The sequence below is a fragment of the Gobio gobio genome (assembly GCF_949357685.1).
Source record: "Gobio gobio genome assembly, chromosome: 23".
NCBI lineage: Eukaryota > Metazoa > Chordata > Actinopteri > Cypriniformes > Gobionidae > Gobio > Gobio gobio.
The window spans coordinates 17,472,101-17,544,189 of record NC_137119.1 but is presented as its reverse complement, the minus strand read 5'-3'; the positions used below and the strand labels follow the sequence as shown (position 1 = coordinate 17,544,189).

General features: G+C 40.8%; 1 protein-coding gene across 2 annotated transcripts; it reads right to left on the bottom strand.

Annotated features, from left to right (window-relative positions):
- Nucleotides 1-30,951: 30,951 nt before the first annotated feature.
- pxdc1b (PX domain containing 1b) lies at nt 30,952-67,476 on the bottom strand. 2 transcript variants are annotated; one of them, XM_079806559.1, is made up of 5 exons: nt 66,644-67,476; nt 51,266-51,357; nt 50,971-51,088; nt 50,704-50,815; nt 30,952-32,866 (listed from the first exon to the last, which is right to left on the bottom strand). In XM_079806559.1, the coding sequence occupies exons 1-5, from the start codon at nt 66,891-66,893 to the stop codon at nt 32,737-32,739; spliced, it is 702 nt and encodes a 233-aa protein (XP_079662685.1). In that variant the 5' UTR covers nt 66,894-67,476; the 3' UTR covers nt 30,952-32,736. The 2 variants fall into 2 exon arrangements, with proteins under 2 accessions (XP_079662685.1, XP_079662686.1); XM_079806560.1 differs by having other exon boundaries at nt 30,958-32,866; nt 66,648-66,920.
- Nucleotides 67,477-72,089: the final 4,613 nt, after the last annotated feature.

Below are 72,089 nucleotides of genomic sequence, written 5' to 3'. Positions count from 1 at the left end.
ACTCGAGTGATCGACTGTTGTGATGGCCACGTATCCAGACAAGGATGTTGTGCTGGCAGGCAGGAGAGTTCGTTCTATCTCTCTGCTTTCTGCCTTTCGATTAGTTTCTTGTTGTTGTTCATTTAAAGTTCCAGATGCCATGAACTATCCTTGTAAGCTCACCCATTTTGATTTTGTATTCAGTATGCATATTGAGACCGACTCATGGCTCTTAATATAGTTTCTTGGAATGTCAATGGTTTAAATGGCGCCATTAAGAGAACTAAATGTTTGGATTATCTAAGATCTAAACGTGCTTCCGTTGCATTAATACAAGAATCTCATCTAAAAGCTTGTGACACTCATCGGTTTCAGAATAAATATTATAAATTAGTTTCTTTTTCTTCATCTGCTAAGAAAACTAAAGGGGTCCTGATCTTGATAGCGCGGCGTCTTCCCTTTTCCATACATTGTTCTAAGAGTGATTCAGATGGGCGTATCACTTGTGTACTCGGCACATGGTCCAATATTAAATGTGCATTTATCTCTGTATATGCCCCCAACGAATATGATTGCGAGTTTTATCAACAGCTTGTCCGTATGATTCTAAGTTTTAATGATTACCACCTTGTGATAGGTGGTGACTTCAATGCTGTGCATAATCCCCAACTTGATAGATCCCAGATATCTCGCTCTGATTTTGCCCCGTCAAAGTTATTCAATGATTTTATAAAACAGGTTAACGTGTGTGACATATGGCGGCTGAGGAATGATAGTGTCAAAGACTATACATTCTTTTCATCCCGCCACAAATCCTATTCGCGCATTGACTATCTGCTTATATCACCAGCTTATATCCCATTTATTGAGAATACGGATATATTACCTCTTCTTCTTTCAGACCACTCCCCAGTAACTTTAAGTCTTCTCCCATTTTCTATTTCCTCTGGGCGTAAACGCTGGAGGTTTAATACATCCCTACTTCATGATCAAGAATTTCTATTACAACTACGCACCTCCTTATTAGAGTTTATTGAGTTAAATAGGGGTTCTACGAATAACCCTCAATCCTTATGGGAGGTAACAAAATGCTTCATTAGAGGAAAATGCATTGGTTTCTCTTCTTTTCGTCAGAAATCTAGGAATAACCGTAAGAACGAATTGGAGAGACAAGTTCAGTCGTTGGAACAGGATCTCAAAAACTCCTATTGTCAAAAGAAGGCCAAAAAACTAAATGCACTTAAATCTGAGCTGAAAGGTTTTCTTTTATACAGAGCTGAATTTATTATGCATCGAACAAGGCAATGTTATTACTTCAACAGCGAGAGACCAAGTAAACTATTAGCTTTACGGATCAAACAGATGGAATCTAGAGCAAACATAACCGCTATAAAGAGTGACGGTATTTTATGCACTCAACCTGAAGATGTAAACCAGACTTTTAAAAATTATTATGAACATCTATACACTTCTAATTCCTCTATAAGCTACGAACAACAAAAATCTTTTCTGCAACGGGTTAATCTTCCTAAAATTGATGAACTTCACGAGGAGATGCTTAACTGGCCCATGTCTCTTGAAGAATTAAAACTGGCTCTGGACTCCATGCCAAAGAACAAAGCTCCAGGCAGTGACGGAATTCCCGCTGAATTAATTTCCGCTATTTGGGATATAGTATCACCACTTATACTAAATTCATTTAATTTCGCAATTGAACATGGAGCCCTCCATAGGGACCAAAACACAGCTCTCATAACCCTTTTACTTAAGAAGGGTAAGGATCCTTTAGATTGTGCTAGTTACCGACCTATTAGTTTAATTACCACTGATGCCAAACTTTTTGCTAAAACTCTAGCTCTTCGACTGAACAAATGTATAGATAAAGTCATTAACTACGATCAGTCTGGTTTTCTCAAAAAACGATTCGCATCCGATAACATCAGGCGACTATTACACATTATACATAGATCCAATTCTTATCCAGCCTCCTCCGCAGTCATTTCATTAGACGCGGAGAAGGCCTTCGATAGAATAGAATGGAGCTTTCTCTGGTCGGTCCTGGAACATGTAGGGGCTGGACAAGGATTTATTAAAATGATTAAAACACTTTATAATAACTGCTCAGCCAGGGTTCTTACTGGCTCCTTAGTGTCTCAACCTTTCGCTCTCGGTCGGGGTACCCGCCAAGGATGTCCACTATCGCCCTTGCTTTTTACCCTATCAATTGAGCCGTTGGCTCAAGCTGTACGTCAGTCGCCAACTATACAACCCATTATTTGTGTAAATACTTTGCATAAAATCTCTCTTTATGCTGACGACATTTTGCTCTATATTTCCAATATTTCTGTGTCCGTTCCTGAATGCTTAAAGCTTTTTGAAAAATTTGGTTCTCTCTCTGGTTACAAAATTAATTGGAATAAATCTGCCTTAACACCTCTTAATGACTCAGCGAGACAGGATTCTAATAACCTACCTCCCATGATTCCTATAGTTAAACAGTTTACATATTTGGGCATCACCATATCTCCTTCATTTAATCTAATTTCTAAAGGTAATTATCAAACCCTTCTGAATAAGATCAAAGAAGATCTTGATCGGTGGTCCCCCTTATGTTTAGCTCTTCATGGAAGAATATCCATTATTAAAATGAACATACTTCCTAGAGTCAATTTTCTGTTCTCTATGTTGCCTTTGGCACCGCCTGAATGTTTTTTCAAGGAGCTCAACACGACTATTTCTAGATTTATCTGGAATAAGAAAAAACCCAGAATTCGACTCAAGACAATGCAGCGTAAGAAACTTGATGGGGGTCTATCATTTCCTGACTTCAAATTATATAACATAGCATTTCAAATAAGACCAATTAAAACCTGGGTTAATCCTGATTCCTTGGTTCCATGGCGAGATTTAGAAGCCAACATTGCCCATCCTATTCGCCTACAAGATCTACCTTTTTCAGGTGTTTCTAAATGTTCTAAGAAAAATTTTGGACCAATTGTCGGATACACCTTTGATGTGTGGAAAAAGGTTGAGAAAATTATGGGAGGCCCCTTCTTATACACCAAGATAACTCCATTATGGAATAATACTTGTTTGCAGACTGGTAACAAACCCTTTGTTTTTAAAGCTTGGTCTGACTTAGGTGTTCACACCCTGAATGACATTTTCAGTGACGGGGGCATCAAATCGTTCCAGGACTTAAGTACAGAATTTTCTTTACCTGGATTCTCTTTCTTCTTATATTTAAGATTAAGGTCAGCCCTGAAAGCTTATGGGGTCCCCTGGGCTACTAGCATCCTGCCGCATCCCCTGTGGGAGTGGCTGGGCCCTGACACCCCCATCAATGGCTTAGTTTCTGAGGTTTATAATTCTGCTCTTTTAATGCAGTACTCTTATATTCCAGCAGTCTACTCCTGGGAAAAGGAAGGTTTAGCTAAACCTGACTGGGGTGTGGTATGGGCCAGATGTTTCACTGCATCTAAGAACCTGGCACACCAGATGATTCATTACAAATGTATTAATAGAGCCTATATCACTCCTAGTGTGCTGTATAAGATGCATGTCAGAGCTAATCCATACTGTCATTTATGTGATTCATCTACAGTAGGCTCTTATTTGCACATGTTTTGGGAATGCCCCACAGTGATTCCTTTGTGGACTTTTGTATGTACTGTGCTTTCGGACATTCTACATTTGGATATACCTCTGGACCCTGTGTTATTTCTACTTTTAGATGATTCCGCTCTCCAGCTTAATGCTCACCAAAGCAGGACCTTATTGGCAGCAAGCACTGCTGCCAAAAAGACTATTCTTAAGCTTTGGATAGAACCAGCCACTCCTACAACTTTCCTCTGGTTATCTTATTTTAGAGACATTGTCTTACTAGAAGGTACCACTGCTAAGCTCAATGGCGCAAAAGAAAAAACTATTCAGAGTTGGACAACTATTGCAAAGTTGCTGTTAGATAAATTGAAATTATGACATTCCATTTTTCCTTTTTCTCTGCATATGTATGCTCATGTATAATTTACTGTTTTTATTCATTAGTTATTGATTTATTATTATTTTAGTTATTGATTTATTGATTTATTTTTTTTGCATTGCAGACACTTTTCATGGCATCTGTTTGTACATAGTTCATGGAGACTTTGATAAGTTCCTGATTGAGAATAAATTCAAATAAAAATTTTGATCGGAAAAAAAAGAATTGTGTGGAAAGATAGTATGTCACGTAATAAAAAGGCCATAAAAGCAGCCAGGGCTGAGCATCTCCGCAAACTAGTAGAAAATAACCAAAATAATCCAAGGTTTTTATTTAACACTGTGGCTAGACTAACAAATAAACAAGCATCGCCTGAACAAAATATTCCGTTACAGTTTAGTAGTAATGATTTTATGAATTTCTTCACTGAGAAAATAGAAAGCATCAGAAACAAAATTGTAAATGTACAATCTTTAAAGATGTCTTATGATTCAACCGCAATTATCACCCCTCAAGAACTACTGCACTGCTTTACAACTATAGGACAGTAAGAGCTAAATAAACTTATCATTGCATCTAAACCAACAACATGTTTATTAGATCCAATACCCACTAAACTACTGAAAGAGTTGTTACCTGTAGTGGAAGAGCCTCTTCTCAATATTATTAACTCGTCTTTATCTTTAGGTCATGTTCCAAGAATATTCAAGTTGGCCGTCATAAAACCTCTCATTAAGAAGCCACAATTAGATCATAATAACCTAGCAAATTACAGACCCATTTCAAATCTTCCATTCATGTCTAAAATACTAGAAAAAGTTGTGTCCGCTCAATTGTGCTCTTTCTTGCAAGAAAATTATATCTATGAAAAATTTCAATCAGGATTCAGGCCGCATCACAGCACAGAAACCGCACTCGTTAAAATCACAAATGATTTACTTCTAGCTTCTGACCAAGGCTGTATCTCAATACTAGTTCTACTCGATCTTAGTGCTGCGTTCGATACTATAGATCATAAAATACTATTAGATCGACTTCAAAATTACACTGGTGTTCAGGGACAGGCATTAAACTGGTTTAGATCGTATTTATCAGACCGCTACCATTTTGTCTGTCTAAATGGGAAAAAATCAAAGATAATGTCAGTAGACTATGGGGTGCAGCAAGGATCCGTGCTAGGCCCTCTGCTATTCTCAATATATATGCTGCCACTTGGTAATATTATAAGAAAACATGGAATTAATTTCCACTGTTATGCTGATGACACTCAATTATATATTTCATGATGACCAGATGAAAACGCTAAATTATCTAAACTGACAGCGTGTGTTGATGATATTAAATACTGGATGACGTGTAATTTTCTGTATTAAATTCAGATAAAACTGAGGTATTACTTATTGGTCCAAAAAACTGCCCACAAAACCTCTCACAATACAACTTTAACTTGGAAGGATGTCCTATCACTTTATCCACTACAGTAAAAGACCTGGGTGTTATATTAGACCGCAACTTGTCTTTCGAAAATCATATTTCATATGTTACAAGAACGGCATTTTTCCACCTTAGAAACATTGCTAAGCTACGTAACATGCTATCTATTTCTGATGCAGAAAAGTTAGTTCATGCATTCATGACCACGAGACTAGATTACTGTAATGCTTTATTAGCTGGTTGTCCTGCATCATCAATAAACAAGCTACAGTTAGTCCAAAACGCAGCTGCTAGAGTTCTTACTAGGTCAAGAAAATATGATCATATAACACCAATTTTATCATCTCTACACTGGTTACCTATTAAGTTCTGTATCAATTACAAAGTTTTGCTACTGACCTATAAAGCCCTAAATGGTTTAGCTACAGTGTATTTAACGGATCTTCTATCGCCCTACAATCCATCGCGCTCTTTAAGATCACTAAACTCGAGGCTTCTGGTCATTCCTAGGATATCTAAATCCACTAAAGGAGGGAGGGCATTTTCACATTTAGCTCCTAAACTCTGGAATAGTCTTCCTGATATTGTTCGAGGTTCAGACTCGCTGTCCCAGTTTAAAACTAGATTAAAGACGCATCTCTTTAGCCAAGCATTCACATTATAAATACGTTTTATACTACAGTTAAATCGGATCAAAAGCATTAATATTCTGAACAGCGGCTATGCTAATTATTTCCCATAATAATTCCCATAATAAAGACACTAGTCCCGAGGTAACTAGTTCGTCAGCTCCAGTTTGTATCCAGCCTCTCATGGAGACTTCAGATGCCCCAACACCTGTGATGAGACGACTCGACGCCTGTGAAGAGACGACTCAACGCCAGCGTTGTTATGGCCTAAATTAATACATGATTGATTAACTTATTCTAACATTTTTCTTTAACATTCTCTTTCTAACATTTTTCAATGTACATTTATGAAATGCACTTTCTGTTGCTTTGAAACAATGTGTATTGTGAAAAGCGCTATACAAATAAATTTGAATTGAATTGAATTGAATTAAAAAAAAAAACATGCACAGATAAATGCGTGCCATCACTATCACAGCTTATGTGTAGCAGAATTCCATTTGCAATGCAATATGCAAAATGGCAATGCAATATGTAAAATGGCAATGCATTTCAGTATTTAAACACGCGACCACGCTCGTGTTAAGGTGCACGAGCCAGGCGCGTTCTCTGCGAAACGTTCTTCTAACCATAAATATCTATGGTTCTAATAACGTGCTGGTCTAACAGAACAGTCACTGACAGACGCGCACGATCATTTCTGTGTTCACGCTCCACTTCATCTGCCAGTGAACCCATCGCTTTAATAGCTCTGCTGCCGCCATGTTTTCAACACCTGGCCCCGCCTTGATGCAATGATTGACAGGGCGGGGCGGAGACTTGATCGGCTCGGATTGCATTTTCAATTCCACATTGAATTTTGCTACATTCATTGCGGGACATATAATGAAAATACAATAGCAAGTATCTTAACTGTGAGTGTAAATGCAATTAAGAAAAATAACATTTAAATGATCATTTTGCTACAATTTTTGCTTGACATGTTAAACACATTTAATCATTTCTCTAACACATTTTCATTTTAATTTTGCAACTTATAAAGCGTTAAAATATATTTTTAAATGATATGTTAAAACTAGTGTATGAAATAGCAAATGTAAATTTTACATGCATCAAATGTTGCACACATGGTATGTAAAATGTAAATTTAAATACTGAAATGCATTGCCATTTTACATATTACATTGCCATTTTGCATATTGCATTGCAAATTGAATTCTGCTACACATAAGCTTCCAAACATCACTTCCGGTAAGTGAGGTCAATGTACACAATCTGGCGTAGAGATACGTGCGAGAGATCACTTGCGGCACTCTGTCTGATCATTTGCCAGCAGCCATATCACCCTTTTGCCCAAGACTTGTTTCCCACTGAAGCTAAGCAGGGCTGAGCATGGTCAGTACCCGGATGGGAGACCACCTGGGAAAACCAGGTGTCTGCTGGTAGATGTGTTAGTGAGGCCAGCAGGGGGCCCTGTGGTCTGTATGGGTCCTAACGCCCCAGTGTAGTGATGGGGACACGATACTGTCAAAGAGCACCGTCCCTCACATGAGACGTTAAACCAAGGTCCTGACTCTCTGTGGTCTTAAAAAAAATCCTAGGATGTCCTTCGGAAAAAGAGTAGGGGTGTAACCCCGGCATCCTGGCAAAATTGGCCTCTGTTCATCATGGCCTCCTAATCATCAGCATACACAGATTGGCTTCATCACTCGTCTCCTCTCCACCATAAGCTGGTGTGTGGTGGGCGTTTTGGCGCAATATGGCTGCTGTCGCATCTTTCAGGTGGTGCTGCACATTGGTGTTGGTTGAGGAGATTTCCCCCTTCAATTCGCCTTATTTTCGAACGCGGAAGTAAACATGGGTCCAACTTCCGGTTTTTGTGCGGCACTTCCGTTTCCTCGCTTCCCTGGGCTAACTAACGTTATCTGAACTAAATTAGGGAACTATGTCATGGGAACATTTCCAAAAATCGCTGCATAATCAAAATGGCAGGTCAGTGCCACACCCTCAAACTATTCACGAGTGGGAGGATGACATGAAGAAGTGGCCTCATATAACGTACAAAGACATATTTAATTATTTTGTGTTGTCACTTGGTGCGTATGGGTCTACAATGCGCAATCACAAAAGTACTGAGGCGTATCAGTACCTCCACAGTGGAAAAGTGTTAATCAATAACAACATCGATGACCTGATTTTCATGAAGGCTGAAGGCTGATGTCCAACCAAGCCAAAGCAAGTCTGACGTTCACTCTGCATGGATTCTGACTACATCAACCGGCCGGGTGCCGGGTGCTCCTGTGTCGCGGGTCAGGGGAAATCCTGCAGTCACGCAGCGGCGATCTTATGGAAGGTAGGCTAATTAATTGTCTGTTCAGTTGTCTGTTTTATATACAGTATATGGTTCAGTGCCATAACATACTAGCTGTTGCCTCGTTGTGATTAGATTACTAGTCAGTTTATTTTATATAGATAGCAATGCTAAATGTTTGGGATTGAACTAACGTTACAATTTGATGTCAAAATTTTTTTAATTTAAATTTGTTGTCTACCTCATAATATTTAGGCTTGAAGTTTGACACATTGTACCAATCTGATGTGTACCCACAGAGCTCTTGATGCAAGTTTGTCACATTAAAATTTAAGCTAGATTTACATTGAAGCTTCAAGTTTATTTCTATTTTATTTGTACTGTTTGGGTATCAGTGCTAAAGAGCTGATGAAAACATTGGCTGCTAAGGCATTTGTAAAATAATATTTAGTATATGACTATTGTTTTTATTTTTTAATCAACAGATGGTGCACCTTTTCCAGATAAGTAAAAGTATAATATCTTGTTCAATGATGCTGCTTGGGTTAAGGTAAGATCATTCAAGTTTGAGTAAATGTAATATTCTGTCAGCACACCACATTTTGGTGAACCACCACTTCCTTTCTGTGTAGGTAAGTAAGTTTTTATTTTCACTAATTCTAATTCATACCAGTCTAATCTCGAATGGCAATTTGGGTAAGTACATCATCAAGGTAAATTTAAAAATATGGACAGTTGTCACCATAAACTGTCCATATTTTCTATATAAGTATTGTGACACCAAGGACTGTAATACATTAAAAATATGTAACTGTTCTATTTAAAATGTGTTAAAGGTGCAGTTTGCAGTGTCCAAAGATCTGACTGGATTGTCCTGCACAGATGAGCAGCGCCACTGGTACTCGGGGACACATGTGTTGATGTGTGCTGATACCTAACTGTTAATAATTGTTCCGCTGACCCTTTGTCAGGCTAGTTCCTTGGTGTTTTTCTTTTTATAGTTTGTGCTCAGTTTTACACATTAAGGTGATGTTTTACCATTTCAATAGTAATTGTGATTATAATTAATATGTATAATAAATTAAATTGCCTAGAAATAATGCCATACATGCGTGAAATGTTTAAATTGAGTGATGTTTTTCTATTTTAAAAGTGAATTATTATAATTACATTCAATGTAAACAAATGACATGAGTTAATAAATTCCATTAGTGAAATACTGTATTTTCTTGCCAGTTTATATACATAAGGTCATGACACTTTTAGTTATTTACATGTGGTTAGGACAACATCGATTCAATCAAAATATGACTAAATAACAAATTACATTAGCAATTAAAATGAAAACGGATTGAAAAATGTAATAATACATATTTTAGTTGGACACAAGGTAAATATCATGTTTTTGTATCTGTAAACATTTAAATAGTCTAAAAATAAGTTGATATTATACAATACTTGAAAAGTTATTAAAAAACGTTAAAGATAAAAAAAACATCAAGGTGCCAAACTGTCACAGGGTGTTTTGGTGTTTGTTCATGTTCCTCGTTCATGTTTTTGGTTCATCATGTTCTTGCTTTGTTTTAGTGTCTTGTTCACAGTCTTGTCAAGCACTTCCTGGTCTTGTCATGTGATTCCCATGCCCTCATGTGTTGTCATGTCATTGGTTCATTGTCTCATCACTGTTCACAGGTGTCACTTGTCTTGTCATTAGTCTGTGTGTTTTTAAGCCCTCATGTTTGCTGTGTGTCTTTGTCTGTTATTGACGTTGTTAACTACTGTATAGGTGAGGTTCATGTTTGCCATGTCAAGTCTTTGTTTTATGTTTTGATTTATGTTAAGATTTATGTTTATTTTGGAATTAAACTGCACTTGGGTCCTACAACTCACCTCGTCAGTGGAATTCTGTGACAGAATAACAGACCGCCAACAATGGACCCAGCAGTTTCCATGCTTCGCCTCCGTCAAGGCCAGCGTCCTATAGAGGACTACGTACATGAGTTTTGTGGACTGTGCTACCAGGTAGATTTTAATGATGTGGCCCTTAAGGACATTTTTAGATTTGGGCTTAACGAATCGGTCCAATCACAGATGCCAGGGGGGAAGATCGATTTTACCCTGGCCCAATATATAGACCAGGCCCTTTTGTTGGGCGGCTCGGCCTTTACTGTGGGAACAGTGGATGAGGAGCTCCACTGTCCCACAGTACTCTCCACCCCAGTGAGCCCAGCCCACGTCCAGGCTCCAGCCCACGGCCACGTCCAGGCTCCAGCCCACGGCCACGTCCAGGCTCCAGCCCACGGCCACGTCCAGGCTCCAGCCCACGGCCACGTCCAGGCTCCAGCCCACGGCCACGTCCAGGCTCCAGCCCACGGCCACGTCCAGGCTCCAGCCCATGGCCACGTCCAGGCTCCAGCCCATGGCCACGTCCAGGCTCCAGCCCACGGCCACGTGCAGGCTCCAGCCAACGGCCACGTCCAGGCTCCAGCCCACGGCCACGTCCAGGCTCCAGCCCACGGCCCCGTCCAGGCTCCAGCCCACGGCCCCGTCCAGGCTCCAGCCCACGAGCCCGCTGTCCCGCCCAAGAAAATTTTGGGGGGGGGCAAGGGATACATGGAGGCCATGAAGCCCACGCCTCTGTGGCCCCCTGAACTGCCATTACCGCCATGGCCTGTTGAACTGCCATTGCCGCCATGGCCTGGTGAACTGTCGTTGCCGCCATGGCCTGGTGAACTGCCGTTGCCGCCATTGCCACCCACGCCTGAGGGTCCAGGTCCTCCCACGCCACAGGGTCCAGGTCCTCCCACGCCACAGGGTCCAGGTCCTCCCACGCCACAGGGTCCAGGTCCTCCCACGCCACAGGGTCCAGGTCCTCCCACGCCACAGGGTCCAGGTCCTCCCACGCCACAGGGTCCAGGTCCTCCCACGCCACAGGGTCCAGGTCCTCCCACGCCACAGGGTCCAGGTCCTCCCACGCCACAGGGTCCAGGTCCTCCCACGCCACAGGGTCCAGGTCCTCCCACGCCACAGGGTCCAGGTCCTCCCACGCCACAGGGTCCAGGTCCTCCCACGCCACAGGGTCCAGGTCCGCCCACGCCACAGGGTCCAGGTCCGCCCACGCCACAGGGTCCAGGTCCGCCCACGCCACAGGGTCCAGGTCCGCCCACGCCACAGGGACAGGGTCCAGGTCCGCCCACGCCACAGGGACAGGGTCCAGGTCCGCCCACGCCACAGGGACAGGGTCCAGGTCCGCCCACGCTCCCAGGCCCGTCCAGGTCATGTCTGGGTCCGGTGCCCCTGCACGGGCCTGGCCCACCATCCCTCCCCCAAGTTTGCCCCCCAAGACTTTTTGTTAAGACTCTCTGTTAGGCCATTGTGTTGGTGTTGTTTGGGCGTCAGGGACCGCCCATAGAGGGGGGGGATCTGTCACAGGGTGTTTTGGTGTTTGTTCATGTTCCTCGTTCATGTTTTTGGTTCATCATGTTCTTGCTATGTTTTAGTGTCTTGTTCACAGTCTTGTCAAGCACTTCCTGGGGCCCGTTTCAGAAAGGAGGTTAAGTGAAAACTCTGAGTAGGTTAACCCTGAAATAAGGGAAACTCTGGGTTTTCTGTTTCAGAATGGGAGGTATGTCAAACCCGAGAAAGCAGGATAAGTCAAGCCCGTTTCTGAAAGAGAGGTAACTTATACTCAGAGTCAGTTACCAGGGTAACTTACTCTGTGAACCTAACCTGGTCAGAAGCAGGTTTTCTTTGGTAAACCCAGAGTTTGTTTCGTTCTCCTCCCATTTTTTAAAGCACCAGCAGTGTTTAAATACTTCATTCATTCCTTCAAACGCCACAAATGCTTTTCTTACTGAGTATTTTGGTCGTATTTCAAGTATAAATATAAAAAAAATTATGAATTTAATCTAAATCTAAAGTAAACGAAGTTTACTTAAAACAAATTAAATTATCTACCACTTGACAAAAATGCAAAGTAAGAAAAGCATTCTTTGCAGGAACATTCATTCATTGCTCATATTTTCATCATGAGGACACTGTCAAAGTGACAAAAATGGCATGTCCTTTTATACAGGATCCTGACGTTCACTTGATAATCCTCTAGAAGTAACCTAATAATTAGAGTTTCCTTTAGGATTTCCAGTGGTTGGATGCATTGACACTCATATTCCCATCATCACACTTTCTGAAAACGGATTATTGTATGGAATGGAAGGATGCTGCCAGATGGTAGTACAAGATATATGCCATAACCACCACCACAGCTGTTAAATACATTTATTTACATTTTTTTATAGTCATCTTTATTTCCTACAAATACTTTATTGTTTTTCCTGTTGGGTGTTAATATTCTTCCTCCATCTCCTCTTCATCTGTCAGTGGTGCTGGTGTTTGGCTGGCCTGAGTAGAAGTCAAATGTTAATGTCATTACCCTGATTAATAAATGTAACAGGTGGGATTAGAGAACATTTCATTATGTGGAAAGAGCATAGACCCTTTCACATTTCTGGGTTTCCGAAGCTGAAGTCGTCATAGTTGGGTTAACTCTTATAGCGGTGAATGAGAGAATACATTAAATATATATTTTTGTGTCTCCATTTGCTCAAATTGCAAAAGAAAAACTCCACAATAGTGATTTCACAACTTTCAAAAAGATGGAAAAATTAGAGTGAGATTGATAACGGAAGTGAAAAGAGAGAAAGATGTTAATTTTAACTATCACTCCCATAGACGCTGAATTAGAAACACTCTCACAGCAGCGGTAACTTGTTTTTTGTAATTTGATGCAAAAGTAATATAATACAAAGTATTAGTGTTATAAATGTACATACATCAAAAAAAAAAATACAAAAAACGTTGCAGGATTTACGATATTGATGACCATTAAAACACGTCATCACAGTCTGTGAAAAGGGTTTATGTGGGAAAAGCTGCTGCACATTGGACACTGAATGATATTTATTTAATATGTCAAATGTTTGTAAAGTCTACACCCATGAACATTTTATGCTTAAAGCTTTTCCTGATTGAATTGTTTTTTTGTTTTTTTTTAGCTGCTGCCACATTCTTTGTTTGTCTTTTGGATACCATGAAAATTAAACTTATTTAAAATAATTAAGAATTAAACTTGTGTATTGACCCGGAAGTATGCAAACATATTTTTGTTGGGTGCTGTTGCCATGGTTAATCGTAATTTCGGAGCTCCATTGATCATGGCTTTTAATAGTTGGAGTGCACGAGCTTAACTCAGAGTCAGTCTACTCAGAGTTGATTGAACTACCTCAATTCAGCTGTTCTGAAACCCAAAACTCAGAGTTTCCCATCTCAGAGTAAGTCAACTCAGAGTTCAGGTTTAAACTCAGAGTTGGTTGAACCTCCTTTCTGAAACAGGCCCCTGGTCTTGTCATGTGATTCCCATGCCCTCATGTGTTGTCATGTCATTGGTTCATTGTCTCATCACTGTTCACAGGTGTCTCTTGTCATTAGTCTGTGTGTATTTAAGCCCTCATGTTTGCTGTGTGTCTTTGTCTGTTATCGACGTTGTTAACTACTGTATAGGTGAGGTTCATGTTTGCCATGTCAAGTCTTTGTTTTATGTTTTGATTTATGTTTATTTTGGAATTAAACTGCACTTGGGTCCTACAACTCACCTCGTCAGTGGAATTCTGTGACACAAACACAGACTATTTAGTATAAAACCTGAGATCCAAAACACATGCTTGTGCATTATAATTCCATTGGTTTACAGTAAAATAACTAATCAGCAGTGCAGAATAGAGATACCTGAAAAATAAAATGTTAAAGACAAATCATATGTGCAAATGATAGTACAATCAAGGCACTGCAGGCTGTCAAATAATTATTTACAAATATTACAGTTTTTCTCCATTGGTTTGGCTCATTTCTTGAAACAGAAATTACATTCTCAAAATTGTAAGATCATTTGGCAAAACAGTCTTACAGTTCAGCACAACACTATAACTCACTTGCAAAAGCTAATATCTCTACCAAAACTGTTCACTCATGCTTCAGAACTAAATTCCTTTCCCATATAAATAGTCAGTGCCATGAAAATGGCAAAGATCCTTCTCATTGCTTTGGCTCATTTCTTGAAACAGACCGGACATTCTCAACACTCTTGGTGCTTTTGCCAAAATAACGTGGATGGTTCGGCACAACACCATGGTTCACCTGCAAAAGCTCATACCTCTCCCAAAACAGTTCACTCGTGTCAACTAAATTTCCTTCTCATTTAAACAGTCAGTGCCCCCAAAATGCTTCGTCCCTTTGGCATTGTGTAAGCACTGCAAGTCAAAATGTTTAGATGTTTTGTCACTATGGCATAGGACCATTGAAATATCCCTCATGTCCACCTTTCAGTCTTAGCCCAGTCCTTCATTTTTGTCTAGCTAACAGAATACAATTGTGTATAAAACTGAAAAAAAAAAGAAATAGGATTTTAGGGTAAGAGTAGCCTCCAAGGTTTGACATCACACATTTCACTCATACTGCAAAGGAAAATGTAACCATTATCATTCACACACATAAAGTAACTTCCATACATCAGAGTAAAAAGAAAATGTATACAGCATAATATACTGTAATATAACACACAAAAAAACAATGAAAATTACCATCCTCACCCTCCTGGCCATCCACACGCTGCTGTTCTCAATCTTACTGTAAACACTTGTAATATTGTAAAATTTCTACTTTTCTAATGATATAATCTGGGTTTGATTTTTTTTCAGAGATATTGTTAGAGTAAAGTATATGAATATATTGACCAAACAGTACACACAAGACCAGTACTGCATATTGATGAAAATATGTATTTCTCTCCACATTTATAAAATAATTAGATTCATTCATGCATTTTCAAAGGTTTGTTTTTTTTATATCTGCTGAGGTTGGGCTGAATTCTCTGTCCAGTCTCTCTCAATGTCAACCCATGGGTACTCAGTAGAATCGCATCTGATAAATTTGGTCCCCGTCTTCTTTGGCCACATCCTACTCCAGGTATACCTCTTCCTACCCCTCTCTTCCCCTCTCTTCCCCTTCCCCTCTCTTCCCCTCTCTACCCCTCTCTTCCCCTTCCCCTCTCTACCCCTCTCTACCCCTTCCCCTCTCTACCCCTCTCTTCCCCTTCCTCTCTCTACCCCTCTCTACCCCTTCCTCTCTCTACCCCTCTCTACCCCTTCCTCTCTCTACCCCTCTCTACCCCTTCCCCTCTCTACCCCTCTCTTCCCCTTCCCCTCTCTACCCCTCTCTACCCCTCTCTTCCCCTTCCCCTCTCTACCCATCTCTTCCCCTTCCCCTCTCTACCCCTCTCTTCCCCTTTCTACCCCTCTCTACCCCTTCCCACCCCTCTCTACCCCTTCCCACCCCTCTCTTCCCCTCTCTTCCTCTTCCTCGAGCAGGCAGTTGCCCTTGTTAATTTACTTGGCCAGGTGCCTCCATGTTCAGAAATTGTACTGGTTCTGCATGGTCAAGCTCTTTACATGTATGTTTGGCAGCATTCACAGTCATGGACAGCACCTGTAAACATACTGTTTGATTGGTCATCTGAGATGTGTGAAAGTCCTCCTTCATTAGACTAGTTTCACCTGACTGTCAATTGCTTTAATACATTTAGCAAATGTTTCAAGGGATTCATATATGGTATTCATGGTATTATGTTCTTGACTAATTTTGACAATTGAACAGACTATTGTGCATGTGATGACTTATACAATGAAATGACGCTGATACGTTTTGGAGCGAACGACCATTAGACTGAGAATCTAACAATCAGTTTAGATCAAAAAGATCTAATCACTTGCAAACTGTGCTAAATGTTGGCTACCTGTACTTAATCATTTGCAAAGATGTACTGAGACATTGAGACATGTACATAGACATTTGCAATTTGATGAAATGAATGAGAAATGCTATTCTGTTGTGAACAATTGCCAAGTGGTTTGGAGATTTGTCCATGTTGTTTTGAGAATGTAATTTCTGTTTCAAGAAATGAGCCAAACCAATGGAGAAAAACTGTAAGCTACAGTGGAAATCAGGATCTTTTTGACGTGTAAACGTCCATGCTCATTCAGCATCCTCATGGATGATTTCCCCCTGCATGTTTACCAGGGCTGCACAGATTCTGAGGATTTTGTCCATTTTGTGTGCCAAGTTGATAGGTACAGTTTGGGAGATTATTTTGAACACTTTGAGCCTCCTGATAACTCTTTCCACATGTATGCACACATTTGCAATCCTCCTTGTGGCAGTTACATCCTCATCAGACAACTGCCCTCCTTTATGAGCGAACGCTGGTAGAACAAGGTTAACCCTTCTCTCAAACAGCAGATCTCTGATGGTAAAGCCTCTGTCTGCCATCACTTCATCACCAGGACGAAGATACTCCAGGAAGCCAGACTCCTGAGTGATGAACTTGTCACTACACCTGCCTCCATGAGTCATGACCATAAGCAGGAGAAATGAACATAACAAGCCCACATGGGGCAATAGCAACTAAATACTTTATAGTATTGCTGGAATAATAATGGCTGTATGACTCGCCTCTGGAGTCAAGGTTGTGTGGTTTCTGCAGGGTGGTCTCAGTGCAGTCAATGATGCAGGTGGTGTTGGGGAACTTCTCCCTGAAGCACTGAGGCATTGTGCTCCGGATTGTCTCCCGTGGCAGCCATGGAATGTAGATTCTCATGTGCTCCTCCATTGTGTCCTTCCAGTAGGAGAGGATCCTGCTCACTAACCCCTGGGACACAGCAAAGCGTTCTGCAAGATCACCCTGGAGTAGATTCAACTTTAGTTTCATCATGGTCATCAATATTTGATCCATTACGTACATCTTAACCCTTAATCGTCCCTCAAGTAGGGTTTACGTTTGAGTCCCTTGGGGTCAGATAGACCCCAAACTTTTACAGAGCGATTGCATAAGGAAATATAATTTTTTTACATGGAAAACTATATATCATTTTTTTATTTACTTCTCAACTATACATTTATGCTGTTTTTGTGGGTATTTGGTTGTTTTTTACCTATTTACTGCACAAATACTTAACTATGTCATAAATTGGCTAATTAAAAAATATTTTTTTATGAAAAAATCACTTGAATGATGATCTCAAATAAATATAAATAGTTTTTGGACATTGCTCTATGTGTTAGGGATAGAATACCGCCATCTGTAAGTTTGTGGAAAAACTTTAGGAATTATAGTTAAAGAGAAAGAGAGTGCAATGACCACATTATCCACTAGAGGTCCATAGGGAAGTTATGCAAAAGTTAAGCTGCCTTTCATCTTTCTTTTATTTTCCCTTTTCCCTCTCTTTCTCATGATTGTTCCATGTTGCATTTGTGCTCTAGTATTTGTCCTTCATTTATGTATGGAATTTTTTCAGATTTATGCCAGTTTTGTTGATTTTATTTGCCAGTTTCTATAAAAATGCTCTCTGTTGCAGTCACACACGTGTGTGTGTGTGTGTGTGTGTGTGTGTGTGTGTGTGTGTGTGTGTGTGTGTGTGTGTGTATGAGACAGAAAGTTCGTTCCACTTTGTGTTTATGCTCTAGGACCAGATCTTGATATAAATGTAGACATTTTCAGATTTATACTGGATATAGTTGATTTTTTTTTACAAACAAAGTGAAAAAAAAGCATTTTTTTTACATTTTCCCATTCGTTGCCAAAATCCAAAAAAATGCTCTAGACACCTGTGTTTGTGTGTGTGTGTGTGTGTGTGTGAGTGAACATGCTTGTTCCATATTGCATTTGTGCTCTAGTATTAGTACTTCATTTATGTATGAAAATCTTTCAGATTTATGCCAGTTTTGTTGATTTTATTTGCCAATTTCAATAAAAATACTCTCTGTTGCAGTCACACACATGTGTGTGTTTGTGTGTGTGTGTGTGTGTGTGTACGTGTGTGTGTATGAGATAGAAAGTTCGTTCTACTTCGTGTTTATGCTCTAGGACCAGACCTTGATATAAATGTGGAAATTTTCAGATTTATACTGGATTTTACGGAGCCCCCCTAGTCCCACTTTTTCAAAAAAAATTATTATAACTATCTTGTGGCCTCAAGATAGTAACTCGTGGCCTCAAGATAGTAACTCGTGGCCTCAAGATAGTATCTCGTGGCCTCAAGATAGTATCTCGTGGCCTCAAGATAGTAACTCGTGGCCTCAAGATAGTAACTCGTGGCCTCAAGATAGTAACTCGTGGCCTCAAGATAGTATCTCGTGGCCTCAAGATAGTAACTCGTGGCCTCAAGATAGTAACTCGTGGCCTCAAGATAGTATCTCGTGGCCTCAAGATAGTAACTCGTGGCCTCAAGATAGTAACTCGTGGCCTCAAGATACTATCTCGTGGCCTCAAGATAGTAACTCGTGGCCTCAAGATAGTAACTCGTGGCCTCAAGATAGTAACTCGTGGCCTCAAGATACTATCTCGTGGCCTCAAGATAGTAACTCGTGGCCTCAAGATACTATCTCGTGGCCTCAAGATAGTAACTCGTGGCCTCAAGATACTATCTCGTGGCCTCAAGATAGTAACTTGTGGCCTCAAGATAGTATCTCGTGGCCTCAAGATAGTATCTCGTGGCCTCAAGATAGTAACTCGTGGCCTCAAGATAGTAACTCGTGGCCTCAAGATACTATCTTGTGGCCTCAAGATAGTAACTCGTGGCCTCAAGATAGTATCTCGTGGCCTCAAGATAGTATCTCGTGGCCTCAAGATAGTATCTTGTGGCCTCAAGATATTATCTTGTGGCCTCAAGATAGTATCTCGTGGCCTCAAGATAGTAACTTGTGGCCTCAAGATAGTAAAGTGTCTGACACATGGACCCTTTGTTATTAAACTGGACCCTGTAGTGCAATACTTCCCATTCTGTGCAATATTCTCTGTTTTAATATTCAGTGTGCAATATAGTTTGCTGCAGTTCTGCTTCTATTTATTTCCTAGTACTGTTCATCACAATTATGTTAATACAGTAATGTAAATCTTGTAGGCTGCTTATCCATAGTTCTTTATAATTCTTCTTCATATTTTATAGCCTATATTTATACTTTTTACATATATATACTTGTTTATTTACTAACTTCTATTAATATTCCGTTAAATGTCTTTATATGCACATCAACTGTGACACAAGAATTGTTCCCCGGGTTATCAATAGTATCAATAAAGATCAATAAAGTATTTTTGATTATGATCTTAAGTTAACCTATATTGGAGTGTGCAGACTGGTTCATTAATTATTGAAGTGTTTCATATTGTGGTAGTTTTGAATGTAAGAAAAGCATGTGTCCGTGTAGCCTACGAAAAAACGCCAGCAGAGGGCGTTCTAGGCTTAGGTCACGCTACCTCCTTTACTAAATCGAAATTATGACTTTAAAAGTCATAATTTCGATTGAGTAAATCATAATTTAGATTTGTGTCATAATTATGACTTTTAAAGTCATAATTTCGATTTAGTAAAGTAGGTAGCGTGACCTAAGCCTAGAACGCCCTCTGCTGGCGTTTTTTCGTAGGCTACACGGACACATGCTTTTCTTACATTCAAAACTACCACAATGTGAAACACTTCAATAATTAATGAACCAGTCTGCACACTCCAATATAGGTTAACTTAAAATCATAATCAAAAATACTTTATTGATCTTTATTGATACTATTGATAACCCGGGGAACAATTCTTGTGTCACAGTTGATGTGCACATAAAGACATTTAACGGAATATTAATAGAAGTTAGTAAATAAACAAGTATATATATGTAAAAAGTATAAATATAGGCTATAAAATATGAAGAAGAATTATAAAGAACTATGGATAAGCAGCCTACAAGATTTACATTACTGTATTAACATAATTGTGATGAACAGTACTAGGAAATAAATAGAAGCAGAACTGCAGCAAACTATATTGCACACTGAATATTAAAACAGAGAATATTGCACAGAATGGGAAGTATTGCACTACAGGGTCCAGTTTAATAACAAAGGGTCCATGTGTCAGACACTTTACTATCTTGAGGCCACGAGATACTATCTTGAGGGCACAAGATACTATCTTGAGGCCACGAGTTACTATCTTGAGGCCACGAGTTACTATCTTGAGGCCACGAGTTACTATCTTGAGGCCACGAGTTACTATCTTGAGGCCACAAGATACTATCTTGAGGCCACGAGATACTATCTTGAGGCCACGAGTTACTATCTTGAGGCCACGAGATACTATCTTGAGGCCACGAGATACTATCTTGAGGCCACGAGTTACTATCTTGAGGCCACGAGATACTATCTTGAGGCCACGAGATACTATCTTGAGGCCACGAGTTACTATCTTGAGGCCACGAGATACTATCTTGAGGCCACGAGATACTATCTTGAGGCCACGAGATACTATCTTGAGGCCACGAGATACTATCTTGAGGCCACGAGATACTATCTTGAGGCCACGAGATACTATCTTGAGGCCACGAGATACTATCTTGAGGCCACGAGATAGTATCTTGAGGCCACGAGTTACTATCTTGAGGCCACGAGATACTATCTTGAGGCCACGAGTTACTATCTTGAGGCCACAAGATACTATCTTGAGGCCACGAGTTAGTATCTTGAGGCCACGAGTTACTATCTTGAGGCCACAAGATACTATCTTGAGGCCACGAGTTAGTATCTTGAGGCCACGAGTTAGTATCTTGAGGCCACGAGTTACTATTTTGAGGCCACGAGTTACTATCTTGAGGCCACAAGATAGTTATAATAATTTTTTTTGAAAAAGTGGGACTAGGGGGGCTCCGTAGGATTTAGTTAAAAAAATATATATATTTTTTTTTATTTTTTACACTTTCCCATTCATTTTTAATGTGGGGTCAATCTGACCCCGAGGGACTTAAACGGTAAAACAATTTTTACACACCTTTAGAACAACCAAATCAAGACCAGATTTTTTGTGCATGTTTAGATAGATTATTTAGGAAAAGTCACAGAGTCTCATGGCCCTGAGATGAAGGGAACACTTTTTAAAAATGGAGGAAAAAGCCAGTGGGGTCAGCTGGACCCCAAGGGACGATTAAGGGTTAAAGTTTGCTTTGTAGAACTGTTCCAGAAATTTAACATGATCAAAAAAGGCAATGAGAGACAGGCCTGTGTACAACACACAGCTAGTGTCATTCTTCAGGATGGCATGGGCAAGGGGTTCTTCTCCACCACATTGTGTTTCTCTGTCGCATACATCTTTCAACTTTTCTCCTAATGTGTAGGTGTGATCCATCAGTGCCTGAACCTCCCACTGAGTGTCAGCATCTTTATGCATACACTCTAAAAAATAATTCAGTGGCTTAGTAAATATCACAGTAATAATTAACTTTATTAACTTAATAAAATTTCTAAATATCATTTATTTGATGTTTTGAGTTGAACGTACCAAAATAATTGACTAAAAATCCAACAGTTAATTTTGTCTCAAATTTACAGTTATATTTAAGTTTTTTTCACTAAAAGAATTTAGTGTTAGAATAACCAATTATTTATTTCAAATATACTAAATATATTTGTGAAATTTCTATCAAAATATTTGAGAAAGGAGAATTAAATCGATCTGTTTCAAGAACCACAAATATTACTTAATTCAAATCAAGATTATTAATATTTAACAGGCACTGAAGAAATGTAGTAAGTTTACTTGATTATAACACTGCACCCCTCCCCCGCCCCTTGACGTGATGACTGCCCAATGGTTGAGTGAGCGCTGCTGTTTGAATTCTCTTCAGTCTCCAGAGGAGTTCCTTCTTCTCAGCGTCGCAGAATTGGAACATTTCCTCTGTGAAATTCAGGTTTGTGTGTTTTATTTTATCTATAAAATCATTACTGAGCTTAAAAATGTTTTATTTAATGCAAAACAACATACAGGGACGCAATGTGAGTAAACGAGTGCTGCATCTGTCTTTGAAGCCCCTGGTGCTACTGCCTTGCTCAAAACACACAACTTTATTCCTTAAGATAATGAATATAATTAATTTGGATGATAAAATGTTCTTAAAACTGTGCACTGTTTGTTTATTGGCAGGTTATGGAGTCAAGTGCCTTGCAGCATCTTTGAGTTACTAGTGAAACGCTGGGCGGCGTTCTGAAGTTCAAAGTCCACCCACAGAGCGTGAGTCCATCTCAGGCTCGTGAAACAGCGCTGATACGGTGGAAATTGGATAACAGACAAGTTGATTACACTTGAATTACTTTTAAATGTTTAATTTTTACTTCTAAAATGTTTGTTACATGAGTTTAAATGTTGTAAATATGTTGTAAAATATTGTATACATGTCAAAACTGTAATATATGCTGTATTGCTTTACTCATCAAGGCCATTGTCATGTATAAGTGTGGTTGTGTGGAGTATTTTACAAAGGTTTAGAGGAAATTAAAGTTATACTATAAGAGTTAATATTACTCGTAAATGAAAACAGTTAATTTTACTCTTAAAGGGTTAGTTCACCCAAAAATGAAAATTCTGTCATTAATTACTTACCCTCATGTCGTTCGACACCCGTCAGACCTCCGTTCATCTTCGGAACAGAAATGAAGATATTTTAGTTGAAATCTGATGGCTCTGAAAGGCCTCCATTGGCTCAATGGCACGTTACACTCTCAAGACCCTTAAAAGGTATAAAGACGTCGTTACAAAGTCCATCTCACTACAGTGGTTCTAAAATAACTTTATGAATCGGCGACAATAGTTTTTGTGCGCAAAAAAACCCTAAATAACGACTTACATAGTGATGACGATTTCAAAACACGGCCTCATGAAGCTTCGAAGCGTTATGAATCAATGAGCCGAATGATGATTCGGATCGCGTGTCAAACCGCCAAACTGCTGAAATTTGGCGATTCAAACCGCTGAATCGACTTGCTGATTCATAATGCTTCGAAGCTTCATGAGGCCGTGTTTTGAAATCGTCATCACTATGTAAGTCGTTATTTAGGGTTTTTTTGCGCACAAAAACTATTGTCGCCGATTCATAAAGTTATTTTAGAACCACTGTAGTGAGATGGACTTTGTAACGACGTCTTTAGTACCTTTTAAGGGGTCTTGAGAGTGTAACGTGCACTGTAAAAAGTCCTTCAAGGGTGTTGTCTGTAGGAATTTATTTTAAAAAGTATATTTATTCCAATAAATTGATTCCCTTTTCTTTTTGAATTCATTTAAGTTTTACATAAGTAAAAAGTGTGAATGTTTTTGTAACTTATTATTACCTATCAAAAAAATGATTTTACTGACCTTCACAATAAAATGCTTCTACAAAACTCTATTTACGTGTTTATATCCAAAGTAAAACGTCACGACCCGCCCACATGCTGCAGCAGAACATAAAAAAAAAAGAAAAAAAAAAAAAAAAAAGAACGAGATCGTTGCTCGTTGTCACCTGTACCGGACCAGTCTCGGATTTCTGTGGAGTTTTTGAGGGTTATACAACGTGCAACCGATGTAAGTAACTATTTACATTGCATAAAGTAAGGTTTAGCCGAATGAGCACACATTTATTGAACTATAAAATGTAAAAGCGTCGCTAATTGCAACAGCGCGCATCCGAGGGTGCACGACTTTGAGCCAAATCTGCCCGAGCAGACTGATATAGGGCTCGGGCGTATGACGTCATTACTTTGCGTGGCGGCCATGTTGATGGCCTCATTTGCTGCTACTCGGACTACTGCGCACTGTTTATAGACGTGCTCCCTCTCAGTCGTGTGTCTTAATTTGGCGTTATTATTGGAAACCATGGTAAACCGTTGCTGCATTGTGGGGTGTAACACTAGATCACATAATCGCCATGGGAAAAAGTTCGAAAATGGATTAACTGAGTCGTCGGCTCGCTTGGATCGCGCTTGTAAGACAAACTGTTACCTGGGGATATGGTGTTGGCTGATCGCGGCTTTGACATAAAGGACAGTGTGTGGGACTTATGTGTGCCGAGGTAAAGATCGCTGCTTTCACAAAAGGACGCTGTCAGCTGGATGCAAGAGATGTGGGGAGCACAAGAAAAAATGCCCACCTCCGAATTCACGTGTAAAGGGTGATTGTAACCGTCCGCAACAAGTACACTATTTTGTCAGATAAAGTACCGATTCACATGGTGTTGCCAAGCAAGGACGAAGACATGACATTCCTCTATAAGATTGTGTATGTATGTTGTGCTCTGACAAACATGAGCCCTAGCGTTGAAATAAAATAAATGTGCATTAAATACAGCCATAAGTGTCTGTTGCATCCATACCCACAATCTTCAAAATAAATATACTTAAATCAATATAATGTGCAAAAGCAAGAAGTGTCACACAATCGCAATAACCGTATAATGTGCAAAAGCAAGAAGTGTCACACAATCGCAATAACCGTATAATGTGCAAAAGCAAGAAGTGTCACACAATCAGATATTTTTCAGTGTTTATTTGCAAGTAGTGCAACCTGAGAACACAGAACGGTGCAGAATGCTTCAAGGTAAAAGGTTAACGTTACATAGGCTTCATGGTCTGCAGCTCCTGAACCCATCCATTTGTGAACTGCAAATTTCATATGAATCCAAACCGTTAATAGTTCCAATTTTGTCCATATACCGGTCCCTGGCTTCCCTATTTAACGTATCCCTGTAAATTCCACATCCTTTTCGGGATTTTAACATAGTTTTTCTTTCTCCCAACTCTGCTTCTCCTCGTTCGATTTGCTGTATGTTTACATTCGCGAGGCCATCAACATGGCCGCCACGTCCCAGAATGCAACGCAGCGCCCGAGCCCTATTAGTACATCTCATCACACAGGCAACCCCTTTGCGCGTCTAAATCAGTGGTATGATCTGGTTTTCAGTCTGAACGTCAAGTAAATGATCTGTCCGTTTGGAGAAATGGATGAGGTATTTACTTGACGTTCAGACTGAAAGACACACACACACACACACACACACACACACACACACACACACACACACACACACACACACACACACACACACACACACACACACACAGAAACTCAGAGGTATAACTTACACGGCAAAATAAAAGTTCGGTTTAACTTGAGAAATATATCACTATTGTACAGTAGAGTTTAGAGACGTCTCAGTGTAATAATAATACTAACACTAATGTAATAATTATAAACTATCAAAACTTTATTTTTTAAGTAATATATACATTTTTCTTCCATGTTTTAATTTTAACACTATAAAGTTCAGTTGTGCAGCTTTGTTTGACAAAAAAGTTTCATTAAGTATAAATTAATATTATCTTCATTTGATTACCAAAAAATACACAACACAGAATTTGTGGGAAATCTTTTTATAGAAATTGAATTAAAAAGAAAAAAATAATATGGTTGTTTTTATGAATTCAATTAAGTAGCTATAGCCTATATTAACTGGTAAATATTACAGTAAACAAACATCACAGACAATGGCAGACCAAGGTCTGGCATAATGTATCTATACATTATAAATAACTTACAGTTTCTTTACAGTTTTTGATGTATCTCTTAAGTAACGAATTGCAGGTACCGATTAAAATGGGAACGGTACCCAACCCTACTGTTTACACAATAGCTGATGCGAGAGTAAGTGTAACATAAAGCAATATGGCAACCGTGTTAATCTCTTTTTGCATGGGATGCATTTCTAACAACATAGGGCTATTTAGATAAACAATCTGGCGAGCGTGTTGTTTTAGGCTAATACACCAACAGCAAATTGTCATAAAACAAATTCACCAAAAAATTGAGCCGGGGGCACGCAATGTGGTATCATGAAAATTCTTAAATATGTATACGTGTGTTTTGCAAAGCAGCTGTTTATGGACCTAGTCCGCTTTTAACATTGTTTTATCAGTTTTTAAACGCTTTAACTTAATCTGTTGATATATTTGTTTGAAATATTTTGAAACCATTTGTTCAAGTAAAAAGATTAAATATTTCTTTTGCATTGCAATAACATCAATGATCCTGATATTTTCATAAATAAACTTTCATTTGTGTTGCTTCTTTAGAAGACCATCAGATCAACTGGGAGGAGGGATTCAAGGAGTAGGTAAGCTCTTTAGTAGGTGGAATTTAGGTAAATGTTTCAGAGGTTTGTTGTTATCTGTCATTTAGAATTAAGGTAACCAAAAGTCAGTTATTGAGAGTCGGGGAAAAAAACTAAATTATCATCCCTTTCTAATTTTTAATGACAGATGGGATGGCCTTGTAAATTATGCAGTGCTGTTGTACCAGCAAAGACTGATATGAAGTGTCCAAAGGTGTGAGCAAAGTTTCTTTTATTTTTTCATGATTTTTGGACAAACACACTCTGTCTGTGAGTTGCTTTGCAATTACAAATAGAAACAATGAGCACATTTGAACTAGTGTTTAACCTTGAGGTTCCATGAACGTCTATATCAGACGTGCAGAACACGTCCAAAACAGACATCATAAAAACTTTCATTCTGGCTCCTCAGTGGACATCTTTTCAACGTACACCTCTAGTGACAAAGATGTCTTTTGGACATAACTTTGCTTAGTGGGAATCATCAGATGATATAACTGTAAGAGTGGCATTTTCAGATACTTTTACTTAACCACACCTATGTGTTACCAGCTGAACCCCTCTCCCCTTTGAGGATTTGCCTTGGAGGTGACTTGTGTATGTGATGTAGTCTAGCAGGTTTGTTGTGTCAAGTGAGACTGTACTGAAAGTTGTACTATGAAGCCAGTTCAACAGGCCAGGCTTTCTGTGCAGGAGCTGGCTCGACCAAACTTAAAACCTTTTGTGAACTTTAAATGTGTAATTTTATTGAAGGCTTTTGAAGATCGTTCTCTGTTGTCACTTATTGTTCTGTTTATGTCTCATACAGGGAAAAACAGAGAGCAGTGTCCACGAGGACTTGAAAATGAGCAATATGCAGATATATGTCTCAACTCTGCAAAACATTTGAGGTGTTCCAAAGACTTTTTGTGGGACTTGACACACTGCGCCCAAAACCTTCCTCCCGATTCATGACACTAAAAAACAAACTTCTGAGTTAGTTGGTCAAATGCCAGCCTCGCACTCATAAATGGCAATCTCATTGTGTTTTCAAGAGTTTTTCAGAAGATTGTTCTGAATGTTTAATTGTTAATTGGCTGCAGTTCAGAAGTTCTGTTATATAAACCATTTTATGGTAAAATGTTTTAATACATACTAAGATGTACTGTGCACTTACGGATTGAAGCTGAAGTCAGTTATTTTGTGTCAGATGCCGTGATCCGGCTTCCCTGTGTTTTATTTTAATGTCCTTGTAAGGATATATGTAAGATTGTTATTTTTTTTGTTGTTGATGTTTTCTTTGCTTCACCACTCTTGTTCGGTGGGCAGTTTAACTGAGAAAAACGTGATAGTCAAGCACAGACTTTTTCAGTTCCTGGATAAGCCTCCAGCTGCTGGGCACTTGAGCCCTTGACTCAGTTCTGTTATGTCAAATGCTGAGGTCAGAGGCCCTTTATTTTATTTCATTGTCAAATGTTTTAGTAGAATATGGCAAAGATTGTACTTAAAACATGTTCTTGTATTAGTTTATGTTTTAATACATATGAAAAGGTACTGTACAGTGCTCTAAAGTCAGTCCTTTTATGTAAATCGCTCAGGTCAAGAGTCACTGTATTTTAATGTCAGTGTTAAGAGTACACCAGTTGCACTTTGAAGGTGTTCTATGCTGCACTTAACGATGAGGTCAGAAGTTTCTGTAATTTTTAATGTTAAAATGTTTACATTACCATTGTTGTGTTACATTAACATTAAAATTGATTACAGAAAATTAGTTCACCCAATTGTTTGTAATAAACGTTGGAAACGAATACCTCTCTTTCCTTATTTATTAAAGTTATGTCAATGCTAACTAATTATTTCAAGTGGATTGAAGAAATATTTTTTCTAAATTAATGAGAGTAAATTAATTAATTAATCAAAATTAAAAAGTTAAATTTTTTATTTTAAATGTTACTTATTTTAACTAAGTATGATTTGGTCAATATGCTGCTCTTTGTCACAATGGTTCAACTCAAATGTTTTGCTTTATCTTGTAGACTCTACTTGATTTTTTAGCATACAGTAAAATACATAATACTTATTTTTACCAACTCAAAATACCAAGAAGTTCACTAAACTTACAAAAAGTAGTTGGAAAATGTTGCCTTAATTTTTTTGAGTAGAATTTAAGTAACAGTTTTTACAGTGTGCCATTGAGCCAATGGAGGCCTTTCAGAGCCATCAGATTTCAACTAAAATATCTTCATTTCTGTTCCGAAGATGAACGGAGGTCTTACGGGTGTCCAACGACATGAGGGTAAGTAATTAATGACAGAATTTTCATTTTTGGGTGAACTAACCCTTTAAATATTGGTTTTTAAATGTTTTTCCTCCAATTTTTCTACTCAATTTTATTTGTAAATGTACCAAATGTAGTTACACAGATCTACTTAATTTTTTTACTTGCATTTGCTCAGCTCATATGGTGTATGTAATTGATTTCACTGCTTTAAAATGACCTCAATTTTATTAGTGTAAAAATGTTTCACCAAAAAAATTTAGTAAATCATAGTAAACGTTTTTAGAGTGTAGGTGACACTGACTGTGGAACGGTCTGGTCAGCCTCCTCATCACAGTGGCGGTCATCTGCCAAACACAAGACCACATAAGCCCACAACCAGTTTAGCAAACAACATAAAACATACCTAGACTACTTTAAACTACGTTAGCACCAAGCTAATATAGCAACACCTGTATTAGTGCTCATTCAAAGAATTATATTGCATTTATTACTTCCAATTTTTACAAGCAGGGATGAAAAAAATACAAATATATTAAATGACAATATAATGCGTAGCAATTAAAAATCCGTTATCTTACCTGTCTCTGCTAACCTCTTGACACGTCTCCTTGGATTTTTTATCGGGACTTCGTAGCCCAGCCACTTGTTTGGTATCGGATGGTCTTTTGTAGGTCTTGTGTGCACGAAATGAAAAGAACAAACATACGGTCGCTTCGGTCGTTTCTTCAAATTTAAAGATTTTAACCACAGGGGAAGGGATTCCTCATTCTTCGGCGGGGGGTAAAGGTCGTAGGGCGCCTCGCATCCACATTCAGCTCTCGTACGCATTTGATGAACAAAACACTCGTGCTCCAAGTAAATCTTTCTTTTGTACCAATTATTATGACAACCTCTAACTGCACAAACAATCCCGGTCTTCCTCGAAGCCATAATGACGAGTTCGTTGTTACGAACGAACACTTGTTCTACGATGAAAAGTGGGTTAGCTAGGAAGTGCCGGACCGGAAGTGCCAGACTGGAAGTCTCGCACATAAAACCGTCAAGTGGCCGTGTCCATATTTCCGTTAAAAATAAGGTGAATATGTAAAGCGATTTGAGTACCCAAAAAAGCTGCTATATAAATGTAACAAATTATTATTATTATTATTATTATTATTATTATGTACATTGGCCACATTTACCGGAAGTGATGGCGCGCTGAAGGGGTGTCGGACATAGATCGTTTTTGAGGTAAAAATATTATATAAATACTGTTCGGTTTCTCGCACAAATCGGTCGATTCATGTCTTAGGACATCAATGTGTCGTAACGAGCTGCGTGATCAGGAGTTTAATATGGATTTGTCTGTGCAGGTTTTTTTTTACTCTCATAGATGATGCTAGTAGTCATGTTCCATTTACATGCATTATACGACTGATAGACTGCAACTGGAGTTAAAAATCTTCATTTTTGTTCTACTGAAGAAACAAAGACACCTACATGTAAGCAGACAAACATCACATTTTAATTTTTGGGTGACCTATCACTTTAAGCAGAAGCTGATTTTCACAATTGTGAGTGTCAAGCGTCTTTTGGGGCTGAAAAGCTATCTTGCAGTGCTGAAAAGCCTCTCACTCTAATTTCCAGGGCTGCGTTTCCCAAAACCATCGTAAGCTTAAGTTGATCGTAGAACAATTGCCACCAATGGTCTCTACGATCAACTTAGGCTTACGATGGTTTTGGGAAACGCAGCCCAGGTCAAGGTGCTGCATTGTGGTAACTGATGCGACATGACGTCACTTCCAAAGGACCAATTAACATGTCTGACCAATTTCATGGAATGTGAAAATGAATCTCATTGGCAGAATAAATACATTTAAATTAAACTGGGCATCAGTGCAATTCAATTGGTTTGGTAATAGCAAGGGAAAGTAGAATGAAGTGATCTCCGAAAAAGAAGTACTTTTTGACTGTAAATAAAATTGTAAGGAGTAAAAAGTACTTTTTTTCTTAAAGTAAAAATCCCCAAAAATAATACTTAAGTACAGTAACCAAGTAAAATTACTCAAGTACTTTACACCTCTGCAAATTAAAGGGATAGTTTAATATATAAAAGTAAAAAGTAAAAATTTAAATTCTGTTGTTCCAAACCTGTATAAATGTCTTTGTTCTGCTCAACACAAAAGGAAGATATTTGGAAGAATGTTTGTAACCAAGCAGATTACCATAGCGGGGGAGGTAGTCAATGGCTGCCGAGATCTGCTTGGTCGCATTTAGCTGTGCTTTTTCTTTGTTTTTTGTTTTTATATTTAAGTGTATTCACACATTTAGCTATCTATTTTTAATATTATCTGACAGTTAATAACAATACTATGATGAATGAACAGCAGGTATCAGTAAACTTTAAATAAATAATGCTAGCAGATGGTCTTCAGGGGAAAAAAGGGGTCAAGTGTCAAAAAGGGGTCAATCAAGTGTTGCATTGATTTAAAGGAGCAAGTTTGTTATTATAACCTGAGGATTCTGAAGAAGAAAACAACCTACATAATGCAAGCAATTCATTATTTATACAAAATCTGTAGTGGCATGTTATACATTATTCACAAGTTTTGTAAATCATTTCAAATATACTTTATGAAATACTACCATTGGCAATACTTGATGATGTGGTGCAGACCAGTCCTTGACCCCAGTCAAAAATGCTAGCATATAAAAGAATGTGCAATGTGAAACAATGTACGTTTTTTTTCAATGCTTATAAAAACAAATACAATTCCAATGAACAAAAATAACCGTCTGATATATAATGTGCTATGTATTCTGTCATGTCCATGTAGGCCTACGTGTAGTCTATTCTTCTGCCCTTGTGTTTGTGTCTAACAAGACTTCGGTGATATCTCTGGTATTTTTCTCACATGCATCCAGATTTACATTTGAGAAAAGGAGTCTTTATGGCTAGACATGATGGACATGACATGTCAGAGGCTGTGATAATATATATTATATCCATCCTGAAGAATAAAACAATTTAACCAAGCATCAGATTCCTTGCATTTTGAAAAAATATATAAATATAATGTTAAACACAATTACTTAACCAAATTTCTCACACTTGCAATCATTTCCAATTTGTATGCTTTAAAAATTGGGGAAGATTATTAAAGCAGCAAAAATTGTGAACTAAACAAAGAGTAGAACTTTCTCACGGGTAGCAGGGAAACATGACTGTATTACAAAGTAGGGGTGTGTGAGTGTGTATATTTGTGTAAGTGTGTACTAGGAGCTGTGAGGCAAGTGTGTGTGCAAGTCTTTTGTGTTCAAGAGGAAAGAAGAAAGTTCAGCTACCGTCCATATTCGTTGAGTTGAAGAGAGGCCATAAGCTAATAAAATTCACGTCAGAAAACAGTCTTTATAAAGTACATTGGCAAATTTAATTTTGCAAACCCCAAAATCTTTAACACTATAAGGCAGAAATGGTTGTTAAGATTAATAAAGCAATGCTTTTGTACAAAATCAAAGGTTTCAGTTGTTAAAAAGGTTTTCATTTTACATATGTCCTTTTTGTTCAATATTTGGCTATTTGAATCAGCGTTTATGTTCAAGTTCTTTTACTATCATAACCTTCCATTTTGATAAATCCTTAGAGTATCCTCCAAGAGTATCTTCAGCCAAAGGACTGATTCTCATAGTGCAGACTCTTTCTGAAGAAGAACAATTATTTTCCAGGCAGGTTTTCTGGGCATTGGGCCTTGAAAAAGATGAATCATTGGTACACTGCATCAATCTGTAAAGCAGGAATAGCAACTTCTTTTTCCTTATGTCAGTTCCTATTATATTTCTTGTCTACAGCATGACTCTAGGTTAAATATTGAGGCACATTGGTGAATACAGTATCATTGTGGGCTCATGCCACCAAATCTGATGGACAGATTCTGTATCTAGTGGTGATCTTTTCATTCAGACTCTTCCTGTGGCATAAAAACAATCAGAATTAGGCTCTAAACTGGAAAAAAAAAATTACATGCAGGCTATGTGCATTGTAGAGATGGGGTTCAGTGCCCCCCTGTAAATGTCCACCCATGCAGAATTGTCTGCATCACTCCAAGATGTCCGTTTCGAAGGGAACCAGGTGGTAGTAGGACAGGTTAGTAACATAAGCTTCAGGATCATCGTCGCTCAGGTCTTGATCCACAGGATCCAGAGATTCTCTCCCGTCCTCATCATACCTGCATTTTCAGTGATTATTAAACAATTTTAATATGTTAAATAATGGGAAAAGAACACCTTAAGAAACAATATAACTCCAAAACGAAGCTGCCTGCCCGGCATATGATGGTTAGGTATGTTTTGAAGCATGGCAGCTGGTTTGAGCTGGTACTTAGTTGGTCATGAGCTGGTTTAAGCTGGTCCTGAGATGGAGCTAGTTCCCTTTCGAGGGAACTCGCACTGCATCGGGACGACGCTTTGGGGATACTCCCTTAGCATCAGCGAATCTGAAACCAGAATGCCAACTAGGCCAATCCGATTGGCGTGCGTGATGACGTCATCGTGACGGCATACCCGGAAGTATAAAAGGGGTGCTGGAACGTAATGGCGGTAGTTATTGCTCTTCAGCAAGCGCTATCTGTCAAACTGTCTGTCTATTTACTGTTGTATGTCAGTGAAAGTGTGTGATTGAAATGAAGTGTGAAAAAGTGAGAGTTCAAGCAGTGTGTGCATCCTTGCCCTCGCTACATGTCGGGCTCGGATACACACCTGCTGTGTGTGCACTGCCTGGGCGTTCAGCATGCTCGAGCGGCTCTCGAGGGAGCCGCTTGTGAGCATTATGAAAGCTGACGCTCAGAGTGCTCCGCTCTCGGCGTGAGCCCCGTGGATCGGTCCCGCATCCGCCGAGGCGGTGCGGCGAGGCTGGTCATGGGGCTCACGGATGGACTGTCAGCGGGACTGGGACTGCTGAGGCATCTTCCCAGTCTTTATCTGACAGTTCAGATGTTCTCCTTCCCCGTGTGGAAGCCCGCGCTGCGGCTTCTTCCCCCGGGGCAGAGGACGCGATGTGTGAGAGGTCTGATTCTGAGGAATTAGACGTACTCAGCATCGAGGCAGTCAAAGTCATAAGCACTTCTTAAATATACAAGATTCCATCCACGCGATTGCGGGAAAAAAAGAAAAAAAGGCAGCGCGCAGGTTATGGGTCTGCAATTAATGTGAACACACGCGATCGGTGTGCATGAGATACTGGTTGGCTTAACGGACGAGTCCGTATAGTAAAATAAATCAGTATTTGTCTGATATGGCTGCATTTAAGTCTGAGGATTTAAATGAGATATTATCTGACTCTGAGGAGTTAGATATTCAGTCATTTCAGACCATGTTTCACTGTATTGTGTGACACTGTTTGGCTTTTTTTTTCTCGAGGGATGAAAGCCAATTGTATTATGACGGCTTGAACCACGTTGCTGAGGCAACGCGGGGTCTATGAGTCCGTATAAATACAAATAAAACAGTGTCGTCTGATTAATTACGGCTACATTTAATTCTAAGGAATTAAAATTAAATATAATCTAACTTTGAGGAGTTAGATATTCAGCCTATCATTCAGACTATGTTTCACCTTATTGTGGCTGCATTTAATTCTGAGGAATTAAATTAAAATATTATCTGACTTTGAGGAGTTAGATATATTTTTTATTCAGCCTATTATTCAGATCAGGTTGCACGGGTTTGGTGATTATGATGGCATTTAATTCCGAGGAATTGAGTGTCATGTTATCCGACTTTGATAAGTTGGATACTTTAATTCTGTCACCCAAGCGTGTTTAACTTGTGAACTGGATATTCATCTAAGATGGAGCCCTCCTGAAGTTGATGTCGTTCTCGCCGCCTTGTGGCCTGCGGGACACATCAGTTTCAGGCAATTGCTAATCGCAGTGTCCGCTCTAGGGTTGTGGCCCTGTTGAGCTGCTCCCTTAGATGAGGCCCCCTGCTGGCCAGCCCCCTCTCCCGGGTAGGAGCGATCGAGGTCGCCTCCCCTGTGGAGTTTTCGGGAATCGATGCTGTGTTCCCGCCGTCTAGTACGCTTCGGGCCACATCGTTTCCCCGTGCACGCGTGCTGCACCAGCCGCCTCTAGCAAGACTTGCGGTGGTCCAGCAAACGCGTACGCACACCGAAAATCTTCCTCGATTTCGCCCTGCCGGTAAGCCGCTTCAGGGGGTCGGGGAGGAGGCTCGGTTGACACCCGAGACCGGCCTCGAGAGGCTGGTTCCCTTAGCAGATTATCTCGGCGCATGGTTATGCCTCCGAATATATCAGCTTGGGGCCTGCGACTGTAGGAAGGGGCATACAGACTGCAGTCCGGTTACCTTCCCCTGAAGTTCAGTGGGGTGGTCTGGACGGCAGTGGTCCCTGGGCAGGTTCGGGTAATGGAACAGGAAGTTCACTCCCTGTTGGTAAGGAGGCCACAGAATGTGCTCCTCCGCCAGACAGGGAGTCCGGGTTCTACAGCCAGTACTTCATAGTTCCTAAGAGGGATGGCGAGTTGCATCAAACTTAGACCGGAGGTACTTGAATCGTTCTCTGAGGAGATTCAGATTCAAGATGCTTAGCATTTCCTCCATTGTGATTCAGATCCAGTCTGAGGACTGGTCTGTCACGATGGGTCTGAAGAGGACGCATACTTCCCTGTATCCATCCTTCTGTGTCACAGGAAGTTCCTGAGGTTCGCTTTTTGGGGCAAAGCGTACCAATATCGGGTTCTTCCAGGCGGCCTGGTCTCTAAAATGAAGCTAGGCCACAGCATCACTGTGAAGCAGTTTAAGGTCTGCTGGGGCTCATTGCGGCTGCGTCCAACAGAATATCTCTTGGCCTGCTGCATGAGACCCTTACAGTGGTAGCTGGGAATCAAGGGGTTTTCCTCTGGGGGAAAACCATTCTGTATGATCAGGGTAACGCGCAGATGCCTTCGTTCCCTAGTCATATGGAAGAAACCTTGGTTTCTGTCCCAGGGGCCAGTGTTGGGAGCGTTCTGTTGCCGGGAATCCGTTTCAACAGACGCCTCCCTCACTGGCTGGGACGTGGTTATGGGAAGTAAACCAGGTGGCTTTCCTTGAGGGGAAATCCATTCTGTATGATCAGGGTAACGCGCAGTGGCCTTCGTTCCCTAGTCATATGGAAGAAACCTTGGTTTCTGTCCCAAGGGCCAGTGTTGGGAGCGTTCTGTTGCCGGGAATCCGTTTCAACAGACGCCTCCCTCACTGGCTGGGACGTGGTCATGGCGGCCGCTTTGCGAGAGGTCTGTGGGAGACCAGGCATTTCTCCTGGCACATCTACTGCCTGGAAATGCTGGCGGTCTACAAAGCTCTGAGGAGCTTTTTCCCGGACCTCCGTGGCCACCATGTCCTGATATGGAAGTAAACCAGGTGGCTTTCCTTGAGGGGAAATCCATTCTGTATGATCAGGGTAACGCGCAGTGGCCTTCGTTCCCTAGTCATATGGAAGAAACCTTGGTTTCTGTCCCAAGGGCCAGTGTTGGGAGCGTCCTGTTGCCGGAAATCCGTTTCAACAGACGCCTCCCTCACTGGTTGGGGCACGGCAGGGGGGTTTGAGGTTGCGCCCTCTTTGCAGACTGGCGCATCACATCCTCCTGTGGTCCCAAGGGAAACTGTTGTCCATCAGGGCAATGCATGTCCCGGGGGTCCAAATCAGGGAGCAGACATCCTGCTGAGGCAGGGGCTGAGGCCCGGGGAGTGGCGACTCCACCCAGAGGTGGTGGAGGCCATATGCAAGAGGTTCGGCCCAGTGGAAGTGGATCTGTTTGCGTCTCGAGAGACGTCCCACTGTCCACTGTGGTTTTCCCTCACGCATCCAGCTCCGCTGGGGCTGGATGCCATGGTGCAGACGTGGCCGAGGCTGCGTCTGTACGCATTTCCCCCGATTGCTCTGCTCCCGGGAGTCCTGGAAAGGGTCCGTCGACAGGGGGTCAGTCTACTTCTGGTAGCACCCCGTTGGCCGACTCGAGTTTGGTTCTCGGATATCATAGCTCTGCTAGCAGGTCAGCCGTGGGAGATTCCTCTGAGGAGGGATCTCCTATCTCAGGCGGCGTGTACGATACTTTACCCCCGCCCGGAGATTTGGAACCTATGGGTCTGGCCCCTGAGGGGACCAGGTACATAGAGGCTGGCCTATCGGCGGAGGTGATAGAGACCTTACTCAGCTCCAGGGCTCCGTCTACGAGGAGACTGTACAGCCTCAAGTGGAATGTATTTTCCACTTGGTGCAGAGAACGTGAGGTGGACCCAGTTAACTGCCCAGTGGCTTCAGTGCTGGAGTTCCTCCAAGATCGTTTTTCTGCAGGGCTTACCCCGTCCACATTCAAGGTGTACGTGGCTGCCATTTCGGCTTTCCACACTCCTCTGGGTGATGGGCCTCTGGGTAGGCACCAGCTGGTTGTACAATTCCTCCGTGGGGCTCGGAGGATGAGGCCTGCGGCTCGGACCAGAGTTCCAACCTGGGACCTGGCAGTGGTTCTCGAAGGATGGCTGAGGCCCCCTTCGAACCATTGGAGTCGGCTGGACCAAAGGATCGGACTCTTAAGGTGGCTTTTCTCCTTGCCATTACCTCTCTCAGGAGAGTGGGAGATCTCCAGGCCTTGGCGGTAACGCCGACCTGCCTGGAGTTTGCCCCGGGAGGAGTAAAGGCCATCTTACACCCTAGGCCGGGCTACGTGCCTAAGGTGCCATCAAGGGTGGTCAGGTCATTGGTCCTGCAGGCATTTCATCCTCCGCCTCATGTGACGGCGGAAGAGGGGAGACTTCACCTACTCTGCCCGGTTAGGGCGCTCAGAGTTTATTTGGCGAAGTCTGCACAGTGGAGGAGATCACAACAACTGTTGGTGTGTTTTGGCTCACCTAAGAAGGGATTGCCTGCGTCTACTCAGACAATCAGTAATTGGATTGTCCAGGCGATTACCATGGCCTATCAGGTGCGCAGTTTGCCTTCACCTGTGGCTGTGAGGGCTCATTCCACCAGAGGCATGGCCTCTTCGGTGGCCCTTCTTTCTGGGGTCCCCTTGCAGGATATCTGCGAGGCGGCCGGGTGGGCTACCCCACACACTTTTATCAGGTTTTATAGCCTGGATCTCCCTACGACGCCTGGTGCTAGGGTGCTCCAGTCCTAGCTGTGCCCGGTTTCCGGCTTCACACTAGGGCAGGCGCTACCCTTCGGTGTGGCCTAGTGGGTACTCGTTCCCCAAAGCGTCGTCCCGATGCAGTGCGAGTTCCCTCGAAAGGGAACTGCTCGGGTTATGTATATAACCCTTGTTCCCTGAGAAGGGGAACGAGCACTGCATCCCGACGCCACACCTTGGCGCGCCTGGAGCGCATGCTTCAGAGCAATTACTACCGCCATTACGTTCCAGCACCCCTTTTATACTTCCGGGTATGCCGTCACGATGACGTCATCACGCACGCCAATCGGATTGGCCTAGTTGGCATTCTGGTTTCAGATTCGCTGATGCTAAGGGAGTATCCCCAAAGCGTCGTCCCGATGCAGTGCTCGTTCCCCTTCTCAGGGAACAAGGGTTATATACATAACCCGAGCAGTTTCTTAGGACCAGCTTAGGACCAACACCTTGTCCTTGACCAGCTTAAACTAGCTCATGACCAGCTAAGGACCAGCTTAAACCAGCTCAAACCAGCTGCCATGCTTCAAAACATACCTAACCAGCATATCGTCGCTGTCCGATGAAAACCACGTATGTCCATTTTGCCGATTTTGAGATTTTTCGACGGATTGAATGTCCAGTTTCATTTCCGTATACAGTATGCTTCACATATCTAAATAGCCAATGAAAAGTTGTGAAATCATGTCATCTGATTTTCACGTATATCCATTTGGTGTCAAAGCTGTCAATCACGCCGCGTATCTCCCGCCCTCTGGAAGCATCTCGCCGGTCTCGTGAAGTTTCATCGAAGCTCAGCACTGGATAGCCAAAAGTACGACATTGAAGCTCTCCACAGTTTAGTTCTAATCTAGTTCTTCACAGATTAGTTTGCTTGCTAGTATGTAAATAAACTCGGTCTCATTGATAAGATTCAAAAAAAAAAAATTCTTAGTCAAACTGATCAAATTATAGCCTGTAATGCTACTGTCATGATTGTCACTAGAACATGCCTCACTCATACTGCCATCACCGCTTGCCAGAGGCTGAGAATGTCCAGCACATATTCCTCTGTCAATATGAAACGCCACTTGGCCATTCTAATTAATGATCGGAAGAACGCGTATCGACCACCGTTACTGTAAAATATGCACGTATGTCCATTTAAACTCAATTTTGGTCAAATGTGGATTATATCATTACACTGGCAAGAATATGGTTACATGTACAAATGCCATACAAAGTATGACAACGCTACATTCAACTGCTTTTGAAATACTGTGTTTTTTTCACTTCCTGAAAAGTAACCGTTTTGGACATACGTGAGTTTCATCAGGCAGCGACGATTTGCTGTTCCCTTTCAAGGGAACTCGCGCTGCGTCAAGCGCTGCGGGAACGCCCCTGCGTGATGCGTCATGAAGCACTCGTAAAATCAGTCCAATGGTGTGGCTGTGTCGTAGGCGGGTGACGTCATAGACCAGGAAGCTATAAAGCAGCCCTGAACCAGACAATGTCAGCTTCTGTGTCTTCACAAGCGCTCCATGTGAAATCGTTTGTCCTTGTATGAAAGAAAAGTGTGTGTGTCTCTCAAAAAATAAGAAAAAAATGGCGAATCAACAATTCAGACAGTGTGTTACTCCCTGCCCTCGTTTCATCACGGGTGGGGATACACACTTGCTCTGTGTAATGTGTTTGGGACCGGAGCATGCACAGTCAGCTCTCGAGGGGGCTGGCTGCGAGCATTGCGAAAAGTTATCCATGAGAACTCTCCGGTCCAGCCGTTCGCTCTTTGAGGAGGGCGCTTCGGCTCGCGTTCCCCAGGGTGCATCTTCGCAAATGGATCTGACGGCGGGGTTAGAGACGGGTGATCCCCTTTCTCTGCCTTTACCCATCAGACCCGACCCTTCAGTTGCCGAGTTAGAAGCACACTCTGCGGTTTCTTCTGCTTGCGCTGAAGCGCAGGTGCAGCAACACTCCAGTTCTGAGGAAGTGGATGTTGTAAGCCTGGATTATTTAGATGAGGTTTCGCCGCCTCATTCACACGCTCAAGAGGAGCTTTTGGAGGTTGTGACTCGCGCTGTTGCCAGGTTGCAAATAGACTGGCCAGCCGAGACGCACGAAGCGCATCAGCCTAGTAAATTAGATGAACGCTTCCTTCCATCTATATCACAACCTCCTGTAAGGTGGAAAATAATCAAAGATATTTGAAATGGAACAAAATCCTCTGCTTTGCTGTTAACTGCCATCGTCGTGATCAAGATATTGAAATTGACTCAACCCCTTCCCCCTTAACGCCATCAGAAGGGCCAGGTTGAGTTAGAAAGACAAAAGAATGATTGGCCGGCTGGCCAACAGGTTTTCGCACCTTTGATACAATGGGGGAAGTTTTGTCTGATTGGTTATTTTCAAATGTCTCACGGGTTGGTCTGATTGGTCAGTTTTACAAGAGTCAGGTTTGAATTTGGTGACATCAGGGAAGAGGATAAAAGAAGATTTCATCTGTAGCTCGCGCTCTTTGGTTTCTCTGGCTTTCTCTGGAGAGAGCTGTTCTTTAGCTCTCTCCCTTTCTCTCTCTCTCCCTCTCTCTCTCTCTCTCTCTTTCTCTCTCTCTATCTCACAGGTAACATTCTAGGCAGAGGCCTACAGAGCATAATTAATGGTTTATGTTTTACATTTATTTGAAACGATTTTAAGTGTAACCATAACCAGAATTTGTGTTTCCTTTTAGAAGAGATTTATGTCTATGATGTAATTGACATTTTACATTTACTTGATTGTTAATAAATTGTTACATTTTGATCCTTTCTGAATTAATCTGTAATTATTAACTATCTCCAATGTGGAACGTTATAATTGTAACAAAGGGTTAAAACGGAACGATCAAATGTATGATTAACTACCAAATATAGATGACCAAACAATCGGTTGGGATTCTCTTCTAAATGCGACAACTAAATGAAATGGAGTCAGATAAAGAATATTATAATCAAATCCATTCTTCCAGCTGAGACACTGAACGCGTAAGGCCTTCACCGCGGTTCGCTACCGATCATTGGAGCGAATTCATGCGGTCTTACAGTTGGTGACCCCGACGTGATGTTGCGAGCAGACGAGCAACGTGTTTTCAGCGAAGTATTGGATTTAAAATCAACAAGAGATTTGAGCTTCTCTTTCCTCAGCTGTTCTGTTGATCTTGTGAATGGATTAAAGCGGACCCTCCGACCAGAATGAGTAAGTAAACCTTCTTTGCCTTTTAGAATTGTTGAGGGAAAGTTTTATTTGCAACTCACACATATAGACACATTTCTAGAACGGGTCGGTATGCCCACTATAGATCGGAACCGTAGAAATCCGATATTGTGTAAGAATTAGACGTGAAACATGACTTTTCAGGGAAATAACAGCAGCAGTGTAGATGAGGAAATTATGGCAATTTTAGGCATACAATTACAAGATCTCCTCGTTCGATTAAGCGATAAAGGATTGAACCTGAAATGGAGTAACACCGAAATTATATCCTGGTATTCTGCTATGGGCGCACAGCTCAAATCTGAATCAAAATACAAGAAAATCCCCGCTGCAATTGTTTATTTGCTTCGTCGTAACGATCTCAAGACAATGGTCGAGAGCGAACGAACGATAGCAAATATCAAAGAAATTGAAAGATTGCGATCCGACGAATTACAAAAGTTAAGATCAAAAGTCGAATCAGTCTCATACGAGCAACTTGAGTGGGCTAGGCAGCGTGAAAATATGGCAACACAAATCGACCAGTTACAAAGAAAACTTCAAACCGGCAGTAATTACATATCTGCTCTCGAAGGCTGTTGTGATAATGTAGGATTTCCAGTGGCCGCAGTAAAACAAGCAGCACTGGATGAAACTTTTGAGCTAGCAAAGCCAAATGATAGTGATGACGATGACGCTGCGTTAGGATACAGGCCACAAACTCGTAACCGAGCTCCTGTGTTAATGCCTGAACATCCAAAACAACGAAGCCTGATAAAGACTCGCACAAAAGCTAACGACACAGCTAAGAAATCTGTTAAGGTCGCCGTGCTTAAAACTATGACTAATGCGAACGACGAAACCACAACGATCAGCCGTCCGTTAACCTGCGAAGAATGTTCCAGACACAAACAAGTCGTTGGAGTAATGCCAAGAAAAGGGCCGTTTCAACCCTACTGGGAAACATTGATGCTACAGGCTACGGTGTATAAGCTAGAAGTTAGAGACGTGTGGCAAATAGCACTTCTCACTCTCCCTGAAGAGCTCAGACCGAAACTAACCGAAGGCATGAAGTCTGGCAGCATAATAGACCGAGTCCGCAACGAAACAGACAAAGACATATATGAACGACTAAAACAGGCATTATTAGAAATGAGGGGACCGACACACGCAGATTGGGGCAAAATACTAGAAATCAAACAGGCGAGTAATGAAACATTTGAGACACACGCCGAGCGGTTATGGGTAACTTACAGAGAACACTCAGGATTAGAAAATGCAGATCGAGACCATGACGCATTATTACAACTTGTGAAAAATAATGCTGGCATCCCAATCCAACGGGCTTTGTCAAATGGCGTCGATCCAGTTAAAAACACATTCCAATCAATAGTAGACTGGGGCTCAAGAATAGAAAATAGATGGAAATCTAAGCTAAATGCTGAAAAGTGCATGACTCCCATAATGCTTAACAGCAATGGGATTAAAAATCATGTTCACTTCGTAGATGAGGTGACTTGCTCTAATGAATCTGAAGCATTTAGTTCAGAAAATGCACAAGAAAGTGTGTCTATTTTAGCTCTTAAGGGGATGCAGGATGATTTGCAAGCATCCGAGAGTCATGAATATACTGAAACTCCAGGAGAAGGTAGCAGACAACCCAACAGACAACCCAATGGCAAAAAGAACAGGTTTTGCAGATCCTGTCAGAAAATCGGACATGTCGATGGAAAATGCTGGTCACTGGGTAACGGGCGACCTCCACCGTATTTTCAGAAAAATAGGAAATTACTTTTTAAAGGCAAAGAAAAGCGCTCATTTGCAGGTAAAACTCTCAGTGAGCTAACTGCAGTGTTCATGCAAGGCCTTCAGCTATTAACTTCACTTGCCAGCGGGCTAGCAGCCTCTTAGCAAGGAGTTTAATAATAAAACATCCAGGTTACAATGATCCTGTTTGTATTTTCAAATTTGTAATTGTATAACACATTGTGCGCATTGATTACACATAATAGTTGTTTGTGTTACAAGATACACATAGACTAGTCAAGTATATTCTTTAAAACACATGATTGCTTTACTGTAAGTGATGAAACACTTAGGATAAAGGTCGTAGATGCTGCGCATTCTAGGCCATGTATCTTGTGTAAATTGGAATAACTTTAATACTGGAATTGTACAGATATTTCAAGTTGCATGTGTCAATGTTGAATTTGTTTGTCTCCTATAGTGGAAGCTCTGCTATTTCCCATATAGCTGCAGTAAACCATAAACAGGAACATAGAATTGCCATCTGGCTACAGTGTGAATTACAATTGCATTAACCATGAAAATGTCTTCATCGCAACAGGACTCAATAACTCTGACCTTTGCTATTTCTAATTTGAGCAAGTTATAATACTTTTCATTGGTTCAATTCCCAGTGCCAAAAAGGAGGGGAATTGTGCTGTTAAATGTGGCACAGATAATAGAAAACCAATTCATAGTTAAATGTGGCACAGACAATAGAAAACCAATTCATAACCAATTCATCCTTCACTCAGATTGTGAAGGCTCGACTGCCAGAACAGTCTTAAGTGTTAATACACAGAAACAGCAGCAACAATTAACTGTGTTTCTCTCTAAATTTGTTTCTCTTTAAATTTGTAATTTGTTTCTATCTCAGGATGACAATTGCAATTCCTTGGAGGACGGACGGCCAAAAGGCCCTCCTCCCCCCTGCATCTCAAAACTGGAGATGTGAGAGATGGGTGCGAATATCTGTATATATATTCGATGAGGTCAATCACACCTCACAATATGTCTACATGACCTCCCAGTGAAAAAACTGGAATTAAATTATGCAACACAGATTGATATTGATTAGATTCCACCCATCTCCAAAACATTAACACAGAACACACCCTACACTCACGACAACATCACCTGGAATAGACCAAATCTATTCAGGCTGAACACTACACATCATAAACAACAAAGATGACATAGAGTCTAAAAGTGTTACTTCACTAAAGATCTATTGCTCATCTTTTCACACTAACAGATCCAGATAGCTACACTCACACACACACACACACACACACACACACACACACACACACACACACACACACACACACACACACACACACACACACACACACACACACACACACACACACACACACACACACACACACACACACACACACACACACACAGTTACCAGGAATACCCATTATTGTATGACTAATCATATTTAGATCTACATTAATTACATTGGAAGATTCCTGAACAAACACAGTGGTTATTATATATATATATGTTTTCATAAATGTGATTGATTTGTTGTTTTTCTTTTATGGTTTATTGATGAGTACCATCTTTTTTTTTTAATGTATCAATTGCACTGACTTTTGCTACATTTCCTTCGAGAAATTCAGACCAAAATGCTCAAATTCCACTACCACCGAAATAGTGGAAAGTTACATGAACTTTGAGTTTGATTTCCGAGTCTTGGTTACACTGAATATTTTGCTAATACTCCTCATGAAAAGGGGGACTTAAAATCAACAATGATTTGTTTTGTTATAATGCATTTTATTTCAATGTTCCCAGAAACAATGTACGAGCTTGTGGAATCTTCTTTTTATTCTCAAACCCTGACCACTTTATTAAGTATATTGATTTAAGGGCTTATTTCCAGAGACTATTTTAAGATGACCACATCAGACTTCTGACCAATGAAAAATGCCATGTATGCTTTTGTTCTTTGTTGTGCTTAATCACAGGATACCTGCAGCAAAAGTTCGCTCCTGTGTCCTCAAAAAGAGTGACTGTTCTTGAGGTGTGAAGTAATCAATGGACGTTTTGCATATCAATGATGAAGTTCTCATGCAGGGCTACAAGGACAACAAAGGCTGAAAACTGATCAGCTGCTTTTGCAACAAGTCTGGACGAGAAGTCTGAAGAATAACATCTACACACAACAGAAAGCATATCTTTGTGGACAATGCCACCTTTGGACTCAATGGTTGTGGCCAATGGTGCCAAACGGGGAACTGTAAGGTGGAAAATAATCAAAGATATTTGAAATGGAACAAAATCCTCTGCTTTGCTGTTAACTGCCATCGTCGTGATCAAGATATTGAAATTGACTCAACCCCTTCCCCCTTAACGCCATCAGAAGGGCCAGGTTGAGTTAGAAAGACAAAAGAATGATTGGCCGGCTGGCCAACAGGTTTTCGCACCTTTGATACAATGGGGGAAGTTTTGTCTGATTGGTTATTTTCAAATGTCTCACGGGTTGGTCTGATTGGTCAGTTTTACAAGAGTCAGGTTTGAATTTGGTGACATCAGGGAAGAGGATAAAAGAAGATTTCATCTGTAGCTCGCGCTCTTTGGTTTCTCTGGCTTTCTCTGGAGAGAGCTGTTCTTTAGCTCTCTCCCTTTCTCTCTCTCTCCCTCTCTCTCTCTCTCTCTCTCTTTCTCTCTCTCTATCTCACAGGTAACATTCTAGGCAGAGGCCTACAGAGCATAATTAATGGTTTATGTTTTACATTTATTTGAAACGATTTTAAGTGTAACCATAACCAGAATTTGTGTTTCCTTTTAGAAGAGATTTATGTCTATGATGTAATTGACATTTTACATTTACTTGATTGTTAATAAATTGTTACATTTTGATCCTTTCTGAATTAATCTGTAATTATTAACTATCTCCAATGTGGAACGTTATAATTGTAACAAAGGGTTAAAACGGAACGATCAAATGTATGATTAACTACCAAATATAGATGACCAAACAATCGGTTGGGATTCTCTTCTAAATGCGACAACTAAATGAAATGGAGTCAGATAAAGAATATTATAATCAAATCCATTCTTCCAGCTGAGACACTGAACGCGTAAGGCCTTCACCGCGGTTCGCTACCGATCATTGGAGCGAATTCATGCGGTCTTACACTCCAAAGCGGGGCTTGCCTTTTTTTCCTGATCTCCACACCGAGGTGTTGAAATCATGGAAAAAACCAGCATCATTTAGACCATTCAACCCCAATACAGCTGCTTATTCAAACATAGTGGGGTTGAAACAGCATGGTTACGCGGTGATGCCGCGGGTAGAAGAGACGCTCGCGAGCTATCTCTCTCCCGAGTCATCATCGTCGTTAAAAGCCCCGCAGCTGCCCACTAAGCCCGTTAGAACAACATCAGCTTTAGTGGGTAGGGCTTACTCGGCAGCAGGTCAGGCAGCCGCATGTCTCCACACAATGGCGGTGTTGCAAGCTTATCAAGCCGACCTGCTGAAAGACATTGATGATGAATGTGAAGAAGTGGGGAGGGAAACGATAGCGGAGATTAGGAGAGCTGCTGATTTGTCTCTTCGGGCCATCAAGGAGACGGCTAGATCCATCGGCCGTTCTATGGCAGCCCTGGTGGCCACGGAGAGACATCTCTGGCTAAATCTTTCAGAAATAAAAGATAGAGATAAAAAGTTCCTTCTCGACTCTCCTATCTCCCCTGCTGGCCTCTTCAGCGACTCAGTCATCGAGAGGTTTCAAGAGTCTAAAAAGCAGGCGGCTGCGTTTCAAAAATTTCTCCCCCGCAAATCTCATGTCTTTGGGGCTGCTGGGCGGGAGCAGCCCCAACAGAGTACGTCCTCCTCTCACAGAGCGCAACAGCGAGAGAGTGTTGCGACCCGCGCTCCCCCACAGAGAGACTGGGGGCGGGGTCAGCACTCTCAGCCGAGGTCTTCCCGAGGTAGAGCAGATCTGAGGACTGTTATTATCTCTAGGAAGGCCTCGGGGAAGAAGTCCTGACGCCAGAGGCGTCAGACTTCGGATGGCAGTCCCCTCCGGGGAGAAGTGGTGTGTCGAGGCACCCGTCTCCTCTCGGTGCCATCAGGGGGCCGTTCTGCCAACCCTGCCACCTCGGGTGCTTCAGGGCGCAGCGGTCCTCAGCGAGCGCAAATCTCCACGTCCGCCCGGAAACGTAGCGGCGCGGGGATGCTCGCTCCCTCCAAGGAGGGTCAAAAGTGGGTCAGTGCGGTTGCTTCCTGCCGGCACGCCGTTTCAGGACACCGGGCTGCTCACACTTCAAAATCCAGAGGCCAGCCCCGAGGGGCTGGTTCCCTTAGTAGATTTTCTGGCAGCGTGGAAACTTCTGCCAAATATCTCAGATTGGGTCCTGCGCACAATAGAAAATGGGTACAGAATACAATTCGGGTCACACCCGCCCATGTTCAACGGGGTATTATCCACAGTGGTAAACCCCGAGCAGGCTCTGGTATTGGAGCAAGAGGTACAGACTCTTCTGCAAAAAGAGGCTATAGAGCGGGTCCCTCCCAACTGCAGAGAGTCAGGGTTTTACAGCCGGTACTTCATAGTTCCGAAGAAGGATGGAGGACTGCGTCCTATTCTAGATCTGTGCCAGCTAAATCGGGCAGTAAAGAAACTAAAGTTCAAAATGCTCACGCTAAAACAGATCATGTGTCACATCAGGTCCGAGGACTGGTGTGTCACAATAGAACTGAAAGACGTATACTTTCACGTCTCCATCCTTCCTCAACACAGGAAGTTCCTCAGGTTTGCTTTCGGGGGCGAAGCATTCCAATATCGGATACTTCCATTCGGCCTAGCATTATCTCCCCGCACCTTCACAAAATGCGTGGATGCTGCTTTGGCTCCGCTGAGACTCCAGGGCATCCGCGTATTGAATTACATAGACGACTGGCTGATCTTAGCAGAGTCGGAACATCTAGCGGCTCAGCATCGAGATGCTGTGATCGCTCACATGAAGAGGCTGGGGTTAAGGCTAAACACAAAGAAAAGCATGTTATCTCCACAGCAGAACGTCACTTTTCTGGGTGTGCTATGGGATACGAAAACCATGAGGGCTCGGCTGACGCCCGCTCGGGTGAATTCGATTCTACAAACCGTATCCAAGATAAAGCTAGGCCAGTCACTCACTGTGAAGCATTTTCAAAGACTTCTGGGTCTGATGGCTGCAGCGTCCAACGTTATACCTTTTGGCCTGCTGTACATGAGGCCCTTTCAGTGGTGGCTCAAGACCAAGGGATTCTCCCCGAGGGGAAATCATTTTCGCATGATCAAGGTCACGCGGCGATGCCTACGTGCCTTAGTCATGTGGAAGGATCCTTGGTTCCTGTCCCAGGGTCCGGTGCTGGGGGCTCCTTGTCGTCGCTTAACGCTAACGACGGATGCATCCCTCACCGGCTGGGGGGCGACCATGAGTGGTCGCTCAGCTCAGGGTCTGTGGAGCGACCAGCAGCTCTCCTGGCACATAAACCAGCTAGAGCTGATGGCAGTGTTCCTGGCACTCAGGCACTTTCTCCCGGACCTGAGGGGCCATCATGTGTTGGTTCGCACGGACAACACATCGGTGGTCTCATACATTAATCGCCAGGGGGGGGTTACGCTCGCGCCGGCTATGGAAGCTGGCACATCGAGTCCTAGTTTGGGCCCAGGGCAAAATGCTATCGATCCGAGCAGTGTACATCCCGGGGTACCTGAACACGACGGCAGACTCCCTGTCGAGGCAGGGAGTGGTGCCGGGGAGTTGGAGACAAGGTGGTGGAGCTCATATGGAACCGGTTTGGTCAGGCTCAGGTGGATCTGTTTGCGTCTCAAGAGACAACGCAGTGTCCCCTATTTTACTCCCTCACACATCCAGCCCCGCTGGGGTTGGATGCCATGGTGCAGACGTGGCCGAGGCTGTGTCTGTACGCCTTTCCCCCTCTGGCATTGATACCAGGAGTGCTGGAGAGAGTACGCCGGAACGGGGTTCGTCTGTTGCTAATAGCCCCGTTTTGGCCGACACAAGTTTGGCTGTCAGACATTATATCTCTCCTCGAAGGTCCCCCGTGGGAGATTCCGATCAGGAGGGACCTTCTCTCCCAGGCGTCGGGGGCAATCCTGCACCCGAGGCCGGAGCTGTGGAAACTGTGGGCTTGGCCCCTGAGGGGGCCCAGCTCGTAGACTCAGGTCTTTCTGCCGAGGTAGTTCAGACCATGTTGCACTCCAGAGCCCCTTCCACGAGGAGGCTGTATGCCCTTAAATGGAGAGTCTTTGTAGCATGGTGTTCTAACCATTCTCTAAACCCAGTCAACTGCCAAGTCAACTCAGTACTGGATTTTCTACAAGAAAAGTTCGCTTCAGGGTTATCCCCTTCCACCTTAAAGGTATACGTGACGGCAATATCGGCCTATCACGTCCATCTGGATGGTGCATCGGTGGGGAAACACCCATGGGTTATTCGCTTCCTTCGTGGTACTCTGAGGCTAAGGCCTGCGGCACGCTCAAGGGTGCCGACCTGGGATCTGGCCGTGGTGCTGGAAGGTCTAGCTTTGGCCCCATTTGAGCCTATTGAGGAGGTGCCAGAGAAGTTCCTCACGTTAAAAACTGTGTTTCTCTTGGCTATTTCCTCTCTAAAGAGAGTGGGGGATTTGCAAGCACTATCTGTTTCCCCCTCCTGTCTTGAGTTTGCGCCAGGAATGGTGAAAGCTTTTTTATATCCAAAAGAAGGATATGTCCCGAAAGTTCCTACAGCAACTGTTCATCTGTTTCAGGTCCCCAAACAAAGGGAAACCTGCATCCAAGCAGACACTAAGTAAGTGGATAGTCGAGGCTATCTCACTCGCATATGAGTCGGCCGGCCAACCTTCACCACTAAAGGTCCGAGCCCACTCTACTAGGAGTATGGCGGCCTCTTTGGCTCTTCTGTCAGAAGTCTCCCTGCAGGAGGTATGTGATAAGGCAGGGTGGTCCTCTCCGCACACCTTTGTGAGGTTTTACAACCTTGATGTAGCCTCTACTCCGGGTTCTCGGGTGCTTGTAGCTTAATGTGCGCTATGAATTTCACATATACAGGCATTTGAGAGTCATGGCGGCGTTGGTATTGTGTTCCCGCAGGGCTTGACGCAGCGCGAGTTCCCTTGAAAGGGAACGTCTCAGGTTACGTATGTAACCATGGTTCCCTGAGAGGGAACGAGACGCTGCGTCGCTTAGCCATACTCACGGCACGCCTGTGACCGACTTGTTCGACTTTTTCAGAAGCTGACATTGTCTGGTTCAGGGCTGCTTTATAGCTTCCTGGTCTATGACGTCACCCGCCTACGACGTCCAGCCACACAATTGGACTGATTTTACGAGTGCTTCATGACGCATCACGCAGGGGCGTTCCCGCAGCGCTTGACGCAGCGTCTCGTTCCCTCTCAGGGAACCATGGTTACATACGTAACCTGAGACGTTTTTTCAACAGGATGCCTAGACCATTTTAAAGGCATAATTCTATAATAAAGGCTGTTTTTATTTTCAACTCTAACAAGACATCACATGCTGTATTAATCAGCAGTTTTCATGATGTAATGAGGAACTGTGTATATTATGTATAATTGTGAGAATAATGACATCAGACATCTAATTGGGAGGTCTTGAGTTTCATTCCAGAGCTTCCTTCTCACACCCAGGGAAGGAAGTACCACTTCCTGTGTGTGACAGACCACTATGCACTCAAGGAAAATATTACTTCAAGCATGCTGTCAATGGCTGATGTAAAAAAAACTTTGTAGGAATGTAAATCGAGGGTCTAGTATAACAAAGCTTTATCACTATACATTTCCGTTATATTTATTTGTACTCAGAGATTTGGACTGGGATGACACAAAGGGAATGTCAAACACTTACGAGTGCTGGGCTGAGTCCGTGGAGGAGGGTCTCTCTTTGTCCAGTGGAATGCTCTCATCAAACACAATGGTCTCAGTGTTCGCTAGGCAAAACCCATTAGACCTCATGATCTCTGTAGAGAAGTCAATAAATGGTCAGAAATAAAATACACATATATACATTCATTAATATAATAATAATTACATTAACAATATTATATTTAGATTTTATAATGTAATATTATAATCTTCATCAATATTAACAAGCATTTTAACATTAAAAGCCTACCTGAAATCTTAACTGGACTTTGAAAGCATGGCTGAATCTTGTGGACATTGTCATTCCTTAGGACCTGGTCTAGCGGCGAGCGTTCAAAAAATGTTAAGACAACCTCTGACCTAGAAAACTGAGAAAAACATCCTTTTAGTATGAGCTTATGATAAGATCTTAGTACGTAATTCAGGAAGATGTTCAGGTAATAAAGTAAAATAAAAATACATGCTTCTTGATTGTTGCAGTGACACTTTAATAATACACAAGCCCTTTTTTTCCTTATACTGGTGTCATCAGTTAGATCTCTCACCTTCCAGGGCATGTTAATGGCATTTTTCAACAGTCGCTCCACTTCATTTAGCTTTGTCTCAATGTCTCTTGCTTCTTTAATCTTCACAAGCCCTGTGAGAGCACAAACATATATCAACATATCCAGCTTTTCTGAGAATCTTTACATCAGATCAGTATTTTGCCTCTCAGCTCAAGCTTTTTTATGTGCAGTCCTATATGATGTGGCTCAATGACTAATTCACTAACAGGCCAATAACTATATTACATATCCATTTACAAGCATACCAATTATTGAGCAGCCTAGACAAAGTTGTAGTGATATTCCTTTCAGGTAGGCTTGCTACGATAGTCGGTGTTGCCGGTGTCCAGACTCAACACCGGTTGCATCACTTGCCCACCGTGGCACCGCCCCACCGTCTTTTTGATTTTTTTATAGTAATAAAATAATTTAGTTCAGTTAGAGAACAGACAATACAAATAAAAACTGAACGTGTCTGCTTAATAAAGCAGGATCCGACCGTGAGTCTCGGCAGTGGCAGGAGTCATTCATCAGATTTAAGAGTGAGGAGCTGACTGAGATGATCGCGGAAGATTTGGTTTCAAAGCGAAACGTAAAAGCGCCTATTTAAGGGAGTTTTTCAATTGTTTTGTTGTTGTGTTTTTTATTAAAAATAATAGGCTAATGAACCCACAATTCAAGCAACCCGCAGCCGAATTGGCGCTAATTCAAAACCGAAAGTAAAATGTGCACGGCCGCACAGAGCGCGCATTGTTTACTTTCGCCTGGCTCCGCAGTGTGAGCATCCGCTACGCTGACTGCGCGCATTCATTTTTGCTGCACGCACCCTCACGCTCGTGTGGGCGCGTCGAGTAAACAAGGCTTTACGGACAAACTGTTATTCATTCATGGCGTGCAATCATAGACTGATCAATGCTTGATCAGTGCCCTGACTACTGAACTAGGGAACTGATTGAGACGCACCCATGGCCTCACAGAGCGCGCATTTACAGACGAGCTGTCATTCACGGTGTGCGCGCACTGGCGCGTTTTCAGTTCAGAGCGGTCGTGTGCATGTTACTCTCGGTTAGATAGAATTAGTGATTTAAAAGCCTCCGCCGGTGATACCGGTATTACCGGTGTTGTCACACATCAATTAACCGGTGGGAAAATTTCCTCACCGTCACATCCCTACTTTCAGGCAACACCTAAAACAACTTTATCTGGCCCCATAAAACATGTAAGAGACCACAGAGAAAATCCTATCTGGTTTAAGGTTGATTTAAATGTGAGCAAGTCTGATAAGGGTTCTGACCTTAGTATTAACAATAATCAAGCCATTATCTGTCTATTCAGGGCAATATTTACAAAAATGAAGACATTCCTTCTAGACATAATTGCACTTTCAAGAGAGGATGTGCAAGATTATGGATATATATATATATATATATATATATATATATATATATATATATATATATATATATATATATATATATATATATATATATATATATATATATATATATATATATATATATATATATATATATATAATCCATAGAAGCTGCTAATTTTGGTCACTTAATTTTTCCCAGAGCTATATATATATACACATTCATCAATATATATATATATATATATATATATATATATATATATATATATATATATATATATATATATATATATATATATATATATATATATATATATATATTCATCAAAAAAGATATATCAGTATATATATCAGTCTGTGTGTAATGAATGAATATAATATACAAGTTTCACTTTTTGAATGGAATTAGAGAAATAAATCAACTTTTTGATGATATTCTAATTATATGACCAGCACCTGTATGTATGTGTATATATATACAACCCCAAATCAGAAAAAGTTGGGACAGTATGGAAGTATGACAGTACAGGAAAGGATGCATATTTACAAATGACATGAAGTTGACCAGACAAAACATGAAATATTTTGTGTTCATATTGTCTGCAATGAAATACAAGTCAAAGTAAATTTAAAAATCACTTCTTTTTTTTTTTTTTGCGCTTTCCATACTGTCCCAACTTTTTCTGATTTGGGGTTGTATATGTATTATACAGCTCTGGGAAAAATTAAGTGACCACTGCAAAGTTAGCAGTTTCTCTGGATTTATATCTGTTTCAGTAAAATTAACTTTTTTTTATTTATTACACAAACTACTGACATAAAGATGTTGTCATTTAGAGCATTTATTTGCAGAATAACGGGAAAAGACAGCATATTTTCAGAGCTTGAAAAATGCAAAGAAAACAAGTTTATATTCATTTTTAAACAACACAATACTAACGCTTCAACTTATGAAGAGTTCAGAAATCAATATTTGGTGGAATAACCCTGATTTCCAATTACAGCTTTCATGCTTCTTGGCAAAGTTGGCATGCTCCCTATCAGTCCGTCACATGACTTTATGCCAAAATTCAAGAAGCTTGGCTTTATTTAATGGCTGGTGACCTCGTTGCTTACATTCCAGAGGTTTCAGTGGGGTTCAGAGTAATCATTGTAATCTTCTACTTGGCAAGGTTATTTTTAATGGATTCATAGTGAAAGTTAGCCTGACAAGCCAGACCCACATCAAGATGTTGGGTCTGAAAACTCACCATTGACAGGGCTCAATCCGAGGGGCGGGATAAACGGTTGTCTTTCAAATTCCCTCTGCAGGCAATTGGATAGCGCCATGAGCGCCACAACCAACCAGAGCGAAGAAGAAGGTGAAGCCGAGCTTACGTTAGTTGATAGACTTTCGGCGTATCCGGTCGGCAAAACTTCGAACACATCTTTCCTTAAGAATGACTTCAGTGCCGTTCTTTGTTCTTTTCTCAAAGAAAAGCTTAACTCCAAGTCTTCCAGAGTCGCGGCCAATGCCGATTCAAAAGCCCGCTGTTCATCAGCTTCTTTGTTTACGAGTAGCACGCAGAACCTCCGCAACTCTGCCGTGACGTACCATCATTATGTTAAGCCCGCCCACCAACTCTACACACGCTGTGATTGGCCTGACCAGAGTTTGGTTTTTCCAGCTCTCAGGTCTACCGAGAGTTGCTAGACTACACTCTCTGCAAAATAAATTTTCTGCCGCAAGGGTGGGTCTCGATTTCTAGGCTAAGTGAAAGTCATACTGAAAACAATAATGAATGCACGTCTAATCATCCAGACCAACCCAGAGCTGTAATTATGAGGATGGTGATGACAACAACAACCACAATCTCTAGTCACAAACAAAGATTTTACACAACAGCATCTATTCAGGCTGTGACAGACTCCACAAATATCCACACTGATGTAATGACTATTCATTACTAATGTCTCATGCTGATGACATCAGCCCTCAGGGAAGTTTAGATGTTTTAGGTCATTAAATCATCTTTGGCTCATAATCTACCAGCCCTAGTTGAGATGCTGTCTTTTTAAATCTCCCATGTTTTCCTTTGTCATACATCTGACAGAAAATATTTTACAGGCAACAAATCAGAGGATTTGGCTTGCTGACAGATAAAACCTATACGGAATCATTTCACCTGTGTTCATTTTTCAAACTTGACACATCTATGCACATCAGAAATACAAATTAAGAAAGTATCCACTGAAAGGAATTAAATAGCAAAAAGCACAAGATATGCATAGCATTGTACTGATCACAAATAACTGACCTTTAAATGTTACCGTGGACATAAAACTGAAATCAGCTGATGTTACAGTAAATAGAGCTCTTTAGACTTACAGAGGTGTTTTTGATAATAACACTTCGGCACCATGAGTCAAGACAGATAGCAAACAAGACAACAAAACAACATTCATGTTGCAGTAATCATCTATATTTAGGAGATGCTTAAGGAAGACATTGCTCTTTACCTAACAGGACACCAGCTAAAATTTGACTTAATCCAGCTGCACTGTTTGTCAGAACAGATATGCATGCTCTTCCGTTGTTCTTCCTGTCAGGATTTGCTGTGGAAGTGTCCGTTTCCTGTGGGCTAAAGATTTAAGCCTATGTGGGGTAAAAAATGCCATGTTTGTGTGTTTAAAAAGACACTCTCAAGCTCTCTACCTTCAATATTCTCCCTATGGGGAAAGGGCACATATCTGATCCATTTCCATTTTGCCACCATTTGGTTTTAACAGTTTCCATATGGATAACAAAAGAGGAGCCATGTGTTAACACACATCAGTTCATTGATATTCTCCCCTAACAAGCATTCACATTTACCAAACTGCCCCTCAGACACAATAAAACACTATAATATATCATAATTTAGATAAACATTATTCAGTACATAATACTGCCTGTAATGATGTGCCTACCTTTACAAAAAACAAGTTCATTCAAGGATGCTATTAGTATACTTCCTTTAAACTAAAAATAAGAAAGTACAGTCTACTTTGTATGTACTTCTCAGAAACGATTCAGTACATAATACTGTTGTAAACACTCAGCAAGATGTGGCTACCCTTACGAAAAATATGTTTATTCAAGTGTACTATTAGTATACTTCTTTTAAACTAAAAATAAGAAAGTGCAGTGTACTTTGTATGTCTCAGAAATAAACTAAAAATGCTCATAAGTATACTTGCCTTATACTGACCGAAAGGTCTAAGTATATTTGGCATATACTTGTACTAAATCTTTTGATCGAGATATACTTAAAAGTAGAATTAAGTATTCTAAGTATACTTGGCTTGTAGTTGTTTACTCTTTTGACTGAGTGGCCTGTTAAATTTTGTCACAGTTTTACATACTGTCCTGTTACATTGTTTGAAAATATTGAATTTGAGGGAAACAGAATTCTGATTATCTGAATTTTTGTGTAGGCTAGTTCACTGGTAGTGTACATAAAAATTTACTTCATATTTACTTGACTCTTTCCACGCCATTGACAAAATTTTCCGGCTATCCATGTTTTCACTGTTATACAGTAGTGGGCACTATAGAGTGGTGCAGGTATGACGTCCCTTTGTAGGCCAATCGACAGTTAGCATCACACTGGTTCCCTCGATAAAACCCCAATAGGATTTTCCCATAGGCTTTTGGATTATTGCAAATAATAAGCTCCGTGATCAACAAAAGTGTATGACACTTAAACATTTTGTCTATCAAGATAATTATAACAGATGAACACAACTTTTATTCATTGTGAAGCCTAAATGCACTCGCAGTCGCCAGAAGTAAAAAGATAAAGGTAGGCTATAAACAAGTACACCACGGTAGCTCGACTTCAACGTCACCATCACTAAGCTTCCGACAGCTTTCAGTTTTTATCTCAAAACATTTTCTCAGAACTGAGTTAGATTAGTTTATAAGAGCACAGTTATAAGCATAATGAGGCTGTTAAAGCGGACTGAGCTTACTGTTTGGTGTGATGACGTTAAATCTCCCCGTCAGTCTTTGTAGTCCCATTTAGCACTTGTTAGCAACCGCCTTTTTCAAGATGCGTAACAGCTTAAAAAAAAATCACAAATGGAGTAATACTGATATATTTTATGTCGTAGAGTAAAACATGTAAGTGTCTTGAGCTTGTGTTCACTACAACCCTTATTTCAGCCATTTAAACAAAATCCACTGACTTCGGGACGATGGAACCGGACTTGCTTCCACGTTTTGGCCAACAAATTATATAATATCTGCACCACTCTATTACGCATCTTCATTAAAGAGTACAGAATCACCGGATCAAAATATCCGTCATGAGTCCAGAGAGGGCTCCGCCTCCTTCCGTCATGAGTCAAGAGAGGGCTCTGCCTCCTTCCGTCATGAGTCCAGAGCGGACTCCCACTGGGCTACTGAAGTGGTCGTCTGCTCCGCCGTGGGGGTCTTCAAGAACGTCTGCACTACTGTGGTGGTCATCTGCTCCGCCATGGGGTCTTCAAGACCATCTGCACTACTGTGGTGGTTGTCTGCTCCGCCATGGGGGTCTTCAAGAACGTCTGCAGTGCTGTGGTGGTCGTCTGCTCTGCCATGGTGGTCAGCCCTTTTACCATCCTGGTCATCAGTCCATCCTGATCTGTCCTGGCTGCCTGCTCAATCCTGGTCATTTTTCCAGCTTGCTCTGTCCTGGCTGCCGTCACCATCCTGGTCATCTGTCTCGTCCTGGCTGCCTGCACCATCCTGGTCATCTGCCCATCCTTCTCTGTCCTGGCCACCTGCCTGGCCCACACCACCCTGGTCATCTGCCCATCCTTCTCTGCCCTGGCCGTCGGCCCGGCCTGGGCCACCCTGGTCATCTACCCAGCCTGTTCCGCCCTGGCTGCCTGCTCTGCCTGAGTCTCCAGGCCCTCTTCCGCTCCACGGGCCTGGCCCTCCATCCCGCCCCCAGGTTCCGCCTCTGCTCCACCTCCCTCCTGGACAGTTTTATGAGTGTCTGGAAGCCGTTCCTTTGAGGGAGGGCTATGTCACGATCACCAGTGAGAGTGCCCCTGATTACCACCTGAGGGCACTCCACCCTGGACTGTCACTCCATCAAGGACTACATCCCCCATAATCCTTTGCCCGGACTCATCAGCACTCATTGTTTGTACCTGCGTCTCATTTACCTCATTACCTCAACCTTCTGTCTCAGAGCAGTATGTTACAAGTTTACTGAGAGTATACTTCAAAGTGTACTTTTATGAACAAAAAACATGTGCTACAAGTCTTTGACTAGTAAACTATACCTATACTAACCTAAAGGATTATTAGGAACACCTGATCAATTTCTCATTAATGCAATTATCTAATCAACCAATCACATGGCAGTTGCTTCAATGCATTTAGGGGTGTGGTCCTGGTCAAGACAATCTCCTGAACTCCAAACTGAATGTCAAAATGGGAAAGAAAGGTGATTTAAGCAATTTTGAGCGTGGCATGGTTGTTGGTGTCAGACGGGCCGGTCTGAGTATTTCACAATCTGCTCAGTTACTGGGATTTTCACGGACAACCATTTCTAGGGTTTACAAAGAATGGTGTGAAAAGGGAAAAACATCCAGTATGCGGCAGTCCTGTGGGCGAAAATGCCTTGTTGATGCTAGAGGTCAGAGGAGAATGGGCCGACTGATTCAAGCTGATAGAAGAGCAACTTTGACTGAAATAACCACTCGTTACAACCGAGGTATGCAGCAAAGCATTTGTGAAGCCACAACACGCACAACCTTGAGGCGGATGGGCTACAACAGCAGAAGACCCCACCGGGTACCACTCATCTCCACTACAAATAGGAAAAAGAGGCTACAATTTGCACGAGCTCACCAAAATTGGACAGTTGAAGACTGGAAAAATGTTGCCTGGTCTGATGAGTCTCGATTTCTGTTGAGACATTCAGATGGTAGAGTCAGAATTTGCCGTAAACAGAATGAGAACATGGATCCATCATGCCTTGTTACCACTGTGCAGGCTGGTGGTGGTGGTGTAATGGTGTGGGGGATGTTTTCTTGGCACACTTTAGGCCCCTTAGTGCCAATTGGGCATCGTTTAAATGCCACGGCCTACCTGAGCATTGTTTCTGACCATGTCCATCCCTTTATGACCACCATGTACCCATCCTCTGATGGCTACTTCCAGCAGGATAATGCACCATGTCACAAAGCTCGAATCATTTCAAATTGGTTTCTTGAACATGACAATGAGTTCACTGTACTAAAATGGCCCCCACAGTCACCAGATCTCAACCCAATAGAGCATCTTTGGGATGTGGTGGAACGGGGGCTTCGTGCCCTGGATGTGCATCCCACAAATCTCCATCATTTGCAAGATGCTATCCTATCAATTAGGGATGCACCGAATATTCGGCCACCGAAAATTTTCGGCCGAAAATGGCCCAAAATTTCATTTTCGGTTTTCGCCCGAAAGACTTTTATCACCGAAACAACACGGCCGAAATGTTGTGATGACGTAAACAGAAACCGCAACCTGCACATGCTTGTCTGAAGCAACATGTCTGCGGTGTGGACGTATTTCAGTATATCTGAGAAATACCCACGTCTGCTCCATGCACACACACTGACAGCGAGAGCTCATGTTCTCGATGAGAAGAGGACCAGACTTCACTGTGAGTTCCCACACAAACATCGATCAACATGTATCACGAAATTCAAACGATAAATGCCGTTTTGACGCTCTCTAATATGGCATCACTGATCACATCACAGTTCAAGCGGCGGCGCGTGCGTGTGACCGCGATCATCTGTGAGCGCGATCGATTATCTCTTCCTTAAGAATAAACATGAATGAACATCTAAGGTGTGTTGAAGATACATTACAACTTACTGTCACGTATCATATGTGGTGTAATCGCTCAGTGTTTCTGCTGAGCGATTAGACATCAATACAACTGCTTGTTAACTAGCCTAAACAATGTCATGTAACTTTAGCATCACATTTACCTCAGGCAGTCATTCCGTGTCCACAGAATTTTATTCACTAGAGTAAATCAACTCTTTCACTAAATATATGACCTATATTAGCCGTTATATTCATTATATTCTACTTAACCTGTTAATGATATCTTGATTATTTCATGTATGTTTAACCCTCATATGTCCTTAGTTTCCTGTTTACACTCAGTGCATTTGGGGTCAATATGACCCCAAAATTTAAAGAATGATTGTAAAAAAAATAAAAAAATTTAATAATACATATAATTTATATTTTTTTTTGTTTACTTCTCATCTATACAGTAATGCTGTGTTTTTGGATATACAAAGTACTTTTGTACCTATTTACCACACAATTCCTCAACTATACCATTAGCTTGCGTGTGAAATATTATTTTTTTATGAAATAAATACTTAAATGATGATCTAAATTAAATATAATTTTTTTCTGGATATTGATCTAGGTTTTAGCTGTACAATTCTGCCATCTGTTGGTCAAAGACAAACCTGAAGGAATTACAATTTAAGAAAGAAATTGTTTTGTCCATAGAGACCCAGCAGAGGGCAATAGAGATCCATTCATTTTCCTGGATGTGGCCAACTGCTCATATCATAACTTTTGTGATACATATTGTGAATTTATACATGTATAAACCAAGCCTGTAGTGCTCCTGTCAGAAATTGAAGCTTCTGCGCCTCGATCGCCCCCCGGTGGCCGGTCCCAGTATAGCTCCTAAACCCCACCCCTCCATGTATTTGAATGGAGAGCGAGACAAACTAAACAATTCAATTACACTTCAAATAATTGTTTCCTAAAGATGGTTTTTGTCATTTTAGGCAGTTTTTATTACAATAATTTCATTTCAAGTGTTCGTTTTTTAAATAAGTTTAGTTTTAGTGAGTTATTTAATGCTATAAAAATGGGGGGTGTGACGTCATGATTGACAGCTGAGATTGACGGCTTCTCTGAGTGAAGTTGTCACTGAGGCACTAACGGACTTTTTTCGGGATTTTTGGGAGGAGATTGGAGCTTTAGCTTTAATTTCTACATTCCCATAACTGTTTATTTCACACCAACACAATGAATTATTCTGCATCTGCGAGAGTGTGGGCGGGCTTTTGATAATCGTGCCTCTACTTCCTGCTCTCGACTGCGCAACTCCGGTCCCGAGATCGCTACTGCGCAGACTCGGTCCCAAGATGTCAGCGCCGTGAGCGGGCCTATGAAAGCTTCAACTATGGTCAGCGGAAGTCAATTAAGTCGCGTCGTCCATATTTTTTTACGGTCTATGGTATAAACATTATACAAGACATTAAAAATAAATATTCTTTCAAATAGTAGAATTTTGGTACTTTTTGATGCGTTTTGAAATGTCTGTTTTTACAAAATACCACATAAATCGCCACATAAGAAACACCTAAAGTTTCTCTTGAATCAAGCAAGTAATCCAAAGTCTCCAGGAGAGTGTATTTCTTTGCGATACTGCCACAGAATGAACTGTGTGCAGGACACCAAAGACCCTCTTTTATACCTTTCGTGTGGGAACAACTTCTTTGTTTTCAAAACTAAGTTGCAGCTCTTAGATCTCAGAGTAAACTTTCTCAAAGTTGAACAGGTTAGTTGCCCTTCATCTCTCCCTTGCTCTCTCTGCATGTTTGTGTGTGCATGCATTAGGTCTCACTGATTCACTCACATGTGTTCTACATTTGACAAATGATTTCATTTGCTGATTTCTGATTTCATTTGACAAATTCCATACAGATGCTACTTGTGACAGTCACACCTCTCTCTCTCTCTCTGTGTGTGTCTGTCTCTCTCTGTGTGTGTGTGTGTGTGTGTGTGTGTGTGTGTGTGTGTGTGTGTGTGTGTGTGTGTGTGTGTGTGTGTGTGTGTGTGTGTGTGTGTGTGTGTGTGTGTGTGTGTGTGTGTGTGTGTGTGTGTGTGTGTGTGTGTGTGTGTGTGTGTGTGTGTGTGTGTGTGCATTAGGTCTCACCCCTTTTATCTTAGTTCTGCATTTGTGGCTGATTTTATTTAGCTGTGGCAGTCATACCTGTTTGTGTGTATGTGTGTGTGCGTGTTTGAGTGAGCATGTCTTTTCTACATTGCATTTTTGCTCTAGTACCAGGCCTTCATTTCTGTGTGGAAATTTTCAGATTTATGCTGGAATTATTGATTTTATTTGTCAATTTCTAAAAAAAAAGCTTTCAATTGGAGTCACACCTGTGTGTGTGTTTATGTGCGCGAGCATGTATGCGTGCAAGTGATCATGTTCGTTCCACATTACATTTGTGCTCTAGTACCAGGACTTAATTGTGGTATGGAAATTTTCAGATTTATTCTGGATTTATAGATTTTTTTTTGACAAAAAAAAAATAAAAAACAATTTTTTTTCTATTTTTCCATTCATTTCAATGTGGGGTCATATTGACCCCAAAGGTCATGAGTGTGACTTTTTTTTACATACCTTTAGAACAACCGAATCAAGCCCAGTTTTTTTGTGTGTGTATGGTTAGATAACTTAGAAAAAGTCACAAGATTTCATTCCACTGAGATATAGGGAACCATTATTTTTAACTAAAGAAAAGTCGATTGGGGTCATATTGACCCCAAAGCACAAATGAGGGTTTTAAATAAACCTTTCATAAAAATGACAGACACTGTGTATAAATGATTATATTTCAACAACGAATTGGAGAAAAAACTATTTTATAATTAGATTATTAGTTATTGCAAAAACTGCCTCATGTGAAGTTTACATGTTTGCGTACTATGTTATTTGAGTGTTGATTATTAGACCTAAAAATAAATAGCAACTGAATTTAGGCTAATAGTTTGGGCTCTGTTGTTAATCTTTTATATTAATGTGCAAGTAAGGGCTCCCTATATAGTTTACAGCAATATATTCAATACACGTTTAGTTATAATTGAATTAATTTAAGGACAGATACTTTTTTTTTCAGTAAACCAATAAAAACAAATAAAAAGCCATTTTGTAAAATTGCTGTACCGAACCCGTACCGAACCGTCAGTTTTGTGTACCGCTACACCCCTATTCTACAGTTAACATATGGGCTATGGCAGTCTTTGTTTTGATACACTATTATGTTGAAGGCCTACAGAGAAAATAGTTGTATCTTTAAGCAGTTGCACTTGTTCTGAATGCACTTTCTTGTAGTAGTCCTACAGAGAAAATTTTTAAATGCACTAGACCTTAATGCACTTTGTTTTTATGAGAGAACATTTAATTTTAAAACCTTTCTGTAGGCCTGTACATTATTATTTAATGTACAAATGAGTGGAGTCAAGTTAAACATTTTAGTTTGAATTTTATTTTATTCTATGCATTGTTGCAATGTGCTAAATAAATATTGGCATAATTTGTAATTGATTTATTCTTTGAAACTTTAATATTAATTTACGCAATTGCAATGCCTTGATTTTAGTAAAGTTAGTACACAGTCATAGCCATAAATGCAATGGTACTAATAATTGGCATAATTTATTTCGGTTTTTCGGTTTTCGGCCTTGGTTTCCTCTTTTTCGGTTTCCGGTTTCGGCCAAGAATTTTCATTTCGGTGCATCCCTACTATCAATATGGGCCAACATTTCTAAAGAACGCTTTCAGCACCTTGTTGAATCAATGCCAGATAGAATTAAGGCAGTTCTGAAGGCGAAAGGGGGTCAAACACAGTATTAGTATGGTGTTCCTAATAATCCTTTAGGTGAGTGTATATAAGTTCACTTGTAGTATAGTACAAATGAAAAGCATAGTTGTAAACTGGTTGCGCACTCAAAGTTTACTACTGTTACACTAAAGTATACTTAAAAGTATACTTTTATACACTAAAAGTGGGCCAATTTAGTCCCAAGTAGTATTGAAACGTTACACTTCCAAGTATGCCTTCAGTATATTGATTTTAGTATACTTACTGCATAATGTATACTTTAAAATATACTTAAACTTTACTAAAGTATTAATTAACTTGTTTTCCGTAAGGGTAAACAAGCAGGTCACTCTAGCAGATGTAAGAACTGATAACAACAAAAGTGTTTCACAAGAAACCTGTCTGATGCAGAAAAAGAGAAATAAGAGCAAAAATAAATGTCTGTTCATGTTGATTAATCTGTAAACCATTAACATGTTGTCTACAAAGCAGCATTGGGACTGTTGCACATTTTTGCAGTGAGTTATCAGATGACTGTTTGCACCAGTGGTCCAAACAGCAAAAGCAGAATTTGATAAAATCACATAGAGTAAGAGATGTTCAGCTACATTTCTAAAGGTTTTGGCTAACTACTGATAACAAGTACAAAACTCATTTAAAGAAATGAATGTTGTCAAATACAAAACTCTATGGTTTCCAGGGTGTAACTGGGTAGCTGTTAGCTCATTAAATGTAAATGTACACAATGATAATGTTTTTTTTATTATTATTATTTTAAAAATACATTATTAAAAGACAGATGTTTGTTTATATGTCTGATAACCGATATGCAGAACCAGTTTTTAGCTTATCTTCTGTTATTGATCAATTTAATCTCCATATCAAAAAAATTTAAACATATGTTTTTATATAACAACAGAAGCAGCAACAATAATATTTACAATAACAATAAATAAAATAAATTGACAAGCTCTAATGTTTTAAAATGGAAAACATATATAAGTGGAGTCTCAACTTTGCATAAATGAAATTGTGTTTTAAACTATAGTTTTAAAGGGTTTAAGTGTAGTTTATTATACTAGATAGTAAAGGCTATAGCTCACTGGAATAATTATACATTTTCACGAAAGTGATAAACAAAACAGTAATACATTACATCAGAGTCCATTTCAAATGGCATGCTATTAGAATTATTCATGTTTTTATTGCTGTCTCAAACCTGCTGACAGTTATTTTTTGTGTTTTATGGTGAGTACTGCATCTGCAGCAAATTATCTCATCAAAGATGTCATTTTCACCCAACACATTTTTAAACACAATTATTTTGTATAATTATATGTATTTTGCCCCATATATTTCTATGAGTATACACAAAGCTTTCCCAAGTGGTATCGCAATCACTCGTCAAGATAATTAATTTATACAGAGCAGTAAGTACATATATGACTATGTTTTGCAGTTGCTAGATTAGCTGGTTGCTAAGGAGTTCTGGGTGGTAATAAGTGCATTATACAGTTACTAAAGTGGGTGGTTTACCACCTCCAAGACTTTTTTTCTAGAACCTAGATACGGCTCGGGTCCATCAATCAATTTAAGTCTATGGGATTTTTTTAATTATCCACAAGGCAAAAATCACTTAAAAAACAAACACCTGAACTCAATAAGCTGGATTTGAAGTATCATTGGTGTGTTTTCTGTTTGCATACGTGTGGTCACTGATGCCACAGGGGGCTAAATTTAGGAGGTGCCCCTCAATAGCATACACTCAGGGCTCTATCATACACCCGGCGCAATGCGACGCAAGTGTTTTTTGCTAGTTTCAGCCCGACGCAGTTATTATTTTTACGTCCAGTGCCACGTTGTTTAAATAGCAAATGCACTCGTGCCCATCGGTTTTCCCATGGGCGTGCTGGTCTGAAAATGAGGTGTTTTCAGGCGTATTGTTGGTGCATTGCTATTTTGAGGCAACTGAAAACGACTGTGCCATTGATCAACAAAAACAAAGTCTAAAGTCAATAGCGCAGTATTTTTTGTGTTATTTAAAGGGCGCGTTAGTAATGTGCGCCTATAGGCCGATGCACAACGCGGGTACACTGCTTATTACACACACAAGGTTGCACAGCAGCACACAAACATTTTTAAATATCAAAAATAGAAGGATTCCTCTCTAGAGAAGCATTCATTCTTTCCGCTCGCAAATTCCGCCGTGGTGCAAGTGCAACTGCCGTTTGAAGGGAATGGGAGATGAAATCAGATTTTTGTACAACACTAACACAAACAAAAAACATAAGCAGCACTGTCAGACTCAAACTCTGGATCCAATAACATCTTGACCACAAAGAAAAAGTACAAAAAAACAGTGAAAGAGGTGTGAAAAGGGTCAATATTCTGGAAGTGAGTAATTTCCTTCTTGTCTTGTATCCGGGGTGCCAGTGATTTTGTTTTCAAAGGAAGTGAATGCTTATTTATGTCTGAGGGATAAAGGTCAGGCATTGCAGCCACAATATAAAAGCCCTGTGGCACATGGTTTCCAAGACCGACTCTGCTTCAGAGGCTACAGACAAAGACAAAATCTACAATCCAAAACAAGATGTGCTCCCGAACAGAGTGCCATGTCACGCTAGCATGAAATGTCTGGTTAAAAGAGTTCTGCAAGTCATTGGACTTGAAATGTATGCAGTGTTATTAACTATATTAAGTAGTTTAACACTGCAAACTGAAGTTCTATCTTTAACGCACACAAAAACATACATGAGCCATACCATTTTCTACTGTTTCACAATGGGACAAACGTAACAGTCATCTCATCTTGCACAATGAAGATATTTGTCAAAACTGATCACAAAGTCCTAACAGTGAATGAGAGGACAGGAAAGAATGCTGTCCCAATTGGATCATAGTTCAAACTATAGCTGCAGGCAGGACTCATTTTTAAGTGCCTCACAATTGTAGTTTGGACCAATTTGATGCAGGCTTCCATTGTAATTTAAGACTAATTTAACAATTTAATCTCAATATGTGTATGGCCTGTCTTGTCATGTGAAATCGAAAAAAAAAGAAAAAAAAAGGCTGCTCTATATTCAGAAAGCTAGTCACTGACTCATCTTTTTTCAGAAGGCAAGGAGCCACATGATAGGTCTGGTTTGTGTGTCACACTCCAGTGTGAATTATTAAGCAATTAAAGATTTTTTTTATTTATTTTTTTATATTTTTAATTCAATTTTAAAGACTGAAGATATTGCTAAGTAGGCCTATTTGTACTTCGTTACTATGCACTCAAATATAGCCTACAGAGCGGAACAATAGAATACAATACAATACTATACTATACAAGTAGCACCCACCTACTATCAGAGGAGACTTTGATAAATCTCGTCTGTCTTCGGGAAAACACTCCAGGAGTCTTTTTAGAAGTCTTCCCAAATCCGAGGAGCTTCTGTGTAGGTAAAGAATGTTTCTGTCCGACCATTCAGTCCTTATTTCAAAGAACTCCTCTTCCTCCCCTCTAATGATGAGCCTGCGGATCCCGTTAACCCAACAATCCTTTACGAACATGTTCACCAGGGATGTGCCTTCAAAAATCGACGATGCCATCTTCAGTGCCCTCACTCCAGCATTCTGTGGATATTCTGTTCAACTTCAACAGCATTTAAGTTAAAATTGACTAATGTGCGAGTTTGAGGAGGAAACAGGTTAATAAATATGAGTTGGCATCTAAAAGCCTTAAACGGAACTTGACGGTTTCGATTCGTGTCTTCAAACGTGGCAGACGGATATGCAAGAATAGCTTAACTAAATAAGTAGCCTAGTTAAAATATTATCCTAAACATTTCTATCGTCCTTTCGTTTTTCTTTGCCAAGATGTCGCGCGTTTTATCCAAAATTACGCACAGCTATCCATCAAAAAGTTTAGGCGTTCTCTCAAATGTCGGATGCAACTTAAAGGATTGCGACAGTTGCCTTGTACGCATCGGTAACCGAACCTCTTTAATCCCATTAGATGTTGTTAATCACAGATAAAGTCCAGAGTCAATCAGCTGAGCAGAGTGAATAACAGACGCCGAAAACAGTTTGAGACATAAAAAGACAGCGTTTCCTTCTATTGGCAGAAGTTGCGCCTTGACCCCTCCTTCCCTCTCACGCACAGCGCTATTCGAGGAATTCACATTTGAGAGAGAGAGAGAGAGAGAGAGAGAGAGAGAGAGAGAGAGAGAGAGAGAGAGAGAGAGACTGGTCATCCACTCACACCCAGAACGTCATTCTGTGAGCATGTGCTCTATATTTGAATTTAGTGTGCTCTCTACTAAAAATAACAGCTACATCAGTTTAACTGATAAAGAATTTATGTCATTAATACATAATTTCTGTATTATTTTAGTGAATTCCTACTCCTAGTACTTCCTATTTCTCTTTTAGTTTTGGCTGATTCTCTAAGAAAATAAACCTGCTCACCTGATCCCAGTGCTGCTGATACATACACATATCATGGATGAACTCTGCATTAGATTGTTGAGATATCACATAATTAGTGTTTTTTTTGTTTGTTTTTTGCATAAAACTAACTCTTCAGCTGTCAAACGATGGATACTAAACATTCACAAAAAAAAAAAAAAAAAAAAAAACAGCCCTTTCAGGTTTTAGGGATCTTTTCATTTTTTAGAGATAGGTGAAGAGAAAGACGGAGAGTTATTTTTCTTCAGCTGTGGCCCATTTGGCATGAGAGCTCATTAATGTATTTCTGATGTATGTTGAGTGCTTCCAGTATAGGCTATAGCCAATGATCATATCCTCTGAAACAAACCAAACAATCATAATGGCCTCATATAAAAGCTTATAAAGTCAGCTGTAATTAATAGCTGACTTTAATTAGAAGCAGAAAGATGATACCTCTAATTAAATGTTGCTAAATAAAAGCAAGACCACATTTTATTCATATTTCACTATAGCTTTATATGCTAAGCGTTAGGTTATTAAGGCAATTACCTTAGAACAGTTTTTTTATGTGAAAAGGTATACTGATATTTAACGTAATGCACTGCCCAGTCTTTTGTTTTAAGGGGGTGCTAAATAATTCTGCTTTTGACATATAGCACAATGGAAAACGGCAATGTATAGGCTATATTAATGTAAGATTTCATATTTGTTTGATTTATAGGCCTAGAAGTTTCTAACGAAGGGAGTGAAAGTCAGGCTAATAAGTTGCTGGCAGTGTTGTAGTACTCGGACTCGGTCTTGAACTCGGTCTCAAGACCATATTTTAATGCTCTTGGTCTTGTCATGGACTTGTTTGGTATTGACTCGTACTCGAACATATTAGGAATTGAACTTATTCCCGAGTCCACTCGAGTCCCATTCAAAATATTTCATGATTATTACTCTGTTAATAATTCTTTGAATTGATGTTTGATTGACACGTCCAATGATTGGTGATTTTCTTGTGCGCAACTGCGCATGAGTTGAGACTAACGTTGTCCCCCCAGGTTCTCTCCCACACCCGTGGCCCGCCTGCTCTCGCTTCTATTTTATGTTGTGTCCAGCTACCATCAACCTGTAGTGATCCCGCTTTCCAGAAAATCACATTGCTACATTATTTGTCTCGACCGTGTCATTTTAATATATTTATTTACTATTTACAAAGTAGGACAAAAATGTCACAAAGAAAAACAAATCTTGTTTAATTAAATATTAAAATGAATACAGATACGATGACAGATGACAGTCTCAACACTGAACATCTCCCCCCAAAAATGTCTGAAAGCAGAAGGCCGGCCGCCCTCTCTTCCTCCGGCACATTCACATTGTATTAAAAAGGCAGCAATTTTTCTGCAGCCACTCTGTGCATGCCCTCCGTAACTAAAAAGTTAATCAAATTAAGTTCTAATGTTGTTTGTGGATTTTCTCTGGTCTCGGTTACAAGCGCTGACAGTAAATAGATGTTACTTTAGAGCACGGGTGTCCAACCCTGCTCCTGGAGAGCTACCGTCCTGCAGATTTCAGTTCCAACCCTACTCAAACACACCTGTCTGTAATTATCTTCTTCTTCTTCTTCTTCTTTTTGTTCCATGGCCGTTGACTCCTTAGGAGTATTACCGCCACCTACTGTTTACTTAGTATATGGTTGATGGATCTGATTTGCGAGAAGAAAAAAAAAACAAAAACAAAAAAAAAACAGAAAAAAAACACACATCCCTTAGGATCAGAGCCCACTTTCAGCTGGCGCTGCGTGTTCAGCTCCTCCAGCTTACACATTAAGCTCTTCACCTCCAAGATGATCAGATCTATACTTTCTCCTCTTATAGTCTAAATCCGGTGATCTAGTCCTGTAACTTCTAAAAAAGTTATTACTTCCTTAATCCTCTGACTATTACTCAAAGCCTTTCCCAATATATCCATAATGCCCACTGGTCTGTTCTTTATATTAATAAAAAGGTCTCTACGCTGTTCTTCATATTTACTACATTTTAAAAACACATGTTCTACGGTTTCAACAACACCACATTCATCACACATACCATTCCCATGCTTTCCCATTAATGCCAGAGTTGAATTTAATCCTGTATGACCCATCCTTAGTCTAGAAATCATTACCTCTTCCTTTCTATGCCTTCCATTATAGGCTACAATTCTTTTTGCGCTACAGATTTTACAATACTATAGTACCACCTACCTGTACTGCTACTTTCCCATCTTTGTTGCCACTTTCCTATTATTTCTCTATTAATTATTGATCTAACTTCATTTCTTCCTAAAAGTATCTTTACTTCTATCAAGTCTTTTTTTAACGCTTCTTTTGCTAATTTATCCGCTATTTCGTTTCCTACAATCCCAATATGTGCCGGCACCCAACAAAAGTATACAATTATACCCTCAATATTCAGCCTATATAATAATGTATAAATTTCTAGTAGCAGGTCATCTCTATCGGCTTTTGTTGAAATTATACTTTTAAGTGCTGATGCAGAGTCTGAGCAAATTACAGTCGGCACCAGATTTGGCTTAGTTTGCTCTAGCCACTGCAATCCTATTATTATAGCAGTTAATTCTGCTGAATATACAGATAATTTGTCACTCAATCTCAAACTTATTTTTGTCTCAAATTTTGGAATATACACTCCTACTCCTACTTTTTGTTCTCCTGGATCTTTAGAACCATCAGTATAGATCTGTATACAAGAGAAAAAACGTTCTCTAATAAAAACATTAATTTCATATCTGTTACAATATTTTCCTTCTGCCTTCTCTCGATCCTCCAGCAATCTCATCTCAACATTAGGTTCGGGAATATTCCAAACCGCTACCCCTTTTAATGGCATATTAGGACAAATATCTATATTTTCCATACCGCATTCCTTAACCCATTGTTTATGCTTCCACCCAAAACTATTTCCGTTATCCTTTTTATATTCCCAACAATCATTTAAAATTTCTCGTGTACGATGACTCTTTGTACAACCCTGTAAATTAACCCAGTACATCATTGTAAGCTTTTTCCTTCTTAAGTCTAGTGGCATCTCCCCCATTTCAACCCTGACGGCATCTAAAGGTGTTGATCTTATTGCTCCACAGCAAATTCTAAGTGCCCTAGCTTGTACACTGTCCAACCTCTTTAGCTCTGACTTTGCTGCATCACCATATACTGCACACCCATAATCTAAACTAGACCGCATTAAGGCTTGATACACATTTAATAGTGCACTTTTCCTTGCTCCCCATTCATATTTGGCTATAGCTCGCATGCAATTTATGATTCCTTTACATTTGTTCTCAACTTTCCTAATATGTTTATTCCATGTTAATTTGTCATCAAATATTAACCCAAGGTATTTAAATTCTGTCACTCTCTCTAATATCTGATCATATAATTTCAACTTCACTTGTTCCACTTTCCTTTTCCTTGTAAAAATCAAATATTGGGTTTTTAATACTGAAAACTTTAGTCCCCACTCCACTGACCACCTTTCAACTTCGTTTATTGATTCTTGTATTCCTTTGACTACATACCTTAAGTTCCTACCTCTTTTCCAAACTGCACCATCATCTGCATATAGTGCTTTCCCTATACTGGGTTTCACTCTTTCAAAAATATTGTTAAAGCTGTAGTCTACGATGTTGAAAATCAGTCGAGAAAGCCTGAATTTTTAAAAAACTCATCCCGCCCCTCCACACGCACACCCCTCCCCTCTGTGCGTCACTCCAACAACAACGTCACTCAGTCAAGCAGGAGTAAACATCGGAACAGAGATGTACCATGTGCTTAGTTGCTTCAATCTAATGACCGCGCTAATGACACATCATATGTAAAGTTGACTTTCGACACTTGAACTTAGTTGCTTCATCAACAATTCAATGTCACCATTGTCGTAACAAAATAGCTCAGAGGCACACGTTTGAGTTCACGCCCACGCAAGATTAGCAACACATGCAATGTTCTATCGGCTCGAACAGAAAACCGCTAACGTTAGGACTATTGAAACAGTCAAGCACTTCAAGAAATATAATTACTTTGACCCGTGATAGGCGATGCTAAACGGCTAACATTCCAATGCCGACCGGCAGCATGATCATGTTGTCAGACTGATAAAAAGCTATTTATGTAATACACCACACTATAAAAGTATAAATAAATGCATACCTGCTCAACAAAAAGTCAGCGTCGGTTTTAAGTCCAAGGTTTCTCTGAAGCTTCCTCAAACGGGCAATGGTGGACCCTATATTGATTCGGCTTTGAGTCCGGCGTTCTTCACATTTTTTTTAAATCTCTGCTCTTTCCTCAATTGACTTTCTCTTTCT

Excerpts from the sequence above, each read along its gene's own strand:
- pxdc1b (XM_079806559.1), bottom strand. The coding sequence starts at position 66,893 with ATGGCATCGTCGATTTTTGAAGGCACATCCCTGGTGAACATGTTCGTA. Across the intron at positions 51,089-51,265 it reads CCATTAACATGCCCTGGAAG|TTTTCTAGGTCAGAGGTTGT; the intron begins GTGAGAGATCTA and ends TGTTTTTCTCAG. Across the intron at positions 32,867-50,703 it reads ACGGACTCAGCCCAGCACTC|GTATGATGAGGACGGGAGAG; the intron begins GTAAGTGTTTGA and ends CTGAAAATGCAG.